The 61,013-nt window shown below is 44.4% G+C and overlaps 2 protein-coding genes across 2 annotated transcripts; one reads left to right on the top strand and one right to left on the bottom strand.

The window, feature by feature from the left end:
- The first annotated feature begins 2,579 nt into the window (after positions 1-2,579).
- LOC311238106 (SWI/SNF-related matrix-associated actin-dependent regulator of chromatin subfamily D member 3) lies at positions 2,580-30,423 on the top strand. Its single transcript, XM_084326095.1, has 12 exons — positions 2,580-2,660; positions 5,280-5,322; positions 14,306-14,428; positions 14,995-15,120; positions 16,897-16,992; positions 20,993-21,094; positions 21,952-22,113; positions 22,267-22,364; positions 24,372-24,507; positions 25,638-25,760; positions 27,018-27,119; positions 28,385-30,423. The coding sequence occupies exons 1-12, from the start codon at positions 2,605-2,607 to the stop codon at positions 28,436-28,438; spliced, it is 1,221 nt and encodes a 406-aa protein (XP_084182221.1). The 5' UTR covers positions 2,580-2,604; the 3' UTR covers positions 28,439-30,423.
- A 4,897-nt stretch (positions 30,424-35,320) lies between these two features.
- On the bottom strand, positions 35,321-45,451 carry chpf2 (chondroitin polymerizing factor 2). The gene is made up of 4 exons (XM_084326727.1): positions 44,127-45,451; positions 40,890-41,454; positions 38,254-38,436; positions 35,321-37,461 (listed from the first exon to the last, which is right to left on the bottom strand). The coding sequence occupies exons 1-4, from the start codon at positions 44,414-44,416 to the stop codon at positions 36,181-36,183; spliced, it is 2,319 nt and encodes a 772-aa protein (XP_084182853.1). The 5' UTR covers positions 44,417-45,451; the 3' UTR covers positions 35,321-36,180.
- Between the last annotated feature and the right edge of the window lie 15,562 nt (positions 45,452-61,013).

The raw sequence follows: 61,013 nt of genomic DNA, 5'->3' as shown, positions 1-61,013 counted from the left end.
ATATCACTATACACTGTGGTACAAAAAAGGTTCACGATGAACCACTGCTGTAGGAAATAGTGAGCTGTCCAAGACTTTTAGAAATGTGACACACGCCAAGCACTAGATATTCCTAGGGGTGGATGATATACCAACTGGTAGAGATGATACACCTGTAGATATTTGTGCTAGGGTATACTGTATAATATTACTGTATAATATCACTGTATAATATTACTGTATAATATTACTGTATAATATTTGCACTGTTGAGACCCGTAGGAAGAAACAGGTGTTGCTACTTCCCATAGAGCTCTTGTACTCCATTTTTAGGTGGTGTGTTACAAGAAAAACAAATATACTTTAAAATATATATCTTTACTAAATATGTCATATCGCCCCCTATCTGCACCTGGCAATTACTGCATAAATGCAACATCCACATAAACTCTTAATTCTAACATCTATATCGGCACCTTTTTCCATGATATCCATCCAACTTCCTTATGCTAAAATAGAACAATTCCTGATACCAATATCACACATGAAGCGGCAACAACAGATAAGAAAAGGAATACTCTTTACTCTGTGTTTACTTTGGCCCCCAGCTGACATTATTTATCCTCTTTGACTGCCTTTCAATGCTTCTTCCGACATCTCACTTACCGCTTTTCGCAAACTCTGCCCATGAATCCCCAACTCTCTCCCATAAAGTCGATTGCGCTATAAATTCTCTGCATCCTACTTCCATCAGACAAACCATAGCTTTCCATCATCGCTGTTCAGTTTCTGCTGCCAAGTCTGCATATCTAAGCTTTTTCCTTTCATAAGCCTCCTCCACTGAATCCTCCCAAGACACAGTAGATTCTATAAAATAAACGGCTGACTAACCGACCATAGTATTAGATCAGGCCTCAAGTTAGTGCTAACTATCTCTTGTGGAACAATGAGTTTTCCTCCCAAATCTACCTGCATCTCTCAATCAGTAGCTCCGTTTAGGTGGCCTACTCTGCATTTCTCTCCCTCACAGACAAATTGAATGGCTGCACCCTCCATCCGATTACATCCTGAATGCACATTCTTTTAATTCTTGCCGCTAAGTTCTTCAAAACCTGGTTATGTCGCCATGTATGCTGGCCTTGAGAAAGACTAGTCTCACAGCCTGGCATAATGTGCCTCAAAGTTGCCGCCTCTGAACACAGTGGACACGATGGGTCCCCGTTAGGGATGTTCGATATTGGCTTTTTTACCGATATCTGATATACCGATATTGTCCAACTCTTAATTTCCGATACCGATATCAACCGATTCCGATATATGCAGGGTTTCAGGTAATTAACATTACATATCTCTTGTCGTGGAATTAACACAACATTATGCATACTTTTGACAAATAAAATAAGAATTAGTTCTTACTTGCTTGCCTGGGTAAGTAAATGTTAAATAAATGTAAAATAAAATAATAATAAGTTTAAAAAAAAATTATAATAATTGAAAACCGACAGGTACCGATATTTTCAGATATTACAGTTTAATGCCAATATCGGCCGATAATATCGGACATCCCTAGTCCCCGTTTTAGGTTCTGTGGTGATGGCAGCACATCATAAGTAGCTCCTATTAGGAATTATGATTTTCCTCCATACCTTCCAGCTAATCTTCCTCTTCTCTACACTTTCCCAGTTCATCCACTGTCCTGCTTAGCCTGGGCCACAGCCTCTGTACAGCTCACTCTCGTCAATGTACCTGCTCCACTACCAGCGTCCTCCTTTCTGTGGGACCTGCTTTACTCCATAGTCCATACTGGCTTCCCTGAGCTGAGCCCTAGGCCCCCCCCCCCCCCCCCCCCCCGGCCTGGTAGCATTATATTATATATATTATTATACTAAATATACGCAACTGTTTGACGATCTCAGAGAAACATGCTGTGTTGCATAGTGAAATTATCATTATTATTATAAATTATCTTAATTCACATTACCCTTTGTGTGTGCTACAAAATCCCAGTGTGTTCAGTGTGTGTGTGTGTGTGTGTGTGTGTGTGTGTGTGCGTGCGTGCGTGCGTGTGTGTGTGTGTGCGTGCACGTGTGTGTGTGTGTGCGTGCGTGCGTGTATGTATGTCTGACTATGTGTGTGTGAAACATTGTTTTAGTCCATTGAGAAGCCTATTGAATAATGTGTCCCTCAAACTACTAGAATGTCTGTTGTCTACTGGGTCCTTTACCACAGTGTGTGCATGGAAACAGATGCATCCTAATGCCAGTACCTGCTCTTGTCTGAGTTTTGCTCCTACTAACAGACCCATGCACTCACAACACACACACACACACACACACACACACACACACACACACACACACATACACACACACATACACGCACACACACACACACACCCCAGTGAGTCTACCCCTCTTTGCTTTCTGACACTTCAGTGTGTGTGTGTGTGTGTGTGTGTGTGTGTGTGTGTGTGTGTGTGTGTGTGTGTGTGTGTGTGTGCGTGTGTGTGCGTGTGTGTGTGTGTGTGTGTGTGTGTGTCTATCGCCACGACAACTCTAATCAGAAAACCTTCAAATCCTCACCAATTCCTATAGGAAGCCAGTGGGATTCCCTGGAGCCAATGAGATGCCGGCGAGGCAGACGGACAGAGAGCCCCAATCAGATCCCACGCTCGGATCAAAGTAGGAGTTTATTCTGCTGCATGTCAGTTTTCATACGTTTTGACTCTCGAAACCCTTGAACCCTTCCTGACCCCCTGAGTCCCTGGTTTACTCGGTTTCAAAGTGCCCCCCAACCCCCCCACCCCCGTATTTACAGATACCCTTGTTTTCCTAAACCTTCAAGCCTTTAGAAATCACCCTCAACGACGGTTGCCTGGTGCATGCTTTGGATTGGAGCATGGCATGGTGGGAAATAAAAATCAGCAGCCAGTAGTATCTCCTCTTGAGAACCTTTTTTGAAAACAACAAATCACCATGTGTTGTGAGCCGGTGTGAACTGGGTGATGCTTTACTCCCAACGGTGTGCACCGTTTGTGTGTCTTGTCTCTCGTGTCCCTCTCTAAAGGGGACCTTTTAGTAGCTTGCATTGCCCTGTGAAAAAAAGCCTTTTCTCCAGCATCAAGGGAATCCCCGCCGAACCCCTTCACTGCCACCGCTGACGACGTCGTTGCATGAACTCACACGGTCACACCAAGTGTCCGGGGATTTTAGTGTCTCTGTTGTTCCCACTGATGTTACGTAGCTGTATGTGTCGCTGAGAGGAACGTCGAGACGGATAATTCAAGGGGAGGAGAGCTATAGAGAGGAATGATCCCCTCGAGATGTATTTCAAACCCTTAAAGGAACACGGCAACATTTTGGGAAATTAGCTTACCGTCTTCTCCAGAGAGAGACAAGAAGATAGATACCAGTTTCCTCTCTGTGCGTTGAGTAGAAAGGCTGCACGTTGAATGGAAGCGGACAGTGCCGGTTAGCCTAGGCATTGTCCAAGTAACACCTCTCCCGAAGGCTAACCGGCACTGTCCGCTTCCATTCATTGTGCTAAGCTAGGCTAACATGCAGCCAGATAGCTTTCTACTGAACGCACAGAGAGGAAACTGGTATCCATCTTCTTGTCTCTCTCTGGAGAAGACGGTAAGCTAATTTCCCCAAATGTTGGCGTGTTCCTTTAAACATTGTTCTATATTGAATGACAATTTGTATACATGTTTTGTTTTTTGTTCAGTAAATGACTGAACATGGTTTGGCAGCATCTCTAAATCTTTTACCCTACATTGAGAATGCAAGGATTGTTGGATATGCAAATTGCCCACAAACACCCATTGATATTTACCAGGAATTCCGAGTCTGCACCATGTATTCTTTCCAGACGTGTCAATAATACCTACTCGTGATTTCTGTGTATGCTGAAATTAAAGATGTAAAGTTAGGTTCGATTAGGAACATCACACATGCAACTGAGATTTCAGGGAAGTGCAGATGAGCTTTCCCTCTCCAGGGGAAGAATGTGGAAGAAAAAGGCACCTTGGTGACACATTCTGCACAAGTAACAATCTGTATACCGTACTTTTCGGACTATAAGCCGCGGCTTTTTCCCCCATTTTTCGACCCTGCGGCTTATATAACGGTGCGGCTTATATGTGACTCGACGTGACCAAACCCGAAAATGTACAAATCTAAAATATTGCTTTTTTGACTGCATTGAAATGTTATTTATCTGTTCCCTTATTTGCTAAACTTAATACAACTTGTAAATGAGTTCATTCTTGTTATTTGTCCGACAGTATTGTGTCCCAATGCTAATTACATATGGTAATTAAACATTAAAACACCTGCGGCTTATAGTCCAGTGCGGCTTATATATGTACACATCATTCAATTTAGCTGCTGCGGCTTATAGTCAGGTGCGGCTTATAGTGCGAAAAGTACGGTAGTCAAAGTCATGTCTCCAAGAGGGGTTAACCATGAAAAACATGTTTTTTAGTGGAGGGGAGCTTTAAATCAACTCCACTCGGTGAGAGAGTTATAACATTCACAGACAGATGGACCCGGCACAGAATGACCTTCTGTCTTTCTCCACGATCACTCATATCAGTGTAAGTATAAGATCAGCACAGGGTGATCTGACTGTAGCCAAATAGCTCGCTAATACAGAAGGTAATGCAGAAGGAACTGCTTGGTATTATCTACACGTATTGTTTGTGCATATTGTGCGTAGGACTTTGTAGTTCTAATAGATGGCAGGATGACAAATATGACTTGATCGTTTTTCATGTCAGAATGAACCCACAAAACACACAAACTGTCACTGTTCTTGTTCTGGTGCACTGGTAATGGTGTGTGTGTGTGTGAACGTGTGTGTGCGTGTGTGTGCGTGTGTGCGCGTGTCTATGTATGCAAGTGAACACACACCAGTTGTGAGATGTGTCATGTTGACACTTTTTTGGATGCTAGACAGGCTTTCACTCTCCAGGTAGGATACCACTGCATTTCAGAACACACACACACACACACACACACACACACACACACACACACGCACACGCACACGCACGCACACACACACACACACACACACACACACACACACACACACACACACACACACACACACACACACACACACACACACACACACACACACACACACACACACACACACACACACACACAGCTGGGACACAGTGGTGCTGGATGTAACCCAGCATTTTAGCAGATGGCCTGGGTGCTACGCTATCAGTCACCATAGTAACATGCTCCCTTTTCCCTCTTTCTCTCTGTCTTCCTCTCCCTCTCTAGTGCTAAGAGGAGGAAAATGGCTGACAAGATTCTTCCACAAAGGGTGAGTCTACATATGATATCTGTACCTTTTCTCTTCTTCACCTTGTTTCTTCCATTTACTGCACGTCGAGAAAGAGTCGAGCTGTGTGTTTCTTTTCAACGTGTGCTTGTTTTTGGATTGTCGGGAGATGCCAGATGACTGTGTGTTGCTTACAAACGAGGAAGAGGGCGGACATCTGAGCGATCAGGAAGGGTTTGGATATTGGGGGGGTTTCTTAAAAAAAAAATTGCAGGGGGTTTCATTTGGAACAGTTGCTTGTTGGGCTGGAAATGGGGGGAAATGTGTAAAAACGCAGCCACAACTAGAATTTGAATCATACAAGTCAACGATGGCAGCAGCATCGCCACAGGTGAGGGCTGTCGGAGGTTGTTGGTGCAACGCTCCACCCTGCATGTAAACCAGAGACATTCCACGTAACACCGTGGCACTAAATATGGCGGCAACACTTGCTACAAAAGGACCATATTCAGAGAAGATCATTAAATGTGATTTGATTTTATGTTGTGTACAATTATAATTTACTGCATTTTGAGGTGAAATGGGAGGTTTTGTTTTTTTTATCTTTTAAATTAATCACAATCTCTGCCAAAGGTGTGGGTATTGCGCCAGAGATCACTGGATGGCGCATGTGTAGAAGCTGGTCTAAGTCGAAAAAAGGGATTCCCCCCCAGTGACGATGTCTGACCGATTCTTAGATGCGTGTGACTCCCCATTCTAAGAGATAGGAGTCGGGTCTCGTTAGTCTTGTTTAGTCTTCGTTATCAAGATGTTGGGCAGAGGGAACCGACAGTGGTTCAGGAGGTAGAGCGGTCGTCTGGTAATCGGAAGGTTCCCGGTTCGATTCCAGCTCCTCCCGGGAATCGAAGCAAGACATTTGAGCAAGACACTGCGCCCGATGAGCAGGTTGGCACTTTGCATGGTATATGAATCTGTGAGGGAATGGGTGAATGTGAAATTACTGCATCAATGTGGCGAAATAAATGGACTTTTCCACGATATTCTAATTTATATATACGCCTGAGTCTCCTGAATACGGAGAGACCAGTCCCATAACTTTCTCGCCCGAGCTATAGTCACTTTTCTGCACCTACTCCCGAACTCTGCATGCACATATTGATAAACCTAGATCTCTGGACAATCCAGAGAGACTCCGTGGGCAATCTTTCATTCAGGAGACTCGGGCGTATACAAGTCTATGGGATCATGTCCCTACAGCCGTAGCTACAACCACTTAATGTCAAGGCTCTCATCCACATTCATTAATTGTCTCCCCCCCCCCCCCCCCTCTCTCCTCCATGATTTCAGAATACCGGAAGTGTTGCAGTCATAGTGCAGTGGTCTATACCATGCCATGTCCCTCTGACCATACACACACACACACACACACACACACACACACACACACACACACACACACACACACACACACACACACACACACACACGCACGCACACACACACACACACACACACACACACACACACACACACAGGTCGGTGTTTTCCTCCACGGACAGGGGCTCATGGGGAACTATGTGGGCCTCTGTGTCGAGGTCTTCATCCCGAAACACAACCCAGACAGAGATAGCAGCAGCGGGGACGCGGCGCCGGCCTCTAGTGACTCAGGGACAGAGAATGTCTGCCGCGCTCCCGTCTGCTCGACACCTTTACCCGCTGAGAGACACCCGGGATGAAGATAGAGGAGGAATGTGATGGAACACAATGACAAGAGACAGAGAGGGAGAGAGAAGGAGGGGTGGAGTGTGTTCAGCGTAGTAGCCCTCGATGCTCGGAGTAGCACGCAATAGGTTGAGTAGGGTGCCGATCGAAAGGTGACTCATTCAACTTTCCAACAATGTATTGGTTGGTCGGCAAAAACGCAGCCCGGAGCCGACAGACGAGGGCAAAGTGCCGCGACGTGCGATCATGCTTAGGAGGTTAAGGAGCAGCTGGGTGTTAAACTGGTTCTTTAAGGGGCAGAAGGGTGTTAGTGTTATGGTTTGTAACCGACCCCAATCGCACAACACAAGACAGGTATGATGGTTTGCCAAGAAACAGATATTTATTGAACAACAGGGAAATACAGGGAAAAGGGCACTGTCCCTTTAAGGGAGAATCACAATTACAGGAATATAATATGAGGGGAAGGAAAGGTGCCTTTAAGAGGCGGGAAGGAAAGGGAACGCCAAAGGGAAGGTTAAGGGAACGCCTTGGGACAGAGGAACTAGAGACTAGGTAAACCAGGGACAAGGAGAACTAGGGAGAGAGGACTAGGGACTAGGAGAGCTAGGGAACAGGAGAAACGGGGACTAGGGGAACTAGGGACAAGGAACTAGGTGGAACTAGAAGGGGAGAACTTGGGACCAGGAACTAGGTGGAACTAGAAAGGGGAGAACTAGGGAACAGGAACTAGGTGGAACTAGAAGGGGAGAACTTGGGACCAGGAACTAGGTGGAACTAGAAAGGGGAGAACTAGGGAACAGGAACTAGGTGGAACTAGAAAGGGGAGAGCTAGGGAACAGGAACTAGGTGGAACAGAGGGGAGAACTTGGGACCAGGAACTAGGTGGAACTAGAAAGGGGAGAACTAGGGAACTGAGGGGACTGAGGCCCGCGGAGGCGGGCTGGGAAACAGGGAGGAACTGGGAGGACTGGTGGAAATCATCTGGGCCGCTCTGCAGGACAGAGGAGATAGTTAATGCACAAAAGGGGAAAAAACAGAGCAGGTGCAGAACAGTCCAAATAACAAAGTGAACAAAGTAATAATATCTTCGTGTGACAAACACACAGGGGGAGATGTAAAGTCCAAAAATACTATTCTAAGTGAGAACCAAAAACAGAGGCATTACGCTGGGAGATGAAATGTCCAAACTAACTAACAGAGGCAATACGCTGGGAGATGAAATGTCCAAACTAACTAACAGAGGCAATACGCTGGGAGATGAAATGTCCAAACTAACTAACAGAGGCAATACGCTGGGAGAGTGACATCACAATCAAAACTCACCCAGGCGTATGCGTAAAGGTACAGGAACAGCAGCGGGAACGGGGGCTAGGGCACTACGCTGAGTGAGTGACATCACAATCAAAACTCACCCAGGCGTATGCGTAAAGGTACGGGGATAGCAGCGGGAACGGGGGCAAGGGCACTACGCTGAGTGAGTGACATCACAATCAAAACTCACCCAGGCGTATGCGTAAAGGTACGGGGACAGCAGCGGGAACGGGGGCAAGGGCACTACGCTGGGTGAGTGACATCACAATCAAAACTCACCCAGGCGTATGCGTAAAGGTACAGGGGCAGCAGCGGGAACGAGGGCATCGCCACCGGGTGGCTGGCTGTCCGAGCCGAGGAACAGAGCGCTGGAACAGCGGCGGTGACGAGGGCATCGTCCACCGGGTAGCCGCTGTCGGAGCCGAGGATCAGAGTGCTGGAACAGTGGCGGTGACGAGGGCATCGTCCACCGGGTAGCCGCTGTCGGAGCCGAGGAACAGAGTGCGCGCCACACCTTGGTGTGCGCGTCGGAACAGGGAGCTGGAACAGTGGCGGTGGCGAGGATGTCGTCCACCGGGTAGCCACTGTCGGAGCGAGGAACAGAGTGCGCGCCACACCTTGGTGTGCGCGTCGGAACAGTGGCGGTGGCGAGAGCGTCGTCCACCGGGTAGCCGCTGTCGGAGCCGAGGAACAGAGTGCGCGCCACACCTTGGTGTGCGCGTCGGGACAGTGGCGGTGGCGAGAGCGTCGTCCACCGGGTAGCCGCTGTCGGAACCGAGAGACGCCTCGGGGTGCGTCTGCGAGGAGGAGTGTGCCAAGCTCGAAGGTCTGGAAGATGCGCGTCAGTGCGCTGGTACGGAGGAGCGTGCCAAGCTCGAAGGTCTGGAAGATGCGCATCTGTGCGCTGGAACGGAGGAGCGTGCCAAGCTCGAGGGTCCGGGAGATGCGCGTCAGTGCGCTGGAACGGAGGAGCGTGCCAAGCTCGAGGGTCCGGGAGATGCGCGTCAGTGCGCTGGAACGGAGGAGCGTGCCAAGCTCGAGGGTCCGGGAGATGCGCGTCAGTGCGCTGGAACGGAGGAGCGTGCCAAGCTCGAGGGTCCGGGAGATGCGCGTCAGTGCGCTGGAACGGAGGAGCGTGCCAAGCTCGAGGGTCCGGGAGATGCGCGTCAGTGCGCTGGAACGGAGGAGCGTGCCAAGCTCGAGGGTCCGGGAGATGCGCGTCAGTGCGCTGGAACGGAGGAGCGTGCCAAGCTCGAGGGTCCGGGAGATGCGCGTCAGTGCGCTGGAACGGAGGAGCGTGCCAAGCTCGAGGGTCCGGGAGATGCGCGTTGGTCTAGATGTGCGTCAGGACGAACAGCTGCGCTGGGGTCTGCAGTGGAACGCTGAGGTGCCTCCCGTGGAAGTTACAGGGAGCGCAGAACAGTCTCCTCCACAGGCTACGGCGACAGCAGACGAAGGCTGGAGCAAACATCTCAAGGCTGGAGAGGTCCATCTTACAGCATTGGTAGACCAGAGGATCTCCCGAAAAGAGTCTAGATGTTAGGAATATGACTCGGCATGAATACAACACGACCCCACGCCAAAACGAGGGGAAGCGCCCTGGTATTTAAAGCCCACAGGGGGACTAATTAGCCTGCCACCACAGGTGCGAGAGATAATAGAATATCAAACAGGTGTGGCCACTAAGGGTAAAGAACGAGAGGGTGGGGGCTAGAGAGAGTGAGTAGGGAATTCCTAACAGTAGGCTTAAAGAAGACAGAAAATAGGGAATTCCTAACAGTAGGCTTAAAGAAGACAGAGAAAAGGTAGTGAGCAGCGGGCAAAACCTCACAGTATCCCCCCCTCCAACGGGAGCCACCCGGCGACCCAAAACAAATACAGACAGAGTGGCAGGGGCAAAACAAGACGGTACTGGCCAAGCCAGCAGGGGAAGCCACCACAAGAGTGGGGCTAGCAAAAGAAACAGGGTCGCCGAGGGGTAACTAGGGTAGCAGAGGGGCAACTGGGGGAACTGGTCTAGAGGAACTGGGTCTAGAGAACTGGTCTAGAGAACTGGTCTAGAGAACTGGGCTAGAGAACCGGGCTAGAGAACTGGTCTAGAGAACTGGTTTAGAGAACTGGTCTAGAGAACTGGTCTAGAGGAACTGGGTCTAGAGAACTGAGGGGCAAGCAGGGTAGCAAAAGGGGTAACCATGGTAGCACCGGGAAAAGGGCTAGCAGAGGGAAGGTTAGCTGCCAGGGCACTGACAGCTACAGGGCCTATGCTAGCTGTACTGCTACATCAACATAGAGGCTGCGCAAGCTGCCGGAGCTAGGCTAGCAGAGGGAAAGGGTAGCTGCCAGGGCACTGATAGCTACAGGGCCTATGCTAGCTGTACTGCTACATCAACATAGAGGCTGCGCTAGCTGCCGGAGCTAGGCTGGCAGACAGGGCTGGACCAGCATGAGAGAACAAGCTAGCTGGAAGGACAGTCCTAGCTGTGTGAGATAAACTACACAAAAAAGTGGAGGCCATGCAGAGGGACCAGGTTAGCTGCTTGGGCCTGGCTAGCTACAGGGCCTATGCCAGCTGCAAGGCTGCATTAACATAGAGGCTGTGCTAACAGCCGGGGCCAAGCTAGCAGGCCGGGGCCATGCAGAGGGAAACTGGGTTAGCCGCCAGGGCATGGCTAGCTACAGGGCCTATGCCAGCAGCAAGGGCTGCATAAACATAGAGGCTGTGCTAGCAGCCGGGGCTAAGCTAGCAGACAGGGGCTCTGCTGAGGGACTGGGTTAGCTGCCAGGGCATGGCTAGCTACAGGGGGGTCAAACAGGGCTAAACGGGAAGCAAACAGGGGAGCTAACCGGGGAGACTAACAAGCTAAACAGGGGAGCTAACAAGCTAACAAGGGAGCTAAACAGGGCTAACAAGGAAGCTAAACTGGGCTAACAGGGGAGCTAGAGGGAACAAGAAAAAAAAAAGGCAAACTCAACATACACAGTCTGTGCTGGCTGGGGTCGTAGACTTGGTGGGGTCGTACTGTTATGGTTTGTAACCGACCCCAATCGCACAACACAAGACAGGTATGATGGTTTGCCAAGAAACAGATATTTATTGAACAACAGGGAAATACAGGGAAAAGGGCACTGTCCCTTTAAGGGAGAATCACAATTACAGGAATATAATATGAGGGGAAGGAAAGGTGCCTTTAAGAGGCGGGAAGGAAAGGGAACGCCAAAGGGAAGGTTAAGGGAACGCCTTGGGACAGAGGAACTAGAGACTAGGTAAACCAGGGACAAGGAGAACTAGGGAGAGAGGACTAGGGACTAGGAGAGCTAGGGAACAGGAGAAACGGGGACTAGGGGAACTAGGGACAAGGAACTAGGTGGAACTAGAAGGGGAGAACTTGGGACCAGGAACTAGGTGGAACTAGAAAGGGGAGAACTAGGGAACAGGAACTAGGTGGAACTAGAAGGGGAGAACTTGGGACCAGGAACTAGGTGGAACTAGAAAGGGGAGAACTAGGGAACAGGAACTAGGTGGAACTAGAAAGGGGAGAGCTAGGGAACAGGAACTAGGTGGAACAGAGGGGAGAACTTGGGACCAGGAACTAGGTGGAACTAGAAAGGGGAGAACTAGGGAACTGAGGGGACTGAGGCCCGCGGAGGCGGGCTGGGAAACAGGGAGGAACTGGGAGGACTGGTGGAAATCATCTGGGCCGCTCTGCAGGACAGAGGAGATAGTTAATGCACAAAAGGGGAAAAAACAGAGCAGGTGCAGAACAGTCCAAATAACAAAGTGAACAAAGTAATAATATCTTCGTGTGACAAACACACAGGGGGAGATGTAAAGTCCAAAAATACTATTCTAAGTGAGAACCAAAAACAGAGGCATTACGCTGGGAGATGAAATGTCCAAACTAACTAACAGAGGCAATACGCTGGGAGATGAAATGTCCAAACTAACTAACAGAGGCAATACGCTGGGAGATGAAATGTCCAAACTAACTAACAGAGGCAATACGCTGGGAGAGTGACATCACAATCAAAACTCACCCAGGCGTATGCGTAAAGGTACAGGAACAGCAGCGGGAACGGGGGCTAGGGCACTACGCTGAGTGAGTGACATCACAATCAAAACTCACCCAGGCGTATGCGTAAAGGTACGGGGACAGCAGCGGGAACGGGGGCAAGGGCACTACGCTGAGTGAGTGACATCACAATCAAAACTCACCCAGGCGTATGCGTAAAGGTACGGGGACAGCAGCGGGAACGGGGGCAAGGGCACTACGCTGGGTGAGTGACATCACAATCAAAACTCACCCAGGCGTATGCGTAAAGGTACAGGGGCAGCAGCGGGAACGAGGGCATCGCCACCGGGTGGCTGGCTGTCCGAGCCGAGGAACAGAGCGCTGGAACAGCGGCGGTGACGAGGGCATCGTCCACCGGGTAGCCGCTGTTGGAGCCGAGGATCAGAGTGCTGGAACAGTGGCGGTGACGAGGGCATCGTCCACCGGGTAGCCGCTGTCGGAGCCGAGGAACAGAGTGCGCGCCACACCTTGGTGTGCGCGTCGGAACAGGGAGCTGGAACAGTGGCGGTGGCGAGGATGTCGTCCACCGGGTAGCCACTGTCGGAGCGAGGAACAGAGTGCGCGCCACACCTTGGTGTGCGCGTCGGAACAGTGGCGGTGGCGAGAGCGTCGTCCACCGGGTAGCCGCTGTCGGAGCCGAGGAACAGAGTGCGCGCCACACCTTGGTGTGCGCGTCGGGACAGTGGCGGTGGCGAGAGCGTCGTCCACCGGGTAGCCGCTGTCGGAACCGAGAGACGCCTCGGGGTGCGTCTGCGAGGAGGAGTGTGCCAAGCTCGAAGGTCTGGAAGATGCGCGTCAGTGCGCTGGTACGGAGGAGCGTGCCAAGCTCGAAGGTCTGGAAGATGCGCATCTGTGCGCTGGAACGGAGGAGCGTGCCAAGCTCGAGGGTCCGGGAGATGCGCGTCAGTGCGCTGGAACGGAGGAGCGTGCCAAGCTCGAGGGTCCGGGAGATGCGCGTCAGTGCGCTGGAACGGAGGAGCGTGCCAAGCTCGAGGGTCCGGGAGATGCGCGTCAGTGCGCTGGAACGGAGGAGCGTGCCAAGCTCGAGGGTCCGGGAGATGCGCGTCAGTGCGCTGGAACGGAGGAGCGTGCCAAGCTCGAGGGTCCGGGAGATGCGCGTCAGTGCGCTGGAACGGAGGAGCGTGCCAAGCTCGAGGGTCCGGGAGATGCGCGTCAGTGCGCTGGAACGGAGGAGCGTGCCAAGCTCGAGGGTCCGGGAGATGCGCGTCAGTGCGCTGGAACGGAGGAGCGTGCCAAGCTCGAGGGTCCGGGAGATGCGCGTTGGTCTAGATGTGCGTCAGGACGAACAGCTGCGCTGGGGTCTGCAGTGGAACGCTGAGGTGCCTCCCGTGGAAGTTACAGGGAGCGCAGAACAGTCTCCTCCACAGGCTACGGCGACAGCAGACGAAGGCTGGAGCAAACATCTCAAGGCTGGAGAGGTCCATCTTACAGCATTGGTAGACCAGAGGATCTCCCGAAAAGAGTCTAGATGTTAGGAATATGACTCGGCATGAATACAACACGACCCCACGCCAAAACGAGGGGAAGCGCCCTGGTATTTAAAGCCCACAGGGGGACTAATTAGCCTGCCACCACAGGTGCGAGAGATAATAGAATATCAAACAGGTGTGGCCACTAAGGGTAAAGAACGAGAGGGTGGGGGCTAGAGAGAGTGAGTAGGGAATTCCTAACAGTAGGCTTAAAGAAGACAGAAAATAGGGAATTCCTAACAGTAGGCTTAAAGAAGACAGAGAAAAGGTAGTGAGCAGCGGGCAAAACCTCACAGTTAGACTAGTAACCCTAAGTTCTTTAAAGAGCTCTCTCTCCCTCTCTCTCCCCCTCTCTCTCTCTCTTTCTCTCCCTCTCTCTCTCCCTCTCTCTCTCTCTCTCTCTCTCCCTCTCTCGCTCTCTCTCGTCAGATCCGTGAGCTGGTCCCGGAGTCCCAGGCCTACATGGACCTGCTGGCCTTCGAGCGTAAACTGGACCAGACCATCATGCGCAAACGGGTGGACATTCAAGAAGCACTGAAGAGACCAATGAAGGTAAGAGGATTCCTGACTCGTTGTAGTACGTTCACGTGATACAACGTCGAAACAAAAGTTAGAGGAGGCACAAATACACGCAAAGTCAACGGCGGAAATGCCGCTCCTTCCACTCTGAAACCTCTAGACACGGTGTATCATTCTACTCAGATGTATCATCACTCACTGGTGATAGATATGGTACTTACTCACCACTGCATGCAGCCAGCTATCTGGCCGCATGTTAGCCTAGCTTAGCACAATGAATGGAAGCGGACATAGCGTACGGGTCGCCTACGCGTTGTCCAATTAACACCTCTCTCCCGAAGGCTACCCGTACATGTCCGCTGGAGAAGACGGTGAGCTGATAACTTGGAATGTCAGACTTTTGTTTTAATGCCCCAGCTTCTTAGGAATGATCTTCAACACACGAGAAAATGTAAATTGATCACATGTGTGTGTCTGTGTGTGTATGATTGTGTATGTGTATGTATGTGAATGTGTATGTGCATGTATGTGTGTGTGTGTATGTGTGTGTGTGTGTGTGTGTGTGCATGTGTGTGTACTTGTACGTGTCCTTGTGTCAGCAGCAAAAACGTAAACTGAGGTTGTATATCTCCAACACGTTTAACCCCGCGAGACCTGATGCCGACGACTCAGACGGTAGCATTGCATCATGGGAACTGCGAGTAGAGGGGAAGCTGCTCGATGACGTGAGTCTTGTTTTCACTTTGCTGCTCATATCGCTGCATCTACACATCCTCTGCGTTCTTTAGTTATTGTGTTCTAAAGGTCTGAGGACATTTGAAAAATTGTAAGGACCATACCAGTTTTTTTAAAACAATATTTTTTACACGTGGGTTCAAAGTATTTTTTTTTTTTTTTGACTACCACATGCCTCCTCTGATACATGTGGAGTCACCAACCACTTATTTTCGCCTGCCAGTGAGAAGTTTCACTGGGAGAGCGTAACATGCGCTGATGTTCATGCTATCTCCCCCAGATCCCCTCCCTGCTGAACATGTGCCCCCGACCGACCAGTAGGGGTCGCTATTGCAACGACCAGGACGCGTGTATGCCTTCTACGACGGAACTGCGTTTCCGCGTTCGAGTTTTGCGCTCTGATTGGCCAGGTCATGTGACATGTGCGCCAATCGTGGGACAGCAAGTTCTTTTTTTTGTATTTTATTTTTTTATTATTTTTTAAACAAACATATAAACAAACATGACAACACACGATAAGATATACAAGCATTAATTGTCAGGGCACATCCAATGAGATCACATTTTAGTTAGTTGTCTTATATAAGATATACCCCTAATACCTGTTATCTAAAAAAACCTACACACATATGCTCACAGCAAGTTCTGCGCCTATTTCCGGGTCTAACAGCCTGCAAACTACCTGGCGTTCTATCGCCATGCTCTAAGACAAACTCTAACCTTAACCAACTTCGAACGAGCGCCTAAGCTTAACCAGTGTAGAAACTTGCGGCCCCACGATTGGGCGTACATGTCACATGACCAGAAATGACCTGGCCAATCAGAGACGCGGAAAGGCAGTTCTGTTGTAGAAGGCATTCAGGCGACCAGGACTCATACCCCACCAGCTTCCCACCTGCGAACACTGCCAGTTGTGTTTGTAGGGATGACTGACTGGAGGTACCGTTGCCAGGAGTCTTGATACAAAAATCAAAGCGCCCTTCTTTTTTCATAATTTCTTTCATTACAAAAAAAAAAGCAAAACTAGAGAAAAATATCTAAAACTTTTCAGATACAATGGAAAAAAGAAGGGCGCTTTGATTTTTGTATCGAGGCAAGAATGACTTGGAACCCACATGTCAAAAACACTGGTCTGGTGCTTTCAAATTGGATCCGTTTTTTTTTCTTCATTATGCCGATGTCAGCCTCTTCTGCAGGACATAACGACTTGTCATGATTGTGGCATGAGTCACTTGGACTCATACCCTCTCAAACATTACTGAGGTCTTCGTAATCCTCCAGTTCAGTGGGAAAATGTTGTGTTCTTTGACCAAGGCGCTGCAGCAGGCTGTATTTGGCCTGCAGTCATGCAGCACGGCAGAGATGTATCACTCTAGCATTATGGTCACAGTCAATTCAGACAGAAAGAAAACCTTGTTGGCTTCGACTCTCGAGGAAATATTGATGTTTTGAAGATCAGAGGTCATGAAGCAGGGAAAGCAGAAGGATCTTACATTTGTTCTGCCCAGTAAGCTTGACTTCAAATAGTCTAATCTGAATGTGTGCTTGCAGTGGTCTGCACAGCCCGTCCTTTCACTGTGTGGTTATGTTTCACAATGACAAAAACAAATATTTCTGGTGGCGGTGGTGGTGCACTGAGGAAGTGGACCCTGGGAATGTTTTATGATCTCTTTCACCCTCTGTGGTTTTCTAGAAAAGCTGTTGCTACAGTGTAATCCAAAGCACTGGTGAAATTAATTAACCACCTCACTCTGTCCATCCCACAGCCCGGGAAGCAGAAGAGAAAGTTCTCGTCGTTTTTTAAAAGCCTGGTGATAGAACTGGATAAAGATCTCTATGGTCCTGACAACCACCTGGTGGAGGTAAGCTCTACTCATCATACACTATATAGTACACCATTATACACTACTATACACCACTATACACCATTATACACCACTATACACCATTATACACTACTATACACCACTATACACCATTATACACCATTATACACCACTATACACCACTATACACCATTATACACCACTATACACCACTATACACCACTATACACCATTGTACACCATTATACACCACTATACACCACTATACACCACTATACACCATTATACACCATTATACACCACTATACACCACTATACACCATTATACACCACTATACACCACTATACACCACTATACACCATTGTACACCATTATACACCACTATACACCACTATACACCACTATACACCATTATACACCATTATACACCATTATACACCACTATACACCATTATACACCATTATACACCACTATACACCATTATACACCACTATACACCACTATACACCACTATACACCACTATACACCATTATACACCATTATACACCACTATACACCACTATACACCATTGTACACCATTATACACCACTATACACCACTATACACCATTATACACCATTATACACCACTATACACCATTATACACCATTATACACCACTATACACCATTATACACCACTATACACCACTATACACCACTATACACCATTATACACCACTATACACCACTATACACCATTATACACCATTATACACCACTATACACCACTATACACCATTATACACCATTATACACCACTATACAACATTATACACCATTATACACCACTATACACCATTATACACCACTATACACCACTATACACCATTATACACCACTATACAACATTATACACCATTATACACCACTATACACCATTATACACCACTATACACCAGTATACACCACTATACACCATTATACACCACTATACACCATTATACACCATTATACAACATTATACACCACTATTCACCATTATACACCACTATACACTACTATACACCATTATACACCACTATACACCATTATACACCATTATACACCACTATACAACATTATACACCATTATACACCACTATACACCATTATACACCACTATACACCACTATACACCAGTATACACCACTATACACCACTATACACCACTATACACCACTATACACCATTATACACCATTATACACCATTATACACAACATTATACACCACTATTCACCATTATACACCATTATACACATTATACACCACTATACACCATTATACACCACTATACACCATTATACACCACTATTCACCATTATACACCATTATACACCATTATACACCATTATACACCATTATACACCACTATACACCATTATACACCATTATACACCACTATACACCATTATACACCATTATACACCACTATACACCACTATACACCATTATACACCATTATACACCACTATACACCATTATACACCACTATACAACATTATACACCATTATACACCACTATACACCACTATACACCACTATACACCACTATACACCACTATACACCATTATACACCACTATACACCATTATACACCATTATACACCATTATACAACATTATACACCACTATTCACCATTATACACCACTATACACTACTATACACCACTATACACCATTATACACCATTATACACCACTATACAACATTATACACCATTATACACCACTATACACCATTATACACCACTATACACCACTATACACCAGTATACACCACTATACACCACTATACACCACTATACACCATTATACACCATTATACACCATTATACACCACTATTCACCTTTATACACCATTATACACCATTATACACCACTATACACCAGTATACACCACTATACACCATTATACACCACTATACACCATTATACACCACTATTTCACCATTATACACCATTATACACCATTATACACCATTATACACCATTATACACCACTATACAACATTATACACCATTATACACCACTATACACCACTCACCATTATACACCATTATACACCACTATACACCACTATTCACCATTATACACCATTATACACCACTATACACCATTATACACCACTATTCACCATTATACACCATTATACACATTATACACCATTATACACCACTATACACCATTATACACCACTATACACCACTATACACCATTATACACCATTATACACCACTATACACCATTATACACCACTATTCACCATTATACACCATTATACACCACTATACACCAGTATACACCACTATACACCATTATACACCGGTATACACCAGTATACACCACTATACACCACTATACACCATTATACACCAGTATACACCATTATACATCCATTGTACACCATACATACTGTATATATATGCTTTTATGTGTGTATACTTGTGTGTGTGTGTGTGTGTGTGTGTGTGTGTGTGTGTGTGTGTGTGTGTGTGTGTGTGTGTGTGTGTGTGTGTGTGTGTGTGTGTGTGTGTGTGTGTGTGTGTGTGTGTGTGTGTGTGTGTGTGTGTGTGTGTGTGTGTGTGTGTGTGTGTGGGTGTGTGTGTGTGAGAGAGAGAGAGAGAGAGAGAGAGAGAGAGAGAAGGAGGAGAGAGAGAGAGAGAGAGAGAGAGAGAGAGAGAGAGAGAGAGAGAGAGAGAGAGAGAGAGAGGAGAGAGAGAGAGAGAGAGAGAGAGAGAGAGAGAGAGCTGGAGAAAACACATTATTGCAAATAAATGGAAACCATTAGCTGGCCCTCGCTTTTATTTGATTTTTTCTTGATAAATGACTCAACTGACAAGGTTCAGAGTGAGTGTGAGAAATGCTCAAGTCTGCTCCCGAGAATGTATTCAGTAGTTGTACCTTGAGGCACAATCAATACTTTCAGTCCGTACAGAGTCGCTAGTGATGGAAAGCGTTTTTGCCATGTGGCATAATAAGCCATAATGCAATGTGACTCCACAGAAGGTTTTGTTTTCAGCTGTTCACCAGTCAAGTTTGAATGGATATACATGTAACATTTCTACACCAATTAGATAGTATCAAGGTTTTGACATCTGAGGAGAGAGTAAAGCATTGCCTCTTAATGCCAACAGTCGTATTTGGTTAAGCCAGTGTAAACCTTGAATTTGATAAGCCATGCTCTTGCGTTGGCTCCAGAATGTCTGCTGATTGAAAAAAACATGGGTCAGTCCCTTTGCTATCTTGGTCTCGTCTTACTCTTACTCAGTTTTCCTTTACATTGATTTGACCTCACAAAAGATGACAGATTAAAGAGGTCAAGGCTGGGCTACTAGCTGAAAGTGGACACATGGTATTGTATTGGTTCTTCTTAGCCTTTGTATTGACATTTGTAAGCAAGCACCAATGTCGTATCTCCTGATTCAGACTGTTTGGAAAGTGTACTCAATGTGTCCTGTGTTCCATCGAGAGTCGTCCCAAATACCATCTTTTGGGCTTCAAAGCTTTAGTAGTACTTATCATCGAATAATCAAAGCTTCATTGGGGGGGTATTATGGGATGGACGCAGACATAGTGCTGCAAGACACAACACAATGTCCCAAAATGAACACTAGCCGTAACTAGGGATACTGTAGCAATACTTGTATCAGGTATCAGTCTGATACCAGGCAAAAATAGGGAGTCGGTATCTGACCATTTCCCCATTGATAAAATCTGATACCAAGAAATGTGTATCATGCTAGAAATCTAGAAAGGATCTCTCTAATGGAGAAGAATGTATTATATTTCTCAATTAGTATTGTCCATGACCAATGAGCCTGTCTCCTCGCCTCATTCTGCTCACGTATTGAGTTTCACTGAGAGTTCAGTAGGGGACAGACTGATTGTTCTCCTTGTCTGAGAAGAAAAATATGGTAGCTATTTTCTACCACGCCCCCGGGTCACACATGGATTTAGCACGGTACCCTGGGAAGTGTAGTCAATGTGTGTTGTTTCCTGTGCTTCTGTTAGTGGCACCGTACCCCAACCACCCAGGAGACGGACGGCTTCCAGGTGAAGAGACCAGGAGACGTGAGCGTGCGCTGTACTCTGCTGCTGATGCTCGACTACCAGGTGAGGGCGCCAGAGAGAGAGAGAGAGAGAGAGAGAGAGAGAGAGAGAGAGAGAGAGAGAGAGAGAGAGAGAGAGAGAAAGGAGGTAACGCTGTGAATATCTCATTTACACACATACAGTAGCATTATAGTATCACTACAATGTACTGTTCCAAATTAATGGGGACATATGATGGAAAATGGGTTGTGCGGTGCCTGGACTTTGAAGGGACGTTTCGAACTGGCATGTTATTATTCAGGCACTGGGGGAAATACTCCTTGCCGTTTGACCAGGGTTTGAAGTCTTCAGATTGACAAGCCACAATGGGATGAATTAGCTTTGATTAATCCATTCATTAGAGATTCGGTGTGGTGCTATACCCACCAAAAACAACATGCTCATTACAAGGGAAGAGAAGAGGTGATGGAAAATAAATAATTAAAATTCGATTTAGACTTCTTCTTTCTTTGTAAAAAGATAACATTTATATGTAGAGTAATCATTTAAAAAAGAAAATACACCCACAGAGTTTTTAGAAAGGTGCGGAATAAAGGTATTGCTTTCCCCCACAAAGATATTGATTTTAAAAAAAAAATGGCGGGTCCAAAATGTATATTGTTGTTTGCATGTATCCCCTACTTGTAAATGACGTGCTGGTGCTCTAGTGCGACATCTAGTGGCTGAATGTCATCTTCTTTAACTAAATTTTGAAAAGACATATAATAGGTCTCCTTTACGAGTCGGTGTCATTCCATGTCTAAGTTTGTGAGATATGCTGAAGACACTGTTGTATGATGTTATGTTAGAAATGTGACTGTAAGATGGGACTCTGCTCCAGTTAACCGTGGTGCTGTTGCTCTATATGTCGTCCTCCGTAGCCGCCTCAGTTCAAGCTGGACCCACGCCTGGCTCGGCTGCTCGGCATCCACACGCAGACCCGCTCCTGCATCATCCAGGCGCTCTGGCAGTACGTGAAGACCAACAAGCTGCAGGACTCCCACGACAAGGAGTACATCAACTGTGACAAGTACTTCCAGCAGGTACAGGATACTTCACACTGTGACGAGTACTTCCAGCTCCAAGGCTCAGGAATAGTTACAATGACGTACATTATACTTTGGAGAAAATAGAAAAATGATGGATCATTTTGATATATTTTTATTGTGTTATGTGTTCTTTGTGTCTCCCTGCAGATCTTTGACTGCCCTCGGCTGAAGTTCTCTGAGATCCCTCAGCGCCTCACCAACCTGCTGCTGCCCCCGGACCCCATCGTCATCAACCACATCATCAGGTCCGGCCAGACGACCAACACTCCACACACACATCTTCCTCTATGAGGCGTGGGGGGATGATGTCATGCTGCTGGGGGGATGATGTCATGCTGCTGGGGGGGTGATGTCATGCTGCTGGGGGGATGATGTCATGCTGCTGGGGGGATGATGTCATGCTGCTGGGGGGGATGATGTCATGCTGCTGGGGGGGATGATGTCATGCTGCTGGGGGGATGATGTCATGCTGCTGGGGGGATGATGTCATGCTGCTGGGGGGATGATGATGTCATGCTGCTGGGGGGATGGTGTCATGCTGCTGGGGGGATGATGTCATGCTGCTGGGGGGATGATGTCATGCTGCTGGGGGGATGATGTCATGCTGCTGGGGGGATGGTGTCATGCTGCAGGGGGGATGATGTCATGCTGCTGGGGGGATGATGTCATGCTGCTGGGGGGATGATGTCATGCTGCTGGGGGGATGGTGTCATGCTGCTGGGGGGACGATGTCATGCTGCTGGGGGGGTGATGTCATGCTGCTGGGGGGATGATGTCATGCTGCTGGGGGGACGAGCCACAATCTGTAGAGGACAACTGTTCCTTGTCCCCCCCGGAGAGTCAGCATTGCCTTGGCTCGGGCTGATCGCTATACTAACTTGTTTGGCTGAGTTAGGGGGAGGGGAGTCGTGGGTGGGTCCTGGGCGTTGTGGACAGCGACCCCTACAGTTCGGTCGGGGGGCCTGCTCAGCAAGGGTAGGATCTGGAGAGAGGTAGTGTGACCTTCCACACGTTACACTCTCCCGGTGAGAATCTGCGCTGCCAGGCTGGCCTGCCGGCTGGCTGCACATGCGTCGGAGGAAAGCATGTGACAGTCTCCGGCCTCTCGGACCAACAGTAGGGGAAAGTGTGCAACAACCAGGAAAAGGGTTGGGAATTGGCATAACGACTAACAGTGGGATGGGAGAAAAATCGGAAAAAAAGAAGGAGGGGGAAAAATGTGCCTTGTCTCCACTAGTCAGGGTTTAGCCGCGCTATTAAGAAATGCAATGGAGACACAAACCCAACCATACCATGATACCATACTAGACCACGACTAGCCCCGGCCAGGCTGAACATGGCTAATGCAGACAAGGCATTACAGTTGGTAGCGTGTGCTTTACCTGGCGGATTTTAGGTTACAAGATGGCTGATTTGCTATTTGTCTGCGCACCACTGGAGAGAGAGAGTGCCTCCTGAGGCTACACACTATGTTCTGAAGCGCTCGCTTGTGTCTTTCTCATTGTTTTCTGTGGAACGCCTGCTCCATGCTACGCTCCTCCTCACTGCTTTTTGCGCACGTCAAGGTAGAAAGCCATGCTGCTTTTGCGTGTGGCGTGTAGGAAAACTGCAACTGGGGAAAAGAGAGAGAGGGGGACTCGGCCAAGAGACAGGCAAGCTGGGCTGAGAGAGAGAGAGAGAGGCTGAGAGAGAGAGGCTGAGAGAGAGAGAGAGAGAGAGAGAGAGAGAGAGAGAGAGAGAGAGAGAGAGAGAGAGAGAGGCTGAGAGACTGAGCGAGAGAGAGAGAGTGCGAGAGAGAGAGAGAGAGAGAGAGAGAGAGAGAGAGAGAGAGAGAAAGAGAGAGAGAGAGAGAGAGAGAGAGGGGCTGCGCTCGCCTCACTTTCTTCTGCTATCAAGAAGTCTAATCTGTACCTAAAATGGCACCCAAAGTTATTGCCTTCCATTCCATAGCAACAACTTCCCAAGTCTGATTGATGATTAACTATAAAATCCAATTTAATAGGACATCTTTATAAATGGTTTGTTCTCAATCTAATCCAATGAGCTCTTTCCAAATAAGGAGCCCTTGAGCAAGGCAACTGCTTCAGTGGAGCAATTTAATGAGTGTTATATATTTGAACGTTATCACTTGTACATTTTAATGCACTTTACTGTCGGACGCCAACTTCTTTTCGTTGTGCTGTACTTGTGCCGTACGATGATGACACTACATTGGAATCTAATGGGATCCCGGCCCCCTCTCCTCCTCTCAGTGTGGACCCCAACGACCAGAAGAAGACGGCCTGCTACGACATCGACGTGGAGGTGGAGGACCCTCTGAAGGGCCAGATGAGCAGCTTCCTGCTGTCCACCGCCAACCAGCAGGAGATCGCCTCTCTGGACAACAAGGTGAGGCCTTCTGGACCCGGGGCTTATCTTCTATCTAGACCAGGGGTTCTCACACTTTTTCATACCGTGACCCCATTTTATTTAGGATTTTTTTTGGGGGACCCCACATTGCGTAATTTCAACGTGGAATTTAAGGAATATCAAAATAAAAGCTTACGTCGTTGAACTTGATCATGCATATTTATTAGAAAATGTAATCACAGCACTATGTTATCAATACACATTTATAAAACGAGGCATATTTAGCCAAAATATGTTGCCGGAACATTAAAAAAATATATATATATTATCTTTTTTTAATAAAAAATGTTACTTTCCAATGCAATTTTTTATTCCAATACTGTCACCTACCCACGACCCCAATTTGGGTCACGACCCGTAGTTTGAGAACCACTGTTCTAGGACAACACTCAACAGAAGGTGTTAAATAGACTGCGTGAAGGAAGGCCTAAGTCTGCTCATTCGTATTATGGAAAAAGTGTTTTTGCCTCCACTTGAAGCCTCTACACGTTGTTCAAGAATTGCTTCCCCTCGATGATGTCACAATGGGATGAACTGGCTTTAATTAATTAATTAGCTGTGCTTTTTGGAACCAGGGACACTGCTTACCTAACGTACTACCTTAGATTGTAAATGTGTTTTTTCTCTTGGGTTGTGGGGTAGCCAGGTAGGGAAGGAAATTATTTATATCAAATCCAAAATAGTTTCTTTGCCAAAAAATTACAAATTAAGCTTTAGTCGATTTGGTCTTAAAGGAACACGCCAACATTATGGGAAATGCACTTACCGTCTTCTCCAGACTCAGACAAGAAGACAGATACCTATTTCTACCGTTCAGTAGAACACTAGCTAGGTCCGTATCCACTTCCATTCATTTGTGCTAAGCTAGGTTAGCTTGAAGCCAGTAAGCTTTCTACTGAACGCACAGAGAGGAAATTGGTATCTATCTTCTTATCTGTCTCTGGAAGACGGTAAGTCCATTCCCAATAATGTTGGCGTGTTCCTTTAAGTCAACCAAGACTTTGTTAGTTAATTGGTCGTTTTTTTTTTTTTTTTTACACAGTTTCTTCATGCTAATTTATTTCCAGAAAGATTGTGACGCACGTGACCCCCCCGCTACTCTGTTTCAGATCCATGAGACCATCGAGTCCATCAACCAGCTGAAGATCCAGCGGGACTTCATGCTCAGCTTCTCCAGAGATCCCAAGGGCTACATTCAGGACTGGCTGAAGTCCCAGAACAGAGATCTGAAAGTGAGACATTTCATGTTTATCGCTGTCATAGGGGCACTGGCATCACAGCACCTTGGTGGTGGGGGTGGCACTGGCATGGCAGCACCTTGATGGTGGGGGTGGCACTGGCATCGCAGCACCTTGGTGGTGGGGGTGGCACTGACATCATTGGCACATTTTTAGCAGGGGTTCAGTTTGTTTCCAGAGCGGATTTGCTAGTTTCAGTTTCGTTTTTTATTAGTTTGAGTTATTTGTTTTATTTATTTATTTAAATGAGAAGTTCAGAATATGTATATATTATATATATATACATCACTCTGTGAAGGCAATTGACTCACAGTCATGTAGACATCCCAGTCTCAATGAACATTATGCACCAATACCTACTCATGTTTGTTGTGTTCACCAAATTGACAAAGACTAAAACTAAAGAAATGTTCTGTATATTCTTTATTTTATTTTAGTTTGTTTTGTAAGTACACAATATAGTTTCAGTTCGTTTTTAGTTTAGGTTTAGTGAACTATAATAACCTTGCTTCTTCTTATCACTTAAGCAATGACGTTAAGTTGTTTGTCTATATATTGTTATGTCTGTGGTCATTTATTTATCTGAACCCCTGACTACAAGCCAAGTTTCACATCTGTGATGATAAATTAAACTCAAGTGAACCAGCAAACCACCAAAAACACAGGGTAGTTACAAGAAAAACTAAACTATTGTTATAACTAGTTATGTTGTTCTAGTAAAAAAAAAGAAGAGCTAATTTCAAGTTATGTTTTTTCAGAAAATGTGTGATGGAGGGAAATCGACTATTCAGCTTTTGTTCCATTGCTGCCAATGTGTCTCATTTAATACAAATGATAATGTGGTTTGGTGTCTACAGCCTTGATATTAATTATATATGCAACATTAGAGAGTGTGAGAGAGTACATGCAAACCCCTGTTATTAAAGGTATCTGTAATGCCATCAAACAGCAACCAAACAGCAAAAGAGACCCGCTTGGTGTTGTTTACATGTTTGGTGTTGGTCTGATGTGTGTGTTGGAGTTGAGTGGGGACAGGGCAGGGGGAGGGGTTTCTACAGCTGGCTCACACTATAATACGTTACTACTAAACTCCAACCCACACATCATACCAAAACAAAACAAAATTAAAAGAAGTGCAACACCAAGTGGGACTCTTTTGCCCGGAGGATGCTGTTTGATGGAATTACGTATTCTACCTTTAAAGTGACTCATGAATCACACATTTCTAACCGTGCTTCTCATTGGTTGCAGTTGATGACGGACGTGGTGGGGAACCCGGAGGAGGAGAGGAGGGCGGAGTTCTACCAGGAGGCGTGGTCTCAGGAGGCCGTCAGCCGCTACTTCTACTGCAAGGTGAAGAGATGACACCACAGGCGTCCTATAGCGGCAAGGCTAATATGGAACATTCATTAAAATATTAAAATATCATGGGAAACTTTGTTGCTGGTTTCTGGAAGATCTCTCCCTGAAGATATTTCCAAATTCATCTGACTCCGTGCCCAAGCATTTTAACTATATTGGGTGCTCCTGAAGTACATTTTTATATTGGCCTATTTCTTTAAATATCAGTATTGGCCCACATTACCAACGTTCACAGGGTCTAGTGTGGGCTCAATTCTAGAGCGATAATGATGGTGGAAATTATAGATCACAAGGAATCTGTTGATACCAATCACTTCATGCGAGCTTACTGGGAAAGGTAAATAGGGCTCCCAGATTCAAGATTCAAGAGGTTTATTTATCACATACCAGGGCATACAGTGAAATGCTGGTGGCCATGCCTGCTTCGATTGTGCAAGAATACAATAGTAAATAAAATAAGTAGAAGAATATAGCTCCAACAGTTTACAAATGTTTTTAAGTGAAGAAATACTGCAATATTTTACAATTCAAGTTTCTTTAATAGTTGTCATACAGAAGTACAGAATACTTTTATACAAAATGCTTCTTACATTCCTACAATTGCCATCAACCATATAAACTAGCTATCTAATCTAATCTATGTAGCTAACATTAGCTATCTAATATAGCTAACATTAGCTATCTAATGTAGCTAACATTAGCTATCTAATATAGCTAACATTAGCTATCTAATGTAGCTAACATTAGCTATATAATATAGCTAACATTAGCTATCTAATGTAGCTAACATTAGCTATCTAATATAGCTAACATTAGCTATCTAATGTAGCTAACATTAGCTATATAATATAGCTAACATTAGCTATCTAATGTAGCTAACATTAGCTATATAATATAGCTAACATTAGCTATCTAATGTAGCTAACATTGGCTATATAATGTAGCTAACATTAGCTATATAATATAGCTAACATTAGCTATCTATCAACATTAGTGAAGAGGTTCATCCATTTTGTCTCATTTGTTATAATTCAATTGTTGTATTTTATCAGATGCAAAAAAAACAATAGCATTATATTGGCCATCAACCACCCTGGTCTCTCAAATATTAGTATAGGCCACTTCTAAAACCCATATCTGTCAACCACTAGTCTTGATGGAGTTTTGTAATTATATCAGTCGACCACTAGTCCTGAAGGAGTTTTGTAATTAGTGTTGTACATGTTCTGAACTGGTTCTTCTTTCTATCCCGGCAGATTCAACAGCGAAGACAGGAGTTGGAGACAGCCTTAGCCGTCCGCAACACCTAAGCAAACCCCCCCTCCCTGCACTCTGCATCTGATTTCGGAGCTGGTGCGTGTGTCTGCGCGTGTGTGTGTGTGTGTGTGCGTGCATTTGTGTGTATGTGTGTGTGTGCATGCAAACATGCATCCACTGCACATGTGTGTAGGCTATGTGTGTGTTTTGCTTTGTACGGGACAGTGTGGATGTCCTCCCTTACCGCATGTGTTCAGCGGCACGGCTGAACACCCCCTCTCTCCCTCCGGTGGACCGCTCCACACTCCTCTGTCTCCTGTAGGACCACGGACCACCATCATCATCATCAGACAGTCTTTTCCCCCGATAGTGGGTGGCCTTCTATGTAAACATAAGTCACTACTACTAGTGTGTCCTACTGTCCCTTGAAGACGAGCGGTCCCTCTGCGAAGGCCGCTGCACATCGGCGTTCTGGACACTCGTCTCAGAGAGGCAAGACGTAACCATAGCTACAGTGTCTGGAAGAGTTCTACACACTTGTTCCGGTGAGGCCCAAGCTGTTTGTTTGTTCTCTTTTTTAAAGTGTCTCACACAGGGTTCCGGTGCTTTCATGTCTCTTTAACAGTGTTAGTGTCACTGTGTGTGTGTGTGTGTGTGTGTGTGTGTGTGTGTGTAGTGTGTACATTCATTTGTTCTTCTTGTGTGCGTGCAGGGGGGGGATTGACCTATCCCAGACTTCCCCCCTCTTTTCTTGACATGCAAATCACAAGTGTCCTCCGTCAAGCTAAGAGAGGGCAGAGTTTGGGAGAGGTCCCGTATCGTTGACATGTGGGTTGACAAGTCATTTTTGCCTTGATACAAAAGTCAAGGCACCCGTCTTATTTTATAATCTTTTACCGTTACTGAACAATTTGGTAGTTATCTTCTGCTGATTCACCACTGCCATTGGCTTCCAGTGTATCTGAAAATGGGTCTTAAACACCACATCTGACTAAAATGTCACGCTAGTGTCTTACATGTCACTTGTTTTCTGAAAGGTTATGCCATCGTGATGTAATAGTATCTGAGGAAGAATTCCTCTTCTTCCTTTTTAGCTGTTGTTATTAAGGAAACTTTTCAGGGGATAAAAAGTTAAACGTTCCAGGAAAATAAATGCACCTCAGATGTTAACATGGTATGTTAGTCAGATGGGGTGACTTTCATGGGTTTATGTGGTGTTTAAGACACATTTTCAGATACAATGGAAGCCTATGGCAGTGGTGAATATGAAATATATAATAGGTGAATATGAAAAAAGAAAGGCGCCATGATTTTTGTGTCGGGGCAAGACTGACCTGGAACATGTCAAAAAGACTGGTCCATTAAAGCGAAGCTACGGAATGAAATGCTGGATCGGGAGGGGATGGGGTCACATGATCTGTAAACACTGGTAGTGGACCCGTTTCATTTTCAGAGTTGAAGAATGAACTTGAAGCATTAACTGGAAGGTATAGCTTCCATTTCAGTCCTGTTTCTATGGAATGGACCTTCAGCGTATTTATTTGCCTGCTGTAATTCTCAGAGCGATGCGAGGTAGATCTCTCGGTGTAATCAAAACCACGGTACTATGAATAAGTCGGTCGACTAATGTTAAAAGGCAAAGAAGGCCATAGTGTTACCATAGTTATAAACCTAAGAACAGTACTTTGAATGGACGCTAGTGTTTTGTTCCAAAATGAGATATCCACGAATGAATGAAAGAATCCTAACATTAAATCTTCCTACAGAAAAAAGTTACATTTTAGAGTATTTTTTAAATATTGAATAATGAACACCCCAGTAACGGTTCCCTTTCCCTTATAGATTGAAACAACTTGTAATAAAACTGTATTTTGTGTGGCAATATCACGCCCAACACAGTCACGGGGCTGTACATCTATGCCTACAGGTTACCATGCAAGAGTACATTGAAGGGCTGATTTTTGTTCTTGAAGTCGCTAACTGCCTGTTCCTGATGTATTATGGGATGTCTCGAAGGTCTCACCAAAGGATTGCAACTAAAGACTATGATTATTGAAATTGAAGGTGGGGGGGGGGGGGGGGGGTGTTGCCAGTTTGTCACGACTTTTAAGTCACATTAACTGTAGAAAAAACACTTTTTTTGTTTTTAAATGAGATGTGAATGTAAATATGTTGTTTTTTTCTCCCATTGAGAGGGCCATCTGTACAGCATGACTGACTGTGTGTGTGTGTGTGTGTGTTTTTGGGAATGGGCTACAGGATACGTTTTAAATCTGTAGGACAGGGACATAGTGTTCCTCTGTACTATCTTGGGTTGGGGGTGGGTGTTTATTTTTTATTTTGGCCCATCTCATTGACGTTTCGTGGGATGAAACGGAATACTTAAAAGTTGTGACTGAGAGGAAAAAAACTCATACATTTGCAATCTGTTGGCAATCTCAGTGGTAACAACTTCCCAAGTATTCTGCACCCATCTTGTTTTTGAACAATTATTTGTGACACTTGACGTCTATGTATATGTTGTAATGTCAGAGGGAGATTTTTTTTTTTTTTTGGGCAGTCAGTTTCTAGCGGAAGCCCTTTCGTGGGGTCTCTTTGCACTGTGCTGTACTTCTCTGTCAAGACTTCACCCTGGTTTAAATCTCCTGACTCGGCATAAACAAAGAGTGATTGGATTAATTTCACAATGACCTATGCATGCACCATGGACATAATATTAATACATTTGAGCCAGCCAGTACGTGTAAATATTTGAGATAGAAGTCGATGTGACGAGCATAGGATTCGTCACACTTTTCCCCCCATGGTGTTGCCTTCTGGATCTTTTTGCCAAAAAACTATATGTGCCCTACGCAACTAACTGTAGGTGTGATTTTCATAATTGTGTTTTTGCTACTAGTATTTTGTTAACTGCAACCAGTAGTTCCACACAAGTCCATGTGTCTTGTGTCCCAGTACTTAGTTTCGTTTGACCCAGATTGATGGCCAGAACATTCCTAATCGTCTGTCTGTTGCCATAACATCACAGGTCCACTGGCGCCCTCTGGCGGAGACATGTAGGAAGCTGCAGCTCAAGGGTGACATCGACCCGTCTTTGACTAATTCTGTTACGGACTACTCTGTTCCCGCTCCTTCTCAAGTTCTCACTGAATGGCACTGTGTCTCGTGTTCTTGGATTCTGGCATAATTCTGGTTGAGATGTTTGTCTCCCACTCCCCGCATGTGTCTGTGAAGAGCGGACACTGCTCTTCCTCTTCGTTTACACTATTGCCACATTTGGTCACACTAACAATGAGATATGTACATGTCTCAAAAGAGCCATTTTGTGTGTGACGTGTGTGGGGGGTGTGCATACGACAAAGATAAAAGGGAAAAGGTGGTCGATGAAACAGCTGTGACACTGCAAGACAAGACAGCTTGGATGTAAATAAAGAAGCGCTTGCCAAAGTTTGTAAATGCCATGATATTGTATCTGAAATGTCTTTTTTACTCTATCGCATGTAGGCCTATGTCAAAATCAAGACATGTAAGAAGAGGAAAGTCTCTTTTAGAGAGGATGAATGTGTCTGTGAGGTTTGTCAGGGAGGGTTAATTGGGACCCATTCACTTTTAATTCAGTGGTTTTCTAGTAGATTTTCTTTCAAATTAAAATAAAAAAGGTTGTACTATCAACCCATTGACAATTAAGTAAATGAGTTATACAAGTGAGCAGCCATTTCTGTTTCAATTTTGAATTGATTGAACTGAATATGAATTGACCCGCACACTGCACGGTGTGTGTATTCGGTGACGGCCAGGTGGTGTGATGGTCTTGGAAGCTAACATCCAGGTCCACACTTTAGTAGCATCAACCCCAGGGGCCACGTTTATAAAATGTCCTTAAAGGGGCACTTGACTGAAAAACAACGCAGGCTTATTTTGCACATAATCTCACATATCCCCAAGGCTCTAAACTGTTTTGCACACATTCATTTGGTTTAACAAATGCGTTTGAAATATCTCCTCCCATGATGTCATCAGAGGACACTGAATCCTTGTTGTGTTAATTACAGCTCAATGAAATGATGTAGATGAAAAAATACCAATCCCTATTGCAATCCTTATCTCTATATGTCTATGGACGTCATTTATACTCAAACACATTTATTAAACTAAATTAATGTGTGCAAAACAGTGTAGAGCCTTGGGATATGTGTGAGATTATGTGCAAAATAAATCAGCATTATTTTTCAGTGAAGTGCCCCTTTAATTAAGCTCAAAATGTGTGAAGGACCAAGCCAAAGTAGGCATATATTTAGTTATCTGATGTAAAAAAATAAGTGTGTAGCCTATATCAAAAGCTAAATCATCCTCACCAATGCTGTGTAGGCCGACACTTATGTATAATTTTCCATTAAAAATCCTATTATTTGAAATGACCATACAATGGAATCTAGTATAAAGTCAAATAATGATTCTATAAATGAGGCCCCAGGTCAGTATCCGATCTAAAAATCTACAAGAACACTGATCCAGGTTAATTTGTCAGGTCACATTATACCATTGAATTTCACTATGACTTCAGAGATGCACTGACCACAGATCAGCACTCCCAATTCTTCATGCATACAGGCCCAGATCCAAGTTTAGCAGCAGCCTGTATCAGGTCCACATCAGGCCAGAGGAGCTGAAAGCAGGGGGGGGGGGGGGAGACATGGACCAACAGGGTAGTAGAACTAATAACTATGGTAGTCCAGTAATAACTATGTGTAAAGAGATTGAATAATAATCTGTTTTTTTATCTTGTTAATATTCTTATTAATTTTTTTTTAATCGTCAGTGATGAGTGTAGTGGCTGGTTTAGTTAAATTAATAAAACATTTACTTGGGATTATGTTTTTGCATGGTAGGCCAACTTCGGTCAGAACTGAATGATTTTGGTGGAGTGTTCCTTTAAAGCACCAGACCAGTGTTTTTGACATGTGGGTTCCGAGTCGTTCTTGCCTCGATACAAAAATCAAGGCGCCCTTCTTTTTTCATAATCTTTCATTATTGAAAAACGTGGTCGTTATCTTCTGCTGCTTCACCGCTGCCATTGGCTTCCTTCCAGTGTATCTGGAAATCTGTCTTAAAGAACACGACCAACATTGTGGGAAATGCACTTACCGTCTTCCCCAGAGTCAGACAAGAAAATAGATACCAATCTCCTCTCTGTGCGTTCAGTAGAAAGCCATCACAGAGAGAGGACATTTATATTGATCTTATCTCGAGTGAAGACGGTAAGCCCATTTCCCATGTTGGCCTCTTTAAACACCACATAAACTGAAGAAAGTCACATTCAACTAAAATGCTAACATCTTATGTGTCATATGTTTTTTTTCTGACTATTTTCATTGTGATATAATAGTATCGGAGGAAGAATCCCCTTTCTTCATTTTTAGCATGGCCAGGTCATGCCACTAGGGGGCCTGGGGCAAGAAAGTGCTATGGGTCTGTCCTCGTCTCTCAGGCAGGGGTGTAAAAAGTACCCAGAAATTATACTCAAGTGAAAGTATGGGTACAGTCTCTACAGTCTAACTCAAGTAAAAGTCAGAGTATCTGGCTAAAAACACAAGTTTCTACTTTTAAATGTACTAAAAAGTAAAAGTAAAAACTTTTTTCCTGACGGTCTATTCTTCTGATAGCAGAAGAATAGTTATAATTTTTTATAATTTAGAAATGTTTTCATTAGTTTCAGTGTTAATTTTATTATGTAATGTGGGGGCTATTTCTTCTGTCATTTCCATTTTATTTACACAAAATAGTTAAAGGGGAACCATCTTATAAATGGCCTTTTTGAGTGTTTAGCATTGTTTCCTAGCTATGTGAACTTATATTAATATGATCTATGTCTCTAATTCTCATATTGGCGCATTCTTCCAATTCTCCTCTCACAATATTCACCCTCACTGAACTGAGTCATCTGAAAATGTGCTGATTTGTGATGTCAGAGAGACACCGCTGCATGATAATGGCTGTGTGGCATCAGGTACATGATGAGCTGCACACAGTGGTTGGAGCCCAGCCTCAAAACGGCTCGAGATCTTGAGGTAGAAAAATGCTGTTTTTGAGGACTTGATTAGAAATACAAAACAATGAATAAAAAAAAAATATATATTACAGAGGTGTTCCATAGACTCACAGGAATTGTGTAAAAGTGCCCAAATAGTGAAAGAAATAGTAAAATAGTTCCCCTTTAAGTATTTTTTAAAGTTTTTTTTTCTAATGTTTTTTCAGAGTGAGTTTACATGTCCAGAGAGCTGCTCTGCATCACTCCTCAAGAGTGAGCTCACATGTCATGTACATGTTACATGTTTATTATTGTTTGACCACCAACGTGGCCCATCCCTAAACGAGTGTCAGCATGTCGTACACATCACCTGGTTAAAGGGTATAATGTTACACACTGCTCTTATCATTCTACATAGAGGTATAATATGCTGATTTTCTACTCAAGGTCATTCGTGATTAACGTGTCCAGCGTGAGAGCAAGACGTTCCTTGTCGGTGGAAGACAAGCGACGTATTGTCCGCAGACTTCAACGGGAGAGGGAACAGGTGGAGGCTTTCCAGAGACAACCTCCGCGCTCCCGCCTCAGAATGAGCCTCTTTCACTCCACACTCCCCCCACCTTCTTCACTAAAACCTGGACCGACCTCGCTCACACGAGGGGTTGGAGAGGGCATTTCGGCTCTCGGAGCCTCTCTAACCCGCCCTCCCCGAACCGGAGGGGGGGAGGAGGTTGTGTGTGAAGTGGCTCATTCAGCTCCTGGTGGACAAGACCCTCCCTCCCTCCCTCCCCCCCCTCTCTCTCTCTCTCTCTCTGTTCCCCCAAAGACATGTGTGTACAGAATTCCAGCCAAAACCCAGGGAGGCCCGGGGAGGGGTGGAGAAAACCTTGACTTAATGCGAGGAGACGACGCGCAGGGCATCCTGCTTCAGAACAGACTGTACTGGAGAGAAGCAATAAAGCTCTGAGGAGAGAGCCATGAAGAATACTGAACACATGGAATATGTTCAGACTAGTGTTAGTGTTGACCACAGATGTCTGCCTTCTCTTCAGCCTTTGCCAATAACACATTAACATCGCTTTTCCACACGTTTACATCGCAATAGTATTCGACATTCGGCTCCAAATGAGACTTTTTTGTGTCCACAGTGAACGAGTTATATGAATGTAGGAAACTAGTCTGAGTGGAATGGCACTCTTTAATATCCTTAAAAAAAGAAACAAACAAAACACAAATGTAAAAAGAAATGACCCAACAGTCAATGGCTTCCATTTAATTCCGGTATCGTCAAAGTCTTCATCGAGAAAAGACTCGTTATGGCTCAAGTTTATTTTTTTCCCCCTCTCTTTGTCGTCATGATAAAACATTAGCGATATCAGTGGACCGTGTTCGTTCGTGACCTCAGGTGTGAACCTGGAAACTGCCGCAGTATTAAGCTCTGCTCGTTATGCAACAACAACGACGTGTCTATGGCAGTAAAAACGAGTTCCGACAGAGCTCCGCTGACACCGTGGTCCTCGTCTAAAGAGTTCAAAGGAAGCGACGCCTTCAATCACGACTCACAATTCATCATCTGCCGATCACTCGTCAATGCAGGGTAGGAGGACAGGACACGACGTGTGGATTCATAGCAACAGGTTCACAAGTGAAACATGAAACCTCTCGTCTCATTATTATTATTATTATAACGTCCAGGCGGGCAGAGTGGTGGAGGCTCACGCAGGCAGAGGACACCCCCCCGCCCCCGAGGCCATCGTCAGGGCTCCTCTAGGTGCTGTTGGCCTGCTCCTGTTCAAACAGAGCCATGGCCAGGTGGGAGCGCGAGGCCAGGCCCTCCAGGTTGCTGAGCACGCAGCGGTGGTAAATGTCCTCGCTGAAGCGCGGGTTGCACGCCCGCCGCACGTACTTCTGCACCAGCGCCGGCTCCACCGCCCGGAACACGTGCAGGCCCGAGTAGCGCACGAAGATCTCGTACACGTCCATGCTCTCGAGGAGCTCCTCGTTGTCCAGGATGTCGGCCGCCATCTTGGTGCGCGCCGTCATGTAGTCGGCGTTGTAGAAGCACGCCTCCTCGAAGACGTGGCGGTCGAAGCGGCCGTCGCGCAGCGCCTCCGAGGCGAAGGAGGACGACGAGGCGGCCGAGGGCTGCTGGTCGCCGCGGTAGACGATGGCCGGGCTGAACTCCTGGAAGTGGACGGGGAAGAAGACCTGCCAGTTGCTGATGGCGTTCATGCGACAGCGGTTGAGGAAGTCGGCGTTGACCTCCGTCCACACGCTGGCGAGGAAGAAGAGCGTGTCCACGGGGTGCTTCTTGGAGATGATGTCCATCAGCTTCACCTGCGACGGCACCTCCGTCTTCACGCTGATCCAGGGGATCTTCACGTCGCCGTAGCGCTTCTCCACCTCGCCGATCATGGCCTTGATGCCGGCGAACACGTCGGCCTGGCTGACCCGCTGGGCGTCGAACGGGTCGTAGATGAACAGGAAGGTGAGCAGCACGTTGTCGTGGGCGTCCAGCGTGTTCATCACGTACATGTCCAGGAAGTTGCCCACGTAGTCCTGGTCGCGGGCGCTGACGGGCAGGATGACCTGGACCCGCGTGGCCTCCGTCACGTAGGGCATGGGGATGATCTCGATGGCGCTGAGCGGCCGCAGCAGGCTGACCCGCTTGCCGATGACCTGACTGTGGCCCTTCTGGGTGTAGGCCTCCAGCGCCAGGTCCAGCACGTACTCCATGCCGCGCGTGGGGTCGAAGCGGCGGTAGCCGTTGAGGAGCCGGCGCTTGCGGAAGCGCAGCTGGGGCTGGTAGCGCTCGTTGAGCCGGTCCACCGCCGTCTCCAGGACCGCGTTGACGTCGGCGCGGTCGGCGCCCCGCAGCTCGCACTTGGGGGAGCTGTCGGTGCACGAGTAGATGTGCTCCTCGGTGAAGTACTCCCAGTTGATGACCTCGAAGCGGGTTTTGGGTTTGAAGGGAGGGTTGATGCCGATGGGCCAGGTGGCCCCGGCCTTTCCCTCCGGAGTCAAGTCGCTCAAATTGTTGATCTGCACCTGTTCAATAAGAGAGAGAGAGAGAAAAGACACGCATGAATACATACATTATAATGTCTACTGCAGGATAGGATTCTCATCAAAAAGGGATTTATTCGTCGAACCCAGGTAAACATTTGCCTACCTCAAACATTCAACCCCTCTGGGAAGGGGAAAATCGCCTGTAGTACAAGTAAACTGCACCCTTTAATACACACAACACTTTACGGGGCAACATCAGTAGACTTATACGTTAATGTAAAGGGAAAGGATTGACTGGTACGTTATAGAAGGCAGATCAAATTTAGAGTGGGGTTTACATTGGAATGTCGCACCCCGTGCCTTGGCAGAATACCCGACCCTATTGGCTCTATGGCGTGTATAAATATTAGGTTAGTCAGGAATTTCTGCCTGGGCTCATAGCTCGATGCAGTGGAGAGAGAAGACGTGCACACACAGGACTCATAATCGTAGTAAAAAAAATAATCGATATATCGCAATGTTTCACGTGCCGATATTATATGGTTATACTGACGCCAAGTATCACTATTAAAAAGAATGCTTGACAATCCCATTTTGCTGCAATAAAAATGATTGGAGTAAGGTGAACAGAGACTGTTATCTTATTAGATAAAAAAAAGTTAATAAATCGCGATATTACAATATTGTGACTCCAGTATTGTGATAATATCGTATAGTGGGGCCTCTGGTGATTCCCTCCCCCCCCCCAAGAGGCATATAGTCATTTCTGATATGCAATACGCCGTGTGAGTAATTGCATTGGATTAGACCCTATGACAGAAGAACACAAACCTGCAGCTGCTGTATCTGTAGGTAGGTCCAGTCCAGCTCGATCTGACTGAAGCGCTTGTGGAGGCGGTACATGAGGTTGGGTTCGGACACGGGGTGGACCGTGAAAGCGTTCTTGAACTGGACACTGTCCTCGCGCTCTGGGTCTGCGTTCTTCCCCAACTCAAAGTAGCGGTAGGTCATCTCCTGTGGGCCACAGTGGAGGGATGGAGACAGGTTTGTTGGGACATTCCCCTCGTGAAATGTGACAAGCGGATTGCATTGACAAGACGACAGGACATAAGACAGGGGGTTCCTGCAGGTTTCAACAAGTTAAATATAAAGACCTTTTTAAGACCACTTTGAATAGAATTCAATACCTATTTCACGGCCATACTGGCAAAAAAAAGTATGGAAAATGACTATGAAAGAAGTAATTCCATATGAATTGTTGGGGGGGGGGGGCTATTACCGTATTGACATTTAACACTTTGACTGCCATGAAACGTCTTTTGACGTCATTGCGGGCCATGCTCAAGTTGCCGGAGGACGCTGTACAGCGTCCTTATATCAATATTTCAAAAATCTGCGATCTGATTCATATGTCCCCTCCGCTGGCCTGAGATCCACCAGCAGGACCCACTGAGCTCTCTGGCGGTTCAGGAGCGCCATCTGGTGGCCGATCGGCGCAATCGCCAAACAGGATGTGCCATAGAGGTTGTGCTAGACGTCCGTAGTACTTCCGGGCGCTCGCTATAGGTCATGGGACTCTGGCTCGTCACGCTACACAGTGATCGATTGGCAATAACTCGATAAACAACATGATTTGGACGTATATACCATTATACAAGCTGGAGATGGACCGGGTAAAAATATATCCCATAATGATAAGATTTCTACTCTACGATGATCGCCCAACGGCGCGCGGAGACTGGGGTGAGTTTCAGCGTGTAACGTTACCGTCTTCGATACTAACTGCTATTATCAACATTTGACCCACATTAGATGATTGGTATAACGCTGCCCACGGAATTATAAACGCCCCCTCGCCCATCCGGTCAACATCAGATGACGTGTAGTAACTTCTAGAAGTACGTCTAGTTGGAATTTTTTATATCGCGCTGATTGCCATCAAACTGTATTTCATCATCAATATAATGCATTTGGGGCTATATATCACGTTCTGGAGAAAGCTGCAGAAAGAGATGAAAACATACTTATACATTAGACCATACTTTACTATGAATATGTGAATGAAAAAGTTTAACGTTGCTACACAATGAACAATACATATAGGACTTTGAATGGGCCCTAATAATGGCAATGTAGCAATAGAATTTAAAAAGTTATAGCCCTGCAAAGAAGGGGACTTTCTCCATAGACAAATAGAGCCGGCAACCTATGGTATATCATGAATTTAACCCAAGGCAACCAAAATGTTAATTTCCCCCAAACACATTTAAACAAGATACAGAGAAGTTATCGCAACATAGAAGTAACTTCATAGTCCAATACATTTGTAAGACCTATCAAAATCATATTTATAAGACTTTTTAATAACCTAGTGGGGGAACCCTGTAAAAGAACATGTTTATTTCCGAGGCATGCATCATAACCTCGTGTTGCGTTTTGTGGTGGAAAGTAGCCGAAGCTGAATAACTTACTCAGTCAGAAGAGACCTGGTTAATACAGTTTATTAACTCAGTCAAAGTATCAATACAAGGGCGGCTAAGTGGCGCAGTGGGCAAGGCGCTCGCCACTAACGCAGGAGATGCTGGGTTCGAGCCCAGCTCTCTGCGTTGCTACCAGCTTGGCTGGTCGTTCATACTAACACAATTGGCAGTGTTAGGGGTGGGAAAGCTGGTGGGTGGGGATTGGATGTTGTGGACAGCGACTCCTACAGGTCGGTTGGTGCGCCTGTACAGCAGAATCAGGAAGTGACGGGGGCAGCGTGAGCCTCCCACGCATTACTCCTCCCCACTGAGAGATCGCGCTGTGCAGGTGAAAAGATGCGACAGCCGCCTCCTCGTGTACCGGAGGGGACACGTGATGCAAGGCTTCTGTCCTCACTACAGCCGACCAGTGGGAGGCATGGTCTAGCAACGTTCGAGACAGGGGAGGGGAGAATTGAAGGGAGAATTGGCGAGGCGAAATTGGGATGGAAGAAAATAGAAACATAAGGAGAAAAAGTGGATAAAAAAAATAAAGTATCAATACAAATAGTCAGAGTTGGCTGGATGACTCTCCATCGAGTGTTTAGCTACGACACCCGGGAAGAGAGAGCGCCCACCGGATCTTCAACATCTTTATACCCTCAAAACTGGAAGGGGCGGGGGCCATAGGTATAAGGGTGTCGTGACATTTTGGGGAAAGGTGGGGGGAGGGTTTGTTGGGGTTAAGAATGAGGGATGACGGGGCGCCACGGTGGCGCACCACGTAGCTGCGCTCGCAGTGCAATCGCAGCGTCTGGGGTTCGAATCCGACCCGGGGACCTATGCTGCATGTCCTCCCCACATCTTCTCCCAACTTTCCTCTGCCTGTCCTATCCCAAATAAAAAATGCTAAAAAAAAACAAATCTTAAAAAAAATAAAAATAATGAGGGATGAGGAAGGGAAGATGAGTGAAGGCGATCAAGGAGAGGTGGGGGAAGCGGGTTTACCTGATGCACCTCCACACAGCTCAGGCCCAGGTAGTCGATGATGCAGCGGCCCAGCCACTCGTCGGGCCGCACGCTGAGGATGTCGTTGCGGCAGGTGTCCAGGTGCGGCTGCAGCCGGCCCAGCAGGCTGCGCGACAGCAGGTAGCCGTAGCCGCCGTGGCAGTAGCGCGCCTTCTCCTCGCCGCCGATGAACTCCTCGGCCCGGCCCATGTACAGGTCCTGGCCGGCGCTCAGGTGGCCCACCAGCTCCGACAGCCGCTCCGCCTGCACGTAGGTGTCGTCCTGCGCCAGGTAGAACCAGTCGTAGTCCGAGCCGTGGTGCCGGTGGAGGTGGCGCACCGTCTCGTACATCAGCCACACCGGGCGGTCGTCGCCGTGCGCCACCACCGTCATGCCGTGCGGCACCTTGGGGCTGCGCAGGCCCGTGAAGAAGAAGGTGTGGTGGAAGTGGTGGGCCACGGTGCGGTTCACCGCCACGGCCAGGGTGTTGAGGGTGGCGCGCGACGTCAGGACGCCCACCAGCAGGCGCTCCCTGATGCCCAGCTCGGTGTGGATGTAGCGCGTCCTGGAGGGAGAGAGGGAGGACGTCAAATACACAGACTAGAGAGAGAGAGAAAGAGAGAGAGAGAGAGAGAGGGTATCAAATACACAGACTAGAGAGAGAGAGAAAGAGAGATGATATCAAATACACAGACTAGAGAGAGAGAGAGAGAGAGATGATATCAAATACACAGACTAGAGAGAGAGAGAGAGAGAGAGAGAGAGAGAGGGTATCAAATACACAGACTAGAGAGAGAGAGAGAGAGAGAAAGAGAGAGAGGGTATCAAATAAAATACAGTCTAGAGAGAGAGAGAAAGAGAGAGAGGGTATCAAATAAAATACAGTCTAGAGAGAGAGAGAAAGAGAGATGATATCAAATAAAATACAGACTAGAGAGAGAGAGAAAGAGAGAGAGGGTATCAAATAAAATACAGTCTAGAGAGAGAGAGAAAGAGAGATGATATCAAATAAAATACAGACTAGAGAGAGAGAAAGAGAGATGATATCAAATAAAATACAGACTAGAGAGAGAGAAAGAGAGATGATATCAAATAAAATACAGTCTAGAAAGAGAGAGATGATATCAAATAGTCTAGAAATAGAGAGGGAGGATATCAAATACACAGACTAGAGAGAGAAAGAGAGAGATGATATCAAATAAAATACAGACTAGAAAGAGAGAGAAAGAGAGAGATGATATCAAATAGTCTAGACATAGAGAGGGAGGATATCAAATACAGTCTAGAAAGAGAGGATATCAAATACACAGTCTAGGGAGAGGGAGAGGATATCAAACACACATCTACATGTATTCTGATGCAGACACACTCAAGCGTATCATTTGAATACAGAATATAAAAAGCAAAGCTTGGCAATGTTACAAATAGCTGTATTATAAACATTAAAGACTAAAGATGCTGTGTTTGTTTGAGCCAATCAGCAATACCCGTCAAAACATGTGACCCAGTCATTGCTCAAACTGCTCTGAGCTGATATATATAATATATATATATATATATATATATATATATATATATATATATATATATATATATATATATATATATATATATATGTATGTATAATGCCAGGGCTCTATGGATAAACAAACCATGACTAAAAGAAGTCCTCTCAAATATAAATGTCTGGATGTCATTCTGACACATCACTGTTGCATAGTAAGCTTGGGCATGGATTCATTGTATAGGTTTCTGGCTGGATGGCTAACAATTGTGAAGTTACCGTAGTTTGCCTGGCACTGTTCTGACCAGGAAGACGTTGATGATACACACCGTGCACACCGGTTCCTGACATTGTCGGCCGGGAGAAACCCACGTAGAAATTAAACCCTTTATTGAGGGAGTGCACCTCCTGGACCCTTGGCTGTCTGTCTAATGGGCTAAGCATGAATGTCAGATAACCATGGGTGAAATCGATTAGCAATAAACGGCACGCCTGATTAAATGACTCAATGGTGGGAAAAGCAGCTTACAGATTCGTCAATTAAAACAGACTAACTTGATTAGATGACAAAATCAGTCGACTACGAATTTATTTCATACGGGGACAGCCCTCGCTTTTACAATAAACAGTTATGAGTGATAATGATGTTATCATAAAATACCAACATCCATTCCAACCTCATAATATATAGGATTGATTTATTCAGTTTCATTTTCCAGCCCTCCGTGATGATTTCCTGTCCGTAAAACATCCTAAAACCATTAAACAAGCAGGTTCTTCAGACCGTTTACCAATTATATCTAACCGGTCCCATCCAATAAGCAGCTTTCAGAGCTAAGGTCAGCTAACTGGAGACATGAGAAGGAAGATTATCAAACCCTATGCATTCTGCGGTTAAAAGGTTTAACTATAAAATGTGTCGCCTGGCTGCACATGAAGTGTATTTGATGCTTCTAACTACATCAATTGTACACTATTTATCTACACACAGTGAAATGAATGTTCAACCTCAATTGTTGTAGTCGGTGCTCTAGGCTATTGCAAGAGATTAAGATTTAAGCCTATTAAATGAGTGAACAAAAGACGTAAATACTAGGCACTGAAATAAACAGTGGTCTGTTAAGAGTAAGACTAGTCCTTTAAGACAGCGGTTTTCTAACTTGTTCAGGTCATGGACCCCTAAACTGACATGAGTTATACCCCTATTTGATAAGATTTTAGCTTTTAGATATGTTTTATCGCAGAATTATACGTCTGCAGATGAGGAAATGTTGTCATTGTGTTCCTAATGGATGAAATTAAACAAATTCTTAATTTGGCTGGGGACCCCACTTTGAGCATGATTTAAGAAACTGTATAGTTAAGATATACAGTACTGAGTACAGTAATGTAATGCATCTTCTGCAGCAAACATCACAAGTTGCTTCATTCACATTTTACTGGAAGGTTTTGTTGCAATGTGGTTTGGTTGCATAACCTACGTTTTTCTAAAGACAAAACAAACAGAAAACATATATGTCCCCGACACCTTGCTTGCAGCACTGCAGAGATTGAATTGAGCTGTGTAGCACATATTTTGTACACACTATTGTAGAGAGTATCCCAAATTGCCAATGTCCTACAAGAAAGAAAGCAAGAGTGTAGGACTTTGCACAACTGTGTGGTGTCATGTTTACAGGCTTCACCTCCATCCAGCTCCTTTGACTGATGAGGGGGGCTTCATCAACACTCACCTGAGGACCTTCTTGTGTGGCTTGTTTGGGTCCTTGTGATAGGGCACAACGCGGGGCTGGAAGTCCTCGCTTTCACCCCCATGATCCCTTGAATGATCCCCCTGAGCTTCTCCTCTACTGTGGCTGTCAGGAGGAAAGAGCCTCCCGTTGCCAAGTTCATCTCCACAGGAGTCGTCGGCGTCCCCCTGGGTCCAGGACACCATCAACAGACTCAGGCTGCAGCCTAACGACAGCCCCAGGATCAGGGGCAGAGCAGGCCTGAACACGGCCAGGAAGGAGGAGACACGCATCGCTATAGAAGCTACCCGACAAGCTTGACTTTAAAAACAGGGTGTTGTTACCAGACTCTCACAAGTTAGATTCAAGTATTTCTTTTTGCTAATTTGCTATCCTAGCTACGTGCAAATAATCTGTTGACAGTAACACATGACACATCGATATGTCACATCTTGGATGTCTTCATTTCCACACTTCCTCTCATCATAGCTGGGTTTTTAAAGGACGATCTGCTTGTATTCCAGTCAGGAGATGCAACACAGTAGAGCTGCAGCTACTCAGAGGAGAGGGGGCTGATCTGGGACCAGGTTAATACCGTTATCTATCATCATCCTACAAGTGTCATTGTTGCTCCTCTTTGCTGGTTATAAACAAATTGTGGACATACCTTGTTTGTGTGGCATTAGTAACTACTAACTTAGCCAACATCAACTGTTATAAGACTGCTATAACATGCACTGCCATACGGATGACTAAGTTAGTTAGTTATATGCTCGCAAGCGCAATGTTACCTTGCAGTGAATAATCATGTTACTTCTTGTGTTGATAATAATCAGCCTATATAGGTTAGCCAGGTTAGCTAATGTACAGCTAACGTTACCTACTTGGTGTTAAAGCGAGCAAAGAGTAAGTTCATTATTACTTGGCAACGTTGGTTGTTTGTGTCTCGTTAAACGTCACGTTAGCAATCTTCCCCGCGTCTCTGTATTTTAAATAGATCCACATGGGGAGAACATCCAGGTACACACGCTAATAACAAGCTACCATTAAGTCCATTGTTATTGACGACGAGATCTCCTTCTTCGATGTCTTCCACGACCACTGACTCAAAAGCACCGACACGATCGTCTCCGTTTTGTTCTTGTTCCCATTTATCATGTCGTCCATGTTCGTCTGTTTCTTGACTTTCTCAAGATCGACTGTTATGTTAGCACCGCAGCTCGCAGGGAGACGTGTCTCTGGTGTACCCGCACATCATCACCCGATCACCGCCAGCAGCAGCAGCACCGTGATGACCCCACGGCTGCAGAAGAGCGGTCCATCTGCAGCTCCGCAGACAGGTGTTGTGAGTGACATGATGTTCTTCTTCCGGCTGTGTTGTCAAGCGAGCGAACGAAGAGGTTGAACCTCCGGTTAGGATATTTCAAAATAAAAGCTCTGCCATAGCAGAGAAATAAAGCATTGCTACAAATCAAATCATGAACAATCACACACAAGTCCACACTGTAACCTTATGTCTGTAATTAAATCTATGAATCGAATAGTTTTACCCAGCACACTATTTTGGGCCGTTTTGGCTTGACACTGTGAATCCCCCCCCCCCCCCCCCCCCAGTAGAGCGCAAATCTCCACCAGGCAACACACTGGACACACAGACGAACAAACAGACAAATGCACAAAAACACTGACCCGCTCTCCTTATAGTTATTAGCAAACACACAAACACACTGACGACACACACTGACCACTCTCCAATTATAGTTATTAGCATTAGCATGCTAACACTAGATGGTAATAGGAAGCATAGGAAGGATGTTAGGAAGCATAGGAAGGGTTATACTGTAGGAAAGCATGGCACGCATGTTAGGAAGGATGTTAGGAAGCATAGGACAGGCGATGGGAAGAATAGGAAGGGTGATAGTGAAGCATGTTAGGGAGCATAGGAAGGGTGATCGGAAGCATGTTAGAAACAGGTTCCAATCGGGCCAACGCAGGAGATACTGGTATCGAGCCCAGCTCTCTGCATTGCTACCAGCTTGGCTGGTCGTTCATACTAACACAATTGGCAGTGTTAGGGGTGGGAAAGCCGGTGGGTGGGTCCTGGTCGTTGTAAACAGCGACTCCTACAGTTCGGTCGGGGCGCCTGCTCAGCGAGGAAAGGATCTAAGGGGGGGTAGTGTGATCCTTCCACACGTTACACCCTCTCAGTGAGAGTCCACGCTGCCAGGTGAAAAGAAGCGGTTGATTGGCTACACATGTGTCGGAGGAAGCATGTGATAGCCTCCACTCTCCCAGACCGACCGTAGGGGGTAGGTGCGCAGCGACCAGGAAGGGGATTGGGAATTGGCATAACGACTAACATTGGGATGGGAGAAAAAACGGAGGAAAAAGGAGGGGGGGGAAAGATTTAAAAAAATAAAGAAAGAAATAAAGAAAGAAACAGGTTCCAATCATGAGGGGCGGGGCTTATTTCAATGGACAATGATGGTACTTCATCATCATCATCATCATCATCATCATCATCATCTTCGTTTTACGTCCCTATTTTCCCACTACAGTGAGGTTGGACGGGCGATGACTCCACACCACTGGAGTCATCATTTTTGGTTTGTAGCACATTTTTATACCTCGGATGCCCTTCCTTACAGGTAACCCCATTGTCGGTGAGGACCTAACCTTTGCGTATTCCTACACACACACACAAGGCAGTGCGGTTTTCTTTCAGGGATTTCTCCCTTAGCCTTATGCTTTACTTAATTAATGCATAAATGTTTTTAATGAATAGGTTCACTATGGCATTTCCAGAGAGGGTCCAGAGAGCCCCAGAGAGAGTAAACAGGGGCCAGAGAGCTGATTCCCAGAGGCCCTGAGCAGTGAACCTGTGTAGTATCACCATCTTATTCCAGGATTCACGTCCCTGGCCTGCTCTCACCCTGTGTGCCCAGTTTCATCCACCACAGCCATGTAGTTGGCGAGATTAGCTCCAGAGAGACAGACACAGATGCACCAAACACACGACTGGTATATGGAGATAATAATGACCTAAGCTGAAACAACTGGGGATGCATTACTACTTGGCAGCAACAATCAGTTCTGCTGAATAATGCATGCACCCCTTAACACTCAGAAATGATACTTGAAATCAAAGTTTGATAGGAAATGGTTTTGTCAGCGCATACTTTATTTGATTGACTTTAACAGAGTGAATTTTACCCCTTTTTTGACACCACACAAGGAAATGCTACAGAGTCTAATAAAACATTGATGACTCTAAATGTTTAAAAACTATAGACTTCAGATCATCATTGAAAGAAGATTATATTGACCATCACCTGACAAAGAAGATTATATTGTTTTTAAACAGTACTTTGCCGTAATAATCATTACAATGTCTGGTCGTTTTCTCTTTAGCTGTCAACCCTATAGGCATGCAGGCAGAAAATGGCAGAACACGTATTTAAGGTACTGCTGCTCCTCAGTGCAAGTTGGACACAATTATAACCATCATGCAATGTGCTTAGGGCAGAGATGGGCAGGAACCAAGATGTGAAACTTCAATTTTGGGGGACCCTGCTGTTCTCGTCATAAATCGATCAATACAGACCGTATTACTTAATGTTGTGTTTCTTTTTCAAATGTAGCCAAGAGGAAAGACCCTAACCCTATCAAAAGAGCAGTCAAAGTGTATATTTTCAGCACTACGTTTGTTTACCGACGTTTACATTTCCCCCCAAAAATAAACGTTTATCTGAATAATGTGAACTCTGTGTGCATTGCATCGGAAAAGGTTGAGTAGTCACGCGAGGAAATGACTAAATCCAGATTTAACACTGTCATTTGAAAGAGGAGACATGGCCCTATCCATAGATGTATGACTTGGCCATAATAAGGTCATTTATAGGCCTGATATTCTATATTCTATATTCAAATGCATTATCATTCAAATTGCATGTGTCCGGGTGGCAGAATTCAGTACTGTATCTATAAATCCTTCTGTTTAATCATCTTCCCTTTATTTATTTGCTTAGACTTTTTGTACACTTGATCTCAAGAAGGTGTTGAATGAGCTAAGTGAGCGAAATCTGATCACCCGCAATTTTAGCATTGTGTTATTCACCGTCAAAGATGCAAAGAAAGATTATAATTTATATTCTCCTTTGTTTCATTACGATTTACTCAAGCATAGTAACAGACACAATATTTCTGACATTGGGAATACATTCCCTGAGGTCCATAGATGTTCCTATGCCAATAACATGCAAATTGACCTTGTAGAAGTGGAACAATCTTCCATTTGTACTTTTAGGTGGATTTTCAGAAAAAAGCTTAAAGCTTAACAGGTTAATCAAATCCACATATAAAAACGTATCATTGGATATAGTCTGGCGAGGGGACATCCCAGAATTAGACTCTTGAGTTTGACTGGGATGATATTTGGACTAATGTTACATTAGCCTCCCGCAACCCTAATCACCAGCAAATACATTTGAATTATATTCATAGGACGTATCTCACATGGAAGCTGTATGCTATGGGACTGGTGGCCGACTCTCGGTGCACATGTGCGCTCTGGGTACCACCGGCACTTATATGCACATGTTTTGGGATTGCCCACCAGTAGCTTGTTTTTGGAAATCCTTAACAACTAAACTTTCAAACATATGTAACTTGACAATCCCATTGATAGCAGCGACACTACTCCAAATGATATATCGCTACTACCGGCATCCATACAACAACAAATAATCATTCTGGCGGGCGTTACTGCAACCAAGAAGCTATAGCCATGAGGTGGAAACAACCTGAGAAACTCACAATGACTAATTGGTCTCTGACACTGCTGGATGTCATTTATATGGAAATCTCTACTGCACGTGTGATTGGGGTATATGGGTCTCAGCGGCCGAGAAAGTTAGCCACAATCTAGCGGCGGAGCGAGGTCGGGGTGTTAGTCCTGGGAGGTCCGGGGGTCCTGGGGTGGGAGTGGGGGAGGTATAATGTCTTTTGTGGTGTCTGTAATAGTGTAAGTTGATTTTTTATGTTTTTATGTTCTGTATTTAATATTTTGTATTATTGATAATGTCATTATTGTTGTTATTATTATTGTTTTGGTATTATTATTACTGTATTATGTTTGTCTGTGTATAAATGAAAAATACAAATATTTGATAAAAAATATATAATAAAAAAAATAAAGGTTTTCTTTTATAAAATGTACTTTTGTGAATATTAAATTTTGCTAAGATAATAAAAATATGTATTACTATATAATACTGTTTTTGTTCTGAACTGCAAACGTCATAAAAACCAAATAAATCTTTGTATATTAATGAAATTTGAACGAATATTGGGCATACAGTATACAGCTCCAAAACACATGTATGGTTGTTTCACTATCAAGTCCACAGAAAGAGCCATTCACATCTTATTTCTTTGCTAATAATGTTTCAGTCTTGCAATAAAAAAAGATTGCGGCTGATATCCATCTTCTTATATTACCCTTTGCTCTTTAGAGCTCCGTTCCGCTGCCGACAATAAGGTTTCCGGTACGAAGGAAACGACCTCCGGCATGGACGTTTAGGCTTCAAAATAAATGCGCGAGACTGTATAAGATAAGATATTCCTTTATTGATCCCCTTGTCTTTGTTTGTGCTATATGAGATATATACATTTGTCAATTTGATCATCAGATTAATGTTTGATAAATAAAAAATTATAAAAGATAATGTATAATACGATGTAAAATGTTTCACGACATAGACTGTGCACATTAGACTGTACAACCGTTTGAAGATTGTATTGGAATGGACACAGTAGTCTACTGGCTTAAAGGGCCACTTCACCAAAATTCATTAATTCATTCAAACCTTTATTTATTCTCGAAAGGACAATTGAGGTCACCCTCATTTTCAATGTCATTGAGACTTACAGACATTTCAATGCATAAATGTTTACAATATAATAATAATAAATATGAATAACTATCTATATAGCACCTTTCACAGATGGACCGCAGACTCCGCATGCAGTCCAGATATAGTGCAGTCACTATAAGGCTGATTTTCCAAGTTGGGTCTGTATATGGGGAACCTCCAGTGTAAGCCAATCATTTGAGCGTGTCATATGTTCCAAACTATGATGTGAGATAAGGAGGTAATTTCCCATTAATGGCCTTAAGGATAAATAAATACCAGTGTTGATTTCGCCAGAGAAGACCAACCCACTTTCTCATATAAGATGCAGTGGTGTCAGGGGTGTAGCTCCAGATTGTGGGCCCCATGAAAGAATGTTTTTGTAGGCCCCCAGTGAATGCGAGCATGCGTAATCGCGCAAGCGGATTTTTTTGTGGCAATTTTTTTATTGATGAAAACGCATAATATGGTTTTTACCTATACATTCGGATCAGCAGTTCAGCACCTGCACTGTTGGTGGGTGAGCCTAGTAAAGGATGTCGCATTGCGTTCATCTTCAATGAATGGACCAATGCAATAGTCTACCAAAGCCCCCCCTCTCTCTCTATATATCTCACACACACACACACACACACACACACACACACACACACACACACACACACACACACACACACACACACACACACACACACACACACACACACACACACACACACACACACACACACACACACACACACTTCAGAAACAAACATAGTATCAATGAGAGCATCAATAATACACCTGAGTGATGTCTAGTAAAAAAAAAAAAAAAAAAATGTGGGCCCCCCCCCCCAGTGCTGGGCCCTTGGAATCATCCTAAGCTACCCCCCCCCCCCCAGCTACGCCCCTGAGTGGTGTCATATCTGTCACCAGTGATACATCTAAGAGCAGAATGATAAGCAGAATCTAGTGGTTTAAGAGTTGAAGGGGCAGCATTTCTGTAAATCATGTCTCCATAATCCAAGACAGATAGAAAGACTGCTTCAATAACCCTCTTTCTACATCATTGGGAAACTATATTCCTGTAGTAAACCAATTGTTTGCCTAAATTTACTGGCAAGGTTGTCTATATGATATTTAAACAAAAATGTATCGAGCCAGATTCCAAGATATTTATATTCAGTTACCCTATGTCAGACCCATTTCTATAGTCGATATAAGCAAACTGTTGTGATCAATATTTCTGTCCCGAGAGAACACCATGAATAAAGTTTTTGCTTGCATTTAGTACAAGTTTAAGGCCTATAAACTCATCTTGCAGCATTAAATTAATGTTGTAGATTGTCAGTAGCTAATTGTACAGAATCCGCGGTACAGTATGTGTCATCCGCATATGAATGGTGTTGACAGAATAATATCATTAATATGAATAGTAAATAAAACAGGGCCTATAGGATCGATCCTTGTGGTAATAATTCTGACTGGTAATAATTCTGACTTTCACACATTGGTTTCTGCCTGATAAATAGCTCCGGAACCAACCAAAACCAATACTGTACAGTCTATTCAACAGAAGAGAATGATCAACCGTATCAAATGCTTTGGACAAATCTATAAATAGGGCAGCACAATGTTTCTTTTTGTCTATTAACTAAAGTGGTAGCTGAGATTGTACTGTGGTTGGCTCTGAAAACAGATTGATGGGGGCTTAGAACAGAGTGGTTAGAGATAAATGTTTTGAGTTGGTTATTTTGGTATCAATAGGACTGCATTAGGAGTAATAGGCTGAAAGAAAAATGTAGTGGCAGGCCCCTCATTTTGTTCATAACAGACACAGCCCTTCACAATCATTCTCACAGTCTACTTCATTAAACAAATGGCTGTTGAAGGCCATCAGGAAAATCTCTTTACCTTCAGTTATCAAGCAGTCATTATATGTTACCTCTGTAGGGAAATGTTAGCTTTGGTTTTACTAGAATGTACTGCTTTCCAAAATGTTGTTGGGTCTGAGTATGAACTTGTGATTAAATGTAAATAATAGCTTGATTTAGCCTTCTTGACAGACGATGTACATTTGTTTCTAATCTGTCTAAAAGATAACCAATGAGATGGATCCCCAGAGCGTCTGGCTAGAGTCCAGGCTCTATTCCTTTCTTTGAATAGCAATGATAGCTCAGGTGTAAACCAAGGGGTTGACCTATATTCCTTCACTCTGAATTTATTAAATGGTGCATGTTTATCAATGATTGATAGGAGAGTTTTAATGAAGAAATCTAAGGCCAATTCTACATCCGGAATTTCAGAAGTATATGAGATGTCACTATTGAGTAGATCAAATAGGAAAGCTTGATCACTGAAATGTTTTAGATTTATTTGTATAATATTGTGTGATTTTGTTTTCTTTAGCTTAGTATTCCTGATGCAGACTATTGGGCAATGGTCACTGATTCCTAAATAAAAAACACCACTAGTTATGATCCTGTCTAATCTATTGGAGAAAATTAAATAAATTAAAGTAATAATAATAATAATAATAATAATAATAATAATAATAATAATAATAATAATAATAATAATAATAATAATAATAATAATAATAATAATAATAATAATAATAATAATAATAATAATAATAATAATAATAATAATAATAATAATAATAATAATAATAATAATAATAAAATAATAATAATAATAATCTAAATTGAAGTCACCCATTATGAGCATTTCAGTATCAGGATACAAAGATAAAACATTTGCTATTTTATCAACAGAGCTAGCATCAACCGATGGCGGTCTCTACACTCCAATGACAATTAGTGAATTATTTGTGCCCAAGTCAATTTTTAAAACAAGCATTTCACAGCATTTGGCAATAGCTTTCACATACATGACCACCCCCCCCCCCACCCCCTTCCAGCTCTATCTATTCTAAATACATTATAATGGCTTAGTAGTGCAATTGAGGAGTCATCATCAGACTTTAATTTGGTTTAACTATGTTATTACTACGGCATCCGGATCCGTCTGAGAGATCAGGATCCTCAAGTGGTAATTTTTTTTTAATCTTTTATAAATTAGTTTGAATATGGCCACCAGTGATGTCATCGGGGACATTGAAACCTTGTATTAATTACAGCTCCATGAAAACACGTCATCAGACATAACTTAAAGGGATCAGCCAGCACTTTATGTAAATTATAATTGAGATGTGAACTAACGTTAGATTGATCTGTATTTGTGCTCATATAGCCTATACAGCCACATACAATCAGTCCTCTGCAGTACATGCTCTGACAGTATCATGTAAAGCCGTTAGTTAAAAAGCATTTGAACCCTTTCATGTGTACACTCTCACATATGATGTGTTTACTGTTTCCTTTTATTACAGGCATTAGTGGTTCTCAACGAGGGGTCCCCAAGGGGTCCTTGAGGAGGTTCCAGGGGTTCGCCAATCGTTTAATTTCACTATTTCAGTCTCTAGAACTGTGGTTCTTAACCTTCTTTTGGGCTGAGGACCCCCAAACCGATGTGTATCAGGCCATGGGCCCCCATATGATGAGATGATGTCCTGAGAGCCTCATTTAAGCAGATGTGTGTTAGGTGTCAGACTAGTCTGGAGCCCCCTCAAGGACCCCTGGTTGAGAGCCACTGTCCTAGAAGGTAGACAATGCCAGATGTATACATGTCTATTCATACATTACACACTCTCCAATGTTATACCCAGCTACAGTATAGACAGTGATGGAATTCAGGAATAAGACAACATATTAGGAATAAGACATATATAACAACATTTTAGGAATAAGACACATATAACAACATTTTAGGAATAAGACATATAACAACATCTTCTCAGACGGATGTCCCTGAGAGACTAAATCTGATCAAATGGAGGTCCACGGTCTATTGTGTATCGACGTGGGGATCCTTAACAGAATGGAGTGTCAATCACTCCATTCTGATTGACAAGATAAAAGCAATTGGTTTTGTTTATCAGTGAGCTCGATGCAATCCTACCTGGAAGGGAGAGAACAGATGGTGGAGGTAAACGGTACTCTATCCCCCCCCCTCACAGTGAGCTGTGGTGTTCCACAAGGAAGCATACTAGGACCGCTACTGTTCCTAATTTATGCAAATTACATGTCGTAAGCTTGTGACTGCAACTTGTTCCTGTTTGCGGACGACTCAGCCCTGCTGGTCTCTGACAAGAACAAGTTGCAGGTTGAAAGAGTCCATTCTCTTCGGTTCAAATAACAAACTCAGCAAGACCGACGGCTTCTCAGTTACAGTGGGTGACAATATTGTCACAAGGAAAGATGAAATTACCTACCTGGGTTCCATCCTAGAGGCAAATCTTTCCTGTGACAAAATGGCATCCAATGTAATAAAAAAAAGTCAACCAACGAACTAGATTCTTGTACCGGATCTCCTCACTGGTAAACAAGAATACCCTGAAGACTCTGGCAGGAGCACTCATTCAAGGGTACTACGACTATGCTTGCACCTCATGGTACCAAAGCACCTCAAAGGCGCTAAAAACAAAATTAGGATGGCTTAGAGTAGACAACAGAGTACAGCAACTTGCAATGGGCCTGGTCTACAAGATACACTACACGACCAAGGTACCCATGTACATGTCAAAATACTTCCCAAAGGTCAGTGAATACCACGATCACAACACCAGAGGGAGCTCCACAAATCATGTTAAACCCAGATTCGGCTCAAACAAGGGACTAAACACGTTTCGCAATTATGCCACATCAATGTGGAACGCCCTACCCAAAGCTGTAAAGGAATGTGAATCACTACCCACTTTCAAAAACACTCTCAAAAAACACCTACGGGAGACTGCAATTCGAAACTGGCCCCTGTAAATGTCCTAACACAACCCCCTCCAATGTACAGTAAATTACTAAGTATGGTCTTGTCAATATTCCAATGTACAGTTTTGCTTGTACAGTTGTACAGTGTCACCCACCCACCCCTCCTACCCAACCTCCCCCCCCACTCTTACCCATTCCCCCCCCCCACCCACCCAACCACCTCCAATGTACAGTCCCCCCCACCCCCCCCCCCCACCTACCCAACCTGTACATTTTTTTTTTTTTTTTTTTTTAATAATTATTTTTTAAACAAACATATAAACAAACATGACAACACACGATAAGATATACAAGCATTAATTACAGTGCATATCCAATGAAATTACCATTTAGTCAAATGTCTGATACAGGATATACCCCTAATACCTGTTATCTAAAAACCTACACACATATGCTCTAGCTCGTACCCCCCCCCTCCCGGACCCCCCATTGGATAATCCAACCATTATAACTTGTTCCTAACCAGACACTACCATTATATGCTAGCTTTTATTCTCTCCACCACTTCTAACCACATTGTCATTTTGGATTCATTGAGACCCAAAATTCTTGCTGTAGATATTTCTTGATAAATCACATCGAGATATGTAAGAGTCCAGACCTTCCGGCAAATTTTTTCCGGTTGAAACCATTGTGATGCTATCAGCTTTTTAGCCACTGTGATACCGGATAAAACCAATCTCTTTAGCTGTGGAGGTACTGCATGTTCAAAGACATCATTCAGCAGTAATACAGAGGGGTGTACAGGTATATCCAGAGTTAAGAGATTTGATAATTGCTGGGTCACTTCTTTCCAAAATATCTTAACTGGTGGGCAGTCCCAGTACATGTGCATAAATGTCCCTTCGTCCCCATTTGTACATAGGGAGCATTTGGAGTCTTGTTTAAGACCCATTTTGTTCAGTCTTATAGGAGTTAAGTATGTCCTGTGAATATAGTTAAGATTGATTTGTTGATGGTCCGGGTTCCTTGATGCAAGTCGTACATTTGCCCAGGCCTCTTGCCAGTCAAAGTCTGTCTCCAGGTCTGGTATATCCCTCCTCCAGACTGAGTCTAGATGGAGGGTTTCATACGAGGCCGTTAGTAATTGATGATAAAAATCTGAAACGAAACCTCTCGATGTCTCTCTTTCATAGAAAAATGTGTGGTATCTGTGGTGTACAATTGGTATCCTTAATGGAACACTGTGAGCCTTCAAACATGCCAATAACTGTGCGTAAAAATAATATGTGGACTTGGTGAGATTAAATCTTTTGCGTATTTCATTGAAACTACAAAAACCCTGTTTGTTGAAAACGTCTCCTAATGAGTGTATGCCTTGCTTTTCCCATCTAGGGAATCGTATAGGTTGTTTTCCAATCAAGAATGCATTGTTATTGAATAAGGGAGTATGATTATGCCATTTATGTGGGGTAGAATATTTTTTTTGTGTTTCACGCCATATCCGGATCGCATGAGTGATTATGGGGCCAAATTTCCGTTCGCATTGCTTAATTGATAATTTGGTGTATACTATGCCCTTCAGCCTATGTGGAGCTACTATATTTTCTTCTAAATTTCTCCAGGATACTAATGCTTGGGGATCAAACCATGTTGTTAGTGGTCTTAAAGTGTACGCCTTAAAGTAGTGGTAGAAATCTGGAAATGCCATACCTCCGTCTGCTTTGTTTCTCTGTGCGGTGGATCTTTTTATACGTGGTGGTTTGTTATTCCAAATAGATTTGTATGTGGAGGAGTGTAATTCTTTCCAGTAACCCTTTGGAGGGGGTAACGGTAGCATTGAGCTGAAGAAGTTGATTCTAGGTAGGACGTCCATCTTAACTATTGATATCCGTGCCTGTACTGAGTTTTTAAGTTTTGACCACCTGACAAGGTCGTATTTGATTTTGTTTTGGATTTTTATGTAATTGTGCTTCACCGTTTGGCTTATGGTAGGGAATATTTCAACTCCCAAACATCTAAAGTGTTTTACCATCGGTATCTCTTTTGGGAGGGTTATATTTCTTTTTGCAGGGGCGTTAAGTGGGAGGAAGGCCGACTTCTGCCAATTTATCCTAAATCCCGATAAATCTCCAAAGTCCTCAATCAACTTGAGAAGAGGAGGCAATGCGGTGTTGGGGTTTTGCATGAACAGTATTACGTCGTCCGCATATAAACTAATTTTGTGTTGTGTGCCCTTGATTATAGCAAAAGGTGTTAATTCAATGTTGATTTATGGTCAAAATGCTTGATTTTTGGTTAAGGTCGACGATTGATGGTGAATCACCCATTAACCGCTAAAGCAATTGACTAATGTTGAAAACATATCATTGAATCAATATTGTTTTGTGGTTGCATTTTAATGATTGAAATGCCAATATCTAATAAATGTTGAATCAACGGATGCTGCTCAACGTATGCTGTCGTCATTGTCTCATCACCCAGACTGCACTGCACTTGTGCTGCCCCGCCTCCCAGAATGCACCTGTGCGGCAGCTTCCTGGCTGCTACCTCATGTCTCTCTGCATCGTTAAGACTGGTGAGTACTGCATGGCAATAATGTCGATTATGTTGTATGTTGTATGTATGCTTTCGATTGCAAACGCCAGCGGAGTAGTGCCGTGTTCGTTTTTACATGGTAGAGAATATTATATTAACCGTTATTCATGCCTGCTAGCTGAAGCTAATTTAGCTAGTAGCGTTAGCAGTTAGCTATGATGAATGTTTCTTGATTTTGGTGTTTAGTGATATCCACCTGTTGTATATACTGTTATACATTTTATGTAGGCTAACGCTCTTAAGCACGGTGAAAATGAGTGCGGCGAAACTATTGAAAGAAGTAATGTAACAAGCGGTAGATACAATGTGCAAGCACTGGAGTCATATTGGGAGTTGGGGCTAACTAGCTTAGCTCTGTGGAAGAGCCGCGGTAAATCTAGGGACGTTAAGGCGGCGAGGTGAGAGATTTGACGAAACACTGTGGAAGATATTGTTGTTAAGAAGCGAGTCGAGTGGTTCGTTGGTGTGATTGTGGCCGTATTAATGGTTATATTTAATGCAGTAATAAGTGTAAGACGATGTTGTTATGGAGAAGCAGTCGCGGGTTGATCATGACGTCATATTGTGGGACCTAGGAAGGGGAGCATGAGGCTGGCTAGGCTGTTAGCTTGCGTGCGACTGTTTTGTGAGTTTGCGGGCGACATGTGTTATGATTAGAGTTTTGAAAATGATGGTTAGGAAGTATTAGAGGACGCGGTGGATGTCGTAGCATTGTATTAGGACGAAACTGAGTGTTTTGTGATAATAGTTGTACGTTGTCACGGTGTACATCGGTTGCTGTGCGTTTGCGCTTCTGCGCATGCGCGTTACAACGCGGATCGCTGTTTTTTCTTTTCATTCGCTCTGGGGATGGATAACGGGTGAGGAAATATTTGGCATTGTGTTCAAATGTTTGTATTTGTATATTGATATTGTATGTTTGTGTAACAAGGGGAAGAGATGTGAAATGTATGATGATTAGATTATGGGAGTATGTTGTATGTTGTATGTTGTATGTATGCTTTCGATTGCAAACGCCAGCGGAGTAGTGCCGTGTTCGTTTTTACATGGTAGAGAATATTATATTAACCGTTATTCATGCCTGCTAGCTGAAGCTAATTTAGTTAGTAGCGTTAGCAGTTAGCTATGATGAATGTTTCTTGATTTTGGTGTTTAGTGATATCCACCTGTTGTATATACTGTTATACATTTTATGTAGGCTAACGTCAGTAACGTTTCAAAATGTGGCTTATGATGTATTCTTTAACAGGATACACTGGCACAATCAGTTAGCTTAGCATTGCTGCTACCTTGCTTGCTAAAAAGTCATGGTAAACCGGGCCTGTCTCTCTCCCTCCCTCCCTAATGTGTTTGTGCTTAAAACAGTGAATGATGACCGCATGTTCTCAGAGCATTTTCAGAGCACTGTTAAACTGTTAAATGGTCATTTTAAAACTAATATAAGAAATTAATGTATATAGTGGTATATTTATGAGGGGGAAAAAATATTTGCAACAACTTTTAACATTTATACAGGTAGGTTATTGATAACTAATTCTGCTATGAGTGTCATATTACAGTGACATTCATACAGTATCCTTTGATTTCACATAATTTAATTATTATTTCACAATAAAATACTGTAATCAAAATCCTCTGTAATATCACATCAGATTTTGTAATCTCACAATAACATAGCAATATTTCACATTTAATTATTATTTCACAATAATAGTAATCAAAATCGAAAGGTCCATTTGCATATTATTGGTATCTAGGGACATCTATGGACCTCAGGGAATGTATTCACATTGTCAGAAATATTGTGTCTATTACTAGGCTTGCTTAAATTGTGATGAAACAAATGAGAATATGAATTATGATGTTTCTTTGCATCTTTGACAGTGAATAACACCATGCTAATAATGACCAAACATTAAAAACTGCCACTGATCTCGTTCAGTCCCCTCTTGAGGTCATGTGTAAAAAAAAAAATCGAAGGAAATTAATAAAGGGAAGATGATTAAACCGAAGGTTCTGTAGATGCAGTACTGAATTCTCCCATCCGGACCAATGCAATTTGAAATATTATTATAGAATATGATGCTTATAAATGACCTTATTATAGCCAATTCGCACATTTATATATATATTATCTTTCAAATGCCTGAGTTCAATTTGGATTTAGTATCACCAGGCATGCATAAGAACAGATAATAATCTACTGTAATCTACTGTACTTTTAAATTTTCCCCACAGTGCAACCGTTTTGAAACTAATTTCAGATCTAATTGTTTCTCCCACTTTGGCCTCCTGACAGACACCGATGCCCTTCAAAAGATCCAAGATGCCCTGGGTCAGAGAGGACGGACCATCCTGCAGTTCTGCCAGAAACTGGACAACCCGGAGATCAGGGAAGTTCTGGCCAGATATGTTCCAGAGGCTTCGAAGAACACTCCTTATGGTGTACTTCAAGGAGCCTACGGAGAAACTGCTGCTCGGAGTTGATGTAAGTTTTATTTATTTAAATATTAAAATATTTGAAATGCTAAACAAGTGATTACAAACCCTACAAACACTGTGATAGACCCTCTAAACACTGTGATAGACCCGACAAACACTGTAAACACTGTGATAGATCTATCACAGTGTTTAGAGGGTCTATCACAGTGTTTGTAGGGTCTATTACAGTGTTTAGAGGGTCTATCACACCCTCTAAACACTGATAGACCCTCTAAACACTGGGACAGACCCTCTAAACACTGGGACAGACCCTCTAAACACTGTGACAGACCCTCTAAACACTGATAGACCCTCTAAACACTATGATAGACCCTCTAAACACTGTGATAGACCCTCTAAACACTGTGATAGACCCTCTAAACACTGTGACAGACCCTCTAAACACTGACAGACCCTCTAAACACTGTGATAGACCCTCTAAACACTGTGATAGACCCGACAAACACTGTGATAGACCCTCTAAACACTGTGATAGATCTATCACAGTGTTTGTCGGGTCTATCACAGTGTTTAGAGGGTCTATCACAGTGTTTAGAGGGTCTATCACAGTGTTTAGAGGGTCTATCACAGTCTTTAGAGGGTCTATCAGTGTTTAGAGGGTCTGTCACAGTGTTTAGAGGGTCTAGCAGTGTTTAGAGGGTCTATCACAGTGTTTAGAGGGTCTATCACACCCTCTAAACACTGATAGACCCTCTAAACACTGTATCAGACCCTCTAAACACTGTATCAGACCCTCTAAACACTGTGACAGACCCTCTAAACACTGTGATAGACCCTCTAAACACTGATAGACCCTCTAAACACTGTGACAGACTCTCTAAACACTGTGATAGACCCGACAAACACTGTGATAGACCCGACAAACACTGTGATAGACCCTCTAAACACTGTGATAGATCTATCACAGTGTTTGTCGGGTCTATCACAGTGTTTTGAGGGTCTATCAGTGTTTAGAGGGTCTATCACAGTGTTTAGAGGGTCTATCACAGTGTTTGTCGGGTCTATCACAGTCTTTAGAGGGTCTATCAGTGTTTAGAGGGTCTGTCACAGTGTTTAGAGGGTCTATC

Source organism: Notolepis coatsorum (assembly GCF_963971535.1).
Source record: "Notolepis coatsorum genome assembly, chromosome: 12".
Classification (NCBI taxonomy): Eukaryota; Metazoa; Chordata; class Actinopteri; order Aulopiformes; family Paralepididae; genus Notolepis; species Notolepis coatsorum.
Note: the sequence above shows the minus strand (reverse complement) of the source record. Positions and strands in the feature narration are given on the sequence as shown.

Bases quoted from the DNA above. Each gene is read 5' to 3' on its own strand.
- LOC311238106 (XM_084326095.1), top strand. From the start codon at position 2,605: ATGCCGGCGAGGCAGACGGACAGAGAGCCCCAATCAGATCCCACGCTC. The intron at 16,993-20,992 runs GTAAGCTCTACT...TGCTTCTGTTAG, and splicing joins CTGACAACCACCTGGTGGAG to TGGCACCGTACCCCAACCAC. The intron at 24,508-25,637 runs GTGAGGCCTTCT...ACTCTGTTTCAG, and splicing joins TCGCCTCTCTGGACAACAAG to ATCCATGAGACCATCGAGTC.
- chpf2 (XM_084326727.1), bottom strand. From the start codon at position 44,416: ATGCGTGTCTCCTCCTTCCTGGCCGTGTTCAGGCCTGCTCTGCCCCTG. The intron at 41,455-44,126 runs GTGAGTGTTGAT...CTCTCCCTCCAG, and splicing joins CCACACAAGAAGGTCCTCAG to GACGCGCTACATCCACACCG. The intron at 38,437-40,889 runs GTAAACCCGCTT...TGTGGCCCACAG, and splicing joins GCTGTGTGGAGGTGCATCAG to GAGATGACCTACCGCTACTT.